The sequence below is a fragment of the Camellia sinensis genome, chromosome 11, assembly GCF_055761805.1.
Source record: "Camellia sinensis isolate YWXY chromosome 11, ASM5576180v1, whole genome shotgun sequence".
NCBI lineage: Eukaryota > Viridiplantae > Streptophyta > Magnoliopsida > Ericales > Theaceae > Camellia > Camellia sinensis.
In genome coordinates, this window is record NC_138971.1 from 177,600,768 (window position 1) to 177,672,856 (window position 72,089).

General features: G+C 37.6%; 1 protein-coding gene and 2 long non-coding RNA genes across 6 annotated transcripts; 2 read left to right on the top strand and 1 right to left on the bottom strand.

Moving 5' to 3' along the window:
- The first annotated feature begins 23,344 nt into the window (after positions 1 to 23,344).
- On the top strand, positions 23,345 to 26,658 carry LOC114314968 (uncharacterized). 2 transcript variants are annotated; one of them, XR_014345079.1, is made up of 7 exons: positions 23,345 to 23,546; positions 24,300 to 24,420; positions 24,506 to 24,555; positions 25,036 to 25,289; positions 25,397 to 25,490; positions 25,842 to 26,030; positions 26,383 to 26,658. It is a non-coding gene; the product is annotated as an uncharacterized LOC114314968 (long non-coding RNA). The 2 variants fall into 2 exon arrangements; XR_014345080.1 differs by lacking the exon at positions 24,300 to 24,420 and having other exon boundaries at positions 23,354 to 23,546; positions 24,421 to 24,555.
- A 1,362-nt stretch (positions 26,659 to 28,020) lies between these two features.
- Positions 28,021 to 53,682, bottom strand: LOC114314969 (uncharacterized). Of its 3 annotated transcripts, XR_014345083.1 has the most exons (5): positions 53,545 to 53,682; positions 51,809 to 51,892; positions 51,459 to 51,598; positions 44,902 to 44,940; positions 44,042 to 44,273 (listed from the first exon to the last, which is right to left on the bottom strand). It is a non-coding gene; the product is annotated as an uncharacterized LOC114314969 (long non-coding RNA). The 3 variants fall into 3 exon arrangements; XR_014345082.1 differs by lacking the exons at positions 44,042 to 44,273; positions 44,902 to 44,940 and adding an exon at positions 28,021 to 28,436; XR_003647622.2 differs by lacking the exon at positions 44,902 to 44,940.
- LOC145803025 (uncharacterized) lies at positions 28,822 to 32,689 on the top strand. The gene is made up of 2 exons (XM_082896221.1): positions 28,822 to 32,263; positions 32,357 to 32,689. The coding sequence occupies exons 1-2, from the start codon at positions 31,784 to 31,786 to the stop codon at positions 32,612 to 32,614; spliced, it is 738 nt and encodes a 245-aa protein (XP_082752347.1). The 5' UTR covers positions 28,822 to 31,783; the 3' UTR covers positions 32,615 to 32,689.
- Positions 53,683 to 72,089: the final 18,407 nt, after the last annotated feature.

A 72,089-nucleotide genomic window follows, 5' to 3' on the forward strand; every position in this document is an offset into this window, starting at 1 on the left:
CACCAAATTAGTTGAGAATAATGAATATCTCCCACATGCAAGTGAAGATCATGGAGGTGTAAGCTTTGCATGTTTGAATTTAATGTGTTGGTGATGAGTTTGGGTTAATTTGGGACATGCATGTGATTAAATTGTGAAATTGAGCTTCATAATGATGTAATTTGGTATTTATACCATGTTGGTATATGTATATGTGAAGATTGAGCTGAAAACATGCATTTTGAACCTCTGAATATCAAGTTGAAGCTCAAGAAAACAATCTGGAAAACCCAGAAAATTTGACGTCCGCTCGAGCGGGAGAACCGCCGCTCGAGCATGAATTTCGAGCTCCCAGTATTTTCTGCAGACATGGTGTCCGCTCAAGCGGGGAAGTTCACGCTCGAGCGGGGAGCCATGTAGAGAGGCCTTCCACTCGAGCGCCAGAGTGCACGCTCGAGCGTAAATTCGACATAACCAGTACTTTTGCAAGCCTCATGGGTCCGCTCGAGTGGGGACCCTGTTTTCTGAAATTTTGAAAATGCATTCTGTGCTCCTTTTTCCGTTCCCTTTCACTCCTAAGTACTCTTAGGCATACATTGAGCATTGTAAATGAGTTGGAAGAATAAGAATTAAGCCTAAAGAGGAATATGTGAATTAAGGACGGATTAAATCGGTTGTGACCCATATGTGTTATGTGATGTGTAGAGTCAAGCTCCAGGGCAAATCAATCAGCCGATCACTGTGAGTAATATCTTAACAAGATATTTGAAATATGTTGTTGTCCAATTGTTTACTTCTATGTAAGTTTTGTAAGTTCATTAATTTGAATGAGGGACAACGATTGACATATATGATTGGGCCGAAGGCCGATTGACATAAATGATTGAGCCGAAGGCCGATTGACATGAATGATTGGGCCAAAGGTCGATTGACATAAATGATTGGGCCGAAGGCCGATTGACATGAATGATTGGGCCGAAGGCCGATTGACATAAATGATTAGGCCGAAGGCCGATTGACATGAATGATTGGGCCAGAGGCCAGTTTGACATGAATGTAAGTTAAATGGGCCAAAGTCCAGTTTGACATGAAAATCTGAATGGGCCAAAGGCCAGTTTGACAAATAGAAGATAAATGGGCCAAAGGCCAGTATGTTTGGAACCACAGTCACTTGACTTAAATTGTGTATATATATGTTAAATAGAAATATGAATTGGGCCCAAGGCCGTTTGAAGCATGTTGTTTTACGTACCATTTGTATAACTCCTTTATTTGATATTATTCACTAGGCTATCGCTCACGCTCATTCATGTATTTGTAGGTGAGCCAAGAGAGGTCCAGACCCAGCCTCAGTGAAGTCTGTATGGAACAACCAAAGTTTTGAAGAGTCAGCCCTTGCGTCTCACGCACGAGACACGTCTTCGCCATTTTACCTTTCTGTGTATTTTATCATGTTGGCGAGGACTTCGGTATACGTCTGTGTATAGTTTTGTTTGGCTAACTTAGAGTTGAATGATCCTGTCTGTACAGAACCTTATGCTACTATATTTTCTGAGTTATTAACATATGTAAAATGTGGAATGTTATGATGTGCATATAAGCACGGCTCTATGGACAAAGTTTTAAATTTGCTTCCGTTTGGCCCCTTTACTCTGATGAGTTTTGTCTTATTTGGTTTGAGGCTGTAGGTAATCTCGTGATTACTGGCCGGTCATGGCCTTAACCCATAGGGGCGGGTTCGGGTCGTGACAGAGTAGTATCAGAGTACAAGTTAATAACTCACACACTTGTCCAAAAGAGCAATAAGCGCCTAGAAAAGATCTAGGATGCATTCATGTGATAAGTATGAATCTGAAAGCATCAAGAATACGCTTAAATGTTTAATATGAACGAATATATATTATAAGTTGGTGATTCGCTTGCATTGCAAATTGTTTGAATACGTATGCTTTTTAGTATATGCATACTTGTGAATCTTTTGTACAAAGTATAATGCAAGTTTAATCAGATATTGAGAACATGTGATAATATGAGATGTGAATTGTTGCACTAATGTGTACAACAAGTTTGTTTTGTTATAAGGCACATATATGAACATATGAATCATGAAAAGTTGTTTATGTGCATTCGATTATGCCAATGGGTGTCTATGTGAAATATGAACGTGATTTGAGTATATAATTACTTAGTAAATGTTCAGCATGCGATATCTGATAAGTATGCAATCATCTGTTATGTATGTGATTAATTGTGTCTTGTCGATACATAAAATGAGAAAATAACAATGTGTCTATGTGCGAATGTACGCATGTATATCTGTGTTTATCTTTGTATTGGGCATCTCGGTATTTGGCAAGGCTTAATAAGAATCTGTGTAGAACACGGATAAAGTAAGGGCATACGAGTTGGCAGACTCTTCCATAGCCCTACTTGATAGACTGGAAAGAATAGTATAAGAAATGGCAGAGATTTTGAGACAACAACGTCAGTTGCCACTACGGTGAGAACCTTTGCCACCATCAGTGTAAGAAACGCCGAGAGGTTTGTTATCGGACTTCTGGGCTCGTTATAAGTGTGGTAAAATGGACCATATGGTAAGGAATTGTCCCCGAACTGGACAAAATGTGAATAAATCTTCTGCCTCGGCTAGATTTGTACCAATGGTAGAAAATTGACTTGAATATGTGACTATATTAAGCTTGACTCGTCAACCTATGTTTTGTGACTGATTTCGAACCTCTGCGTGACAAATCCTATATTATGTGTAACTGTAACAACCCTCACCACACTGTCTACCGATAAACTACCGATTACTGCTAAACTGAGACTGATTATGAAAAGTAATTGAACTGATTGAAATACTGAACTGACTGACTGAAATCTGAAACTGATTGATTGACTGTATCTGTTTAAATGCATTATCTATCTGTTTGACTGTTTGATTATTTGTTTATGTTTTTATGTTTAAACTGCAAATTGAAGGCCTTATCAGCGGCCGAACCAGAAATTGATTAGTGTTTCATGATCAGTAGAATTTATGTGATTTAATGATGTATTTATCTGAAATGGGATTTAGTATGATTAAATTATATTAAAATTAGCTAAACTAAACAAGTTGTCTTATTTACGGAAATGCCATTGTGAGTGGGCCCTTTATTATAACATATTTGAGCCTTATTAATCATTCAACAAAACATTTTCTTCAGCCATTTTGAGAGTTCTACCCGACCAAGAGAGAGTGAGGAAGAGAATTGAATTATTCTAGAGAATTGGCTTGATAGACTTGAAGAGATTGTAGGAGATTTGCCTAATTGAACTTCTACACTTGTAATTGAAGACCTAAGGTAGTGTAACTACCCTCTTGTTTGTGAATTCAATCGATTCTTGCATGGTTTTAGAGCAAGTTAAAGTCTAGAGCCAAGTTATGGCTCTTAATTGTTGAATTATAGCTCATTTCATGCATGCATGTTTGTATTGTTGCATTTTAAGTTGTTTTCATGGCAAAGTGTTACATGCATGTTCATATTATGTTTAAGTCCATGATTTCATGTTGTTTTGAAAAGAATTGGCTCATTGGAGCTAGCATTGAAGCTTTGAAGTGGTTTTAACTCATGCATGTCATCCTTGGATTATGTTCTTGAAATTTGGTTTGGAAATGAGTTTAATTGATCTTCCTTTGGGCTTTGATTTTACAAATTGAGCCTTGAATCCTATTTAACTATGAGTTTTGAAGTGTTTTTCAGGAAATGGGCCCAAAGGAATCGAATTTGATACATTTGAATTTGATTTTGAGCTTGAGGTTCGAATCTGGGAATTCCAGATTTTGAAATCACGCTCGAGCGGGGTGACTGGCGCGTGGAAATCGTACTCCCAGCATTTTGTTTTGTTTTTGAGTCAGCTCGAGCGAGGTAATTTACGCTCGAGCGGGACCTTGTGTATTACGCTTGAGCAGGTGTTGAGCGCCCAATCGAGCGTGAATTTCACCTATCCAGCACTTGTGACTGTTTTGCATTACGCTCGAGTGGGTGAGTCTACGCTCGAGCGGAAATATTTGTCTGCATGTCCGCTCGAGCGGATTAACCTACGCTCGAGCGGGACCCCTGTTTTCTGAAAATGCTCTTAAAGTGCATCTTTGTATCCTCATTTCATCCTAGGCATTCTTAGGCCTAGTTTAAAGTATCTTAATGAGGATATAGACGTAGAACCACACCGAGTCAAGATAGGGATTAAGTTATTATCTTTCCCAACTGTGTAGCTTAGTGTGTGTTCAATCTGTAAACTGTGTAGGGTTGGCGACTGGGGACACGCTCTAGCCTAACTGTAGCCCAGAACTCTGTGAGTAACAACTGTGTAAAGATATGTTCAAAAATGATTATCTTCTGAACAATTGAACTGTGCTGTTTCTGAATTGATACTGTTAATAGAATGAATGTATGTCCTCTATTCTGAACTGTATTGTGGCATCCTTAGCAACTACTGTTACTGTTACAGAAATCTCTGTCGGTTCCTTTGTTGGAACCACTACTGTTTACTGATTGATGGCCATCATTGACTGTTCGGTCTTTCAAGACCTACTGTTTACTGTACTGTTATGCTAATGGATGTACCACATATGACTGTACCGACTGAACGACTGAAATACTGATTTAATGAACTGTTTTCATTACTGTAAGGACATTCATTCTAAACCTCTTTACACATTATGTTATTTACTGGGTTTTAGCTCACTGCTCATATATATATGTAGGTGTACAGGCACCAGACCGCGGCTAGAAGCGTCGGGGTAAGCTCCAGTTTTGTCAAGCCAACCACTGTGCCTCACTGCGAGGTTCCGAGCTTGTCAAGCTATGGCTTAGGGGTGTTTCAATTTCCCCCGTCTGTCTCTGTAACTGTTTTGTAGACTGTATAGACTGTTACTGTACTGTTTTATAGGGATTAGGTCCCTGATCTGAATGATTATAAATGTTGTACATACTGTTCTACACTGTGTATATATATATATATATATGAAAAGTCTTTTTGGCGTACAGACTGTCACAGCTCATTGGACATTGTTTATTTACTGTATTGGCTTCCGCCAGGCCCCTGTACTCTGTTTTACTGTATTACTGTTAAGCAGGCCTTCGGTAATCTCGGATTACTGGCCGGTTACGGTGCTAAACCCACAGGGACGGGTTTGGGTCGTGACAGAGTGGTATCAGAGCGATACTTACCACGAGTTATACCGCACACACGTGTCCAAACGAGCTATAGGATGTCCTAGGAAAGCGATTAGGGCATTACATGAGCATGATAAGCGTATGGCGATGACATGACTGAATATATGCTAATGTGTTAATCTGTTTAAACAAATGACTGCCTATGTTGATAACTGTTATAACTGCCTATAGTGAAATGGATAACGCAAGAACTGCAAATGAATCTGAATCCTCATCTTCTGAGGCAAGAATGACAAGACTAGAAAGAATGATGGAACTAATAACTGAAAGACTAGATCAACAACAGAATCAACAGCCTCCACCTCCTCCTCCGGTACAGCTGGAACAGAATGTGAATGTTAATGATGGGGACATAATTGCTCTCACCCAAAAGTTCAGTAAAATGAAACCGCCGTCCTTTCAGGGAGGCCTTGAACCGTTAAAAGCTGAAGCATGGGTTCTTGAGACTGAAAAGTTATTTGAGGTATTTCCGTGCTCTGAAGCACATAAAGTACTGTTAGCTACCTTCACCTTACAAGAAGAGGCTAGAAGGTGGTGGATGCTTATCCGTGGTGACAACACTGTTATGACTTGGGCTCAATTCAAAGGAGCCTTCTTTGAAAAGTACTTCCCTCAGTGTGTTAGGGACAGAAAGGTAACTGAATTTGAACAGCTGAGACAGGGCACAATGTCTGTTGCTGAATATGAAACAAAGTTCACCGAGCTTGCTAGATATGCACCACACATGGTGGACACTGATTATAAGAAGGCCAAAAAGTTTGAAGGCGGCCTTAATGTTGCAATATCGGACATAATTAATGTTTTGAAGTTACCGAATAATGTAAATGTTCTTGACCGAGCTTTGATGGTTGAATCGAACATCGAGGCACTGAAAACTGAGATACCAGCGTCTGAATGGCGTGGTAAAAGGCAGGGTTTCAAATTCAAGAAAGGCAAGCATAACCCATTGAACAAGAAACAGAATACAGAGTCAACAACTAGCCCCAGCCAAGGGAGTGGTTTCATACCACCCTGTTCTGAGTGTGGCAAGAAGCACAAAGGGGTCTGTTACAAAATATCTAGAGCCTGTTACAGGTGTGGCAAGGTGGGCCACATGGTTAAAGACTGCCCTTCTGCTCTACAAGCCAATAGTAAAGCTGCACCAAGAGTGGCAGCATCAACTGTTGCACCAAAACCGAACCCCAAAGCTACCGGGAAAGAGCCCATGAGGCAGGGCCGAGTGTTCGCCCTAGTACCGGGAGATGTGCAGAATACCGAGACCGTTATGTCAGGTATTCTCTCTATTTGTACTCAAAATGCTTATGTACTGATTGATTCGGGGTCTACGCATTCATATGTGTCGCATGCTTTTTTGCAAAAACTGAATAGACCATTAGAACCTATGAATTATCTGTTAGCTGTATCATCACCCGTTGGGGGATCCATGATTTGTGCATATATGTACCCTGCTTGTGAAATTATTGTTGGAGATGCACATCTGTATATTGATTTACTGCCACTGAACATTAATCATTTTGACATAATATTGGGAATGGACTGGTTAACGAAATACCATGCTACTATAGACTGTGTAATGAAACAAGTAGTTTTCCGTCCACCTGGTTTGCCTGAATTTGTGTTTAATGGAAGTGGAGTAGTACCTCCTCTGTATTTGATTTCATCTGTGAAAGCTGTTAAATTGATTGGAAAGGAGTGTAAAGGGTATCTGTGTTCTGTATTGACTGTATCTACTGATGATAATGCTAATGTGAACAGTATTCCCATAGTCGGAGAATTCCCAGATGTTTTTCCAGATAATCTGCCAGGGGATTTGATTGACGGGGAGATTGAATTCACCGTTGATGTGATTCCGGGTACCCAGCCAGTATCTAAAGCTCCTTACCGAATGGCTCCGACTGAATTGAAAGAATTGAAAGTGCAACTGCGGAACTGTTAGATAAGAAGTTTATCAGACCCAATACTTCACCGTGGGGCGCACCTGTTTTGTTTGTGAAAAAGAAAGACGGCTGACTGAGACTGTGTATTGACTACCGTGAACTGAACAAGGTAACTGTGAAAAATAAATACCCATTGCCACGTATTGATGACTTATTTGATCAGTTATAGGGTGCTCAAGTGTTCTTTAAGATCGACCTTAGATCAGGATACCATCAATTAAAAGTTAAACCAGAAGACATTGACAAAACTACTTTTCGAATGAGGTATGGACATTACGAATTTTTAGTTATGCCTTTCGGAGTTACCAATGCACCTACTGCATTTATGGACCTCATGAACAGAATCTTTAAACCATACCTTGATGACTTTATTGTTGTATTCATTGATGATATACTGATTTACTCCAAAAGTATAGAAGAACATGAACATCATCTGAGACTTGCCCTACAGACCCTAAGAGAACAGAAACTTTATGCTAAACTGTCTAAATGTGAATTTTTGCTTGATCATGTTATGTTTTTGGGGCATGTTGTTAGCAAAGATGGAATTTCAGTTGATTCACAGAAAGTTGAAGCGGTAGTAAACTGGCTTAGACCAACAAATGTGACAGAAGTCCGAAGCTTTTTGGGTTTGGCTGGTTATTACAGAAGATTTGTCAAAGATTTCTCCAAAATTGCCTTACCGTTGACTCAGTTAACTCAGAAGGGGATATCATTTGACTGGACTGACCAAAGGGAATCAGCATTCCAAGAGTTGAAAACTCGACTTGTAACTGCACCGATTCTTACCCTACCTTCAGGTACAGATGGTTTTACTGTATTTAGTGATGCTTCTCATAAGGGCTTGGGATGTGTTTTTAATGCAGAATGGGAGAGTCATTGCTTATGCTTCCCGACAACTGAGACCGCACGAAAAGAATTACCCAACCCATGACTTGGAACTTGCCGCAGTAGTATTTGCATTGAAAATTTGGCGTCACTACCTGTATAGGGCGACATATGAGGTGTATACAGATCACAAGAGTCTGAAATACTTCTTCACACAGAAAGAACTGAACATGAGACAGCAGAGATGGCTAGAACTAATTAAAGACTATGACCTACAGATTTTGTACCATCCGAGAAAAGCCAACATCATTGCTGATGCACTGAGCCGAAAATTGATTGGAAATTTAGCCTGTTTGCTTACCGGGCAGAAAGAATTGCTTTGTGACCTTGAAAAATCTGAAATTGAAATTGTTTTACGAGAACAAGGTGGAATAATAGCTGTTTTTTCTACTCAACCGGCACTGATTGAAGAAATTAAAGAGAAACAACAATCGGATGACTTCTTGAAGAAGATCATCGAAGAAAGGGAAACTAAACCAAGACCGGGTTTCAAATTTGAAAATAATGTACTGAAATTTCAAGAAAGACTGTGTGTACCGAATGATACTGAACTGAAAAGAAGAGTTCTGCAAAAAGGCCACAATTCAAAACTGCCTATCCATCCAAGGAATACAAAAATATACCAAGATTTGAAACTAAATTTCTGGTGGCCGGGAATGAAGAAAGAAATTGCCGATTTTGCATCAAAATTTCTTTATTGCCAACAAGTTAAAGCCGAACATCAACGACCCGCAGGCTTATTGCAACCCTTACCCATACCGGAGTGGAAATGAGAACATATCACCATGGATTTTATTGTGGGATTGCCTCGCTCCAATAAAAGTATGGACTCAATTTGGGTTATTGTTGATAGACTGACTAAATCTGCTCACTTCTTACCTGTTAAGACAATTTATAATGCGGACAAATTGACTATACTCTATATTGATGAAATTGCTAGACTGCATAGAGTGCCTGTGTCTATTGTTTCTGACAGGGATTCGAAGTTTACATCAAGATTTTAGCAAAGCTTACAGACTGCATTGGGTACTGAATTGAGACTGAGTAGTGCTTACCATCCTCAGACAGATAGCCAGTCAGAAAGGACCATCCAGACTCTGGAGGATTTACTGAGAATGTGTGTCCTTGATTTTCAAGGAAACTGGGAAAGCCATTTGCCCTTAGCCGAGTTCGCCTACAACAACAGTTACCATTCAAGTATTGGTATGGCGTCTTTCGAGGCATTGTATGGCAGAAAATGTAGGTCTCCAATTTGCTGGGCAGAAGTTGGAGATGGGCCTTTGCTTGGGCCCGAGATTGTATATGAAACGACTAAGAAAGTGAAACTGATACAACAGAGACTGAAAATCGCACAGAGCAGGCAGAAAAGTTATGCTGATGTTAGAAGACGAGACAGAGAATATGAAATAGGTGATCACGTGTTTGTGAAAGTGACACTGATGAACGGCCAGACTCGTTTTGGAGTCAAAGGCAAGTTAGCGCCAAGATATGTCGGACCGTATGAAATTATTAAGAAAATCAATCTGGTGGCGTATCAAGTTGCACTTCCTCCTGAAATGGAGCATATGTACAACGTCTTCCACATTTTTATGTTGAGGGATTACCTCCGGGATCCTTTCCATGTGATAGAGCCTACTCGTGTAGTGCTGAGTGATGACTACACTTACGAGGAACGGCCTATTCAGATTGTAAACAGATGGATAAAGAAGTTGAGAAACAAAGAGATCCCGTTAGTGAAAGTCGACTGGCAAAACCATGGTGGCATGTATGCCACTTGGGAAAGGAAAGATAACATGGCTAAAAGATATCCTGAACTGTTTCCACTGAATCCTGTTTTCTTCCAAAACAAAGGTAACTCGAGTTTAGAGGACTAAACTCTTTTTAAGGAGGGAAGGCTGTAACAACTCTCACCACTGTCTATCGATAAACTACCGATTACTGCTAAACTGAGACTGATTATGAAAAGTAATTGAACTGATTGAAATACTGAACTGACTGACTGAAATCTGAAACTGATTGATTGACTGTATCTGTTTAAATGCATTATCTATCTCTTTGACTGTTTGATTATCTATTTATGTTTTTATGTTTAAACTGCAAATTGAAGGCCTTATCGGCGGCCGAACCAGAAATTGATTAGTGTTTCATGATCAGTAGAATTTGTGTGATTTAATGATGTATTTATCTAAAATGGGATTTAGTATGATTAAATTAGATTAAAATAAGCTAAACTAAACAAGTTGCCTTATTTATGGAAATGCCATTGTGAGTGGGCCCTTTATTTTAACATATTTAAGCCTTATTAATCATTCAACAAAACATTTTCTTCAGCCATTTTGAGAGTTCTAGCCGACCAAGAGAGAGTGAGGAAGAGAATTGAATTATTCTAGAGAATTGGCTCGATAGACTTGAAGAGATTGTAGGAGATTTGCCTAATTGAACTTCTACACTTGTAATTGAAGACCTAAGGTAGTGTAACTACCCTCTTGTTTGTGAATTCAATTGATTCTTGCATGGTTTTAGAGCAAGTTAAAGTCTAGAGCCAAGTTATGGCTCTTAATTGTTGAATTATAGCTCATTTCATGCATGCATGTTTGTATTGTTGCATTTTAAGTTGTTTTCATAGCAAAGTGTTACATGCATGTTCATATTATGTTTAAGTCCATGATTTCATGTTGTTTTGAAAAGAATTGGCTCATTAGAGCTAGCATTGAAGCTTTGAAGTGGTTTTAACTCATGCATGTCATCCTTGGATTATGTTCTTGAAATTTGGTTTGGAAATAAGTTTAATTGATCTTCCTTTGGGCTTGGATTTTACAAATTGAGCCTTGAATCCTGTTTAACTATGAGTTTTGAAGTGTTTTCCAGGAAATGGGCCCAAAGGAATTGAATTTGATACATTTGAACTTGATTTTGAGCTTGAGGTTCAAATTTAGGAATTCTAGATTTTGAACTCACACTCGAGCGGGGTGACTGGCGCTCGAGCGTGGAAATCATGCTCCCAGCATTTTGTTCTATTTTTGAGTCAGCTCGAGTGGGGTAATTTACGCTCGAGCGAGACCTTGTGTATTACGCTTGAGCGGGTGTCGAGCGCCCAATTGAGTGTGAATTTCACCTATCCAGCACTTGTGACTATTTTGCATTACCCTCGAGCGGGTAAGTCTACGCTCGAGCGGAAATATTTGTCTGCATGTCCGCTCGAGCAGATTAACCTACGCTCGAGCGGGACCCCTGTTTTCTGAAAATGCTTTTAAAGTACATCTTTGCATCCTCATTTCATCCTAGGCATTCTTAGGCCTAGTTTAAGGTATCTTAATGAGGATATAGATATAGAACCACACCGAGTCAAGATAGGGATTAAGTTATTATCTTTCCCAACTGTGTAGCTTAGTGTGTGTTCAATCTGTAAACTGTGTAGGGTTGGCGACTGGGGACGCGCTCTAGCCTAACTGTAGCCCAGAACTCTATGAGTAACAACTGTGTAAAGATATGTTAAAAAATGATTACCTTCTGAACAATTGAACTGTACTATTTCTGAATTGATACTGTTAATAGAATGAATGTATGTCCTCTATTCTGAATTGTATTGTGGCATCCTTAGCAACTACTGTTACTGACTGTTACTGTTACAGAAATTTCTATCGGTTCCCTTGTTGGAACCACTACTGTTTATTGATTGATGGCCATCATTGACTGTTCGGTCTTTCAAGACCTACTGTTTACTGTACTGTTATGCTAATGGATGTACCACATATGACTGTACCGACTGAACGACTGAAATACTGATTTAATGAACTGTTTTCATTACTGTAAGGACATTCATTCTAAACCTCTATACGCATTATGTTATTCACTGGGTTTTAGCTCACTATTCATATATATATGTAGGTGTACAGGCACCAGACCGCGGCTAGAAGCGTCGGGGTAAGCTCCAGTTTTGTCAAGCCAACCACTGTGCCTCACTGCGAGGTTCCGAGCCTGTCAAGCTATGGCTTATGGGTGTTTTAATTTCCCCCGTCTGTCTCTGTAACTGTTTTGTAGACTGTATAGACTGTTACTGTACTGTTTTATAGGGATTAGGTCCCTGATCTGAATGATTATTAACGTTGTACATACTGTTCTGCACTGTGTATACATATATATGAAAAGTCTTTTTGGCATACAGACTGTCACAGCTCATTGGACATTATTTATTTACTGTATTGGCTTCCGCCAGGCCCCTGTACTCTGTTTTACTGTATTACAATTAAGCAGGCCTTCGGTAATCTCGGACTACTGGCCGGTTACGGTGCTAAACCCACAGGGGCGGGTTTGGGTCGTGACAGTAATCGAAGAACTTTGTTTAATGTGTTACTGTGTACCATGTGCTTGCATCTAAGACTTATTTGAGAACTGCTATATTGATTATGATACATACCTCCTGATATGAACAGCTGCATGCATATGCAACTACACCTGAACTTATGTGGACAATGTTATGTTGTACATGCCTTGAAATACTTTGATATGAACGGATGTGATAAATGACTCCAATATGACTTTGAGGACTGATAAACTTAGAACAGTTGTGAAACTATCAACCATGTGCCTAAGTAAACGAAGTATGCCTTACAGAACCAAATGTACTCTATTTGAGAAAATTTTTATCTGATTTGATCCGATAGAACCTTTGTCTGATTTGGCCTGGTAGAACCCTCATTGGATATAATTTGATGGGACCTTTGTTTGACTTAATTTGGCAAGACCTTTGCTTGGATTGATCGATAAGACCCTCTATCTAATCTGATTTTTGTAAAAAGGGATTAAGAATCGTGTATAAATAAATGGCCAGATTATTCTTGGCAAAAAAACCGATAGACCCAAAACTTGAATCCGTTTGGAGTACTTGACTTATTTGAAAGACCTTTTGTGGGCTATCAACAAACCGATCTAACCATGAACACTATGAAGAACCGACCTATAGTTGTTGGAGACATACGTGTTGCAAGTGAACGGGATTGAGCAAATCCAGTGATTGGGAGTTTTATGGAACAATGCTTGTGTATTGTCATATTCTTGTTTGTTTGACGCTATGGGAACCGATGGCGGCAGATTGATTTGACTATAAGCAGTACTGAACATTTATCTTTGACTGATCAGAATATGTTTTGTATAGGGGAGTAGTTGCTTCAGTGTTATCGGATTTTGGGAAATCAGGTTATGGTGAGTGGTATTATGTTTGTTTGATGACATTCTTGGGGCGTCCTTTCGTTCTAGGGGACGTTAAGCCTATGTAGCACCTTTATTGAGATATTTCTTTTGCCACCGACGATTTTGTTCTAGGGGACGGTTTTGTTTAATCGATCTCGAGTCGGCCACCGACGGGTGTGCTTTGATTCCGAGATGATTATTCCTTTGTTTTGTTCGGAATGACATCCTTTGGTACTATGTGGATGTTATTAGCATCAAAGGAGCTTTGAAAAACCCTGATTATCCGGAAGTGTGTGAATTCAGTATGCTCTGTGTAAATAATTGCTCAATGCCATTATATTCTGTAATTGGGGCTCTAGGGATGTATAAATTGTGCTTAATATGTGATTGACTCCTTTGATATTGTCCTTGACATCATGGGGACTTGCATATGCATTGCCTTATGCTTTTAACAATTATCAGATAATATGGAAAGACTCGATAGAATAGGGGATTGAATGTGGACTGAATTGTAAATCGTAAACTGTTGAATGAATTGAGGACACGTGTATTGTGTTAGAAATTGATTGCTTTGATGCTACCATTGTTGATTCGGGAATCAGTATCTAGATCCACTTCATATTCCTGAAGACTTTTGGTTAACCTTGGATAACTGTGATGAGTCATTAAACTAAGCACTGAATTGGGTTGTGAATTGCGGAATTATTCAGGAATGAATTGAACTTCTGTGACAAGGAAATGGATCAAACTTCTATGGTAAGGTTAGTTGGCATTTGAAACAAATATGTTGGCGACCTATTGTGAAGAAGGAAATTGTTGAATTTATGTCTGAATGTTTTCGGTGCCAACGAGTCAAAGTTGAATAACAGATATTGGCAGAACTACTGCAACCTCTCTCTATTTCGAAATGGAAATGGAAATATGTGACTACGAATTTCATTGTGGGACTACCTTGGACGCCCAAGGTATGAGTCCCGTTTGGGTTATTGTATATAGAATTACTAAGTTTGCTCGTTTCCTTCCTATAAAATTTTCGTATAATGCTTGTAGACTAGCCACTGCTTACATCGATAAGATTGCTTGTTTGCATGAGGTCCCAGTATCTATTGTTTTAGACAGGAATCCTAAAATATGTTTGAATTCTGACGAGCCTTCAAGAGGCGATGGGAACTAAATTGGGATTTAGCACTGCTTTCCACTCGCAGATTAATGTATGATTAGAAAGAACTTTTTAGACTCTGGGAGAAATGTTCCAAATGCGTGCTTTAGATTTTCGAGGAATTGGAAAAATCTATCCATCGTTGGCAGGCTTCGCTTACAACAACAGCTCACACTCTAGTTTCGGTATGGCACTATACAAGCCTTGTATGGCGGGAAAGGTAAGTCTCTGACTGATTGAGAACAGAGTGTTGCTTGATTTTGAAACTAAGCAGATAATTATCAGAGGGATTGGAACCGTTGAATAAGAAAGTATTCCGAATTATTTTCAGCTAAAGAAAAAATAAGTTTGGATGACCAAACTTCCTAAAGGGGGAAGACTGTGATAACCCTGTCCCTTATTATGCTAATTGGTCCTTAATACAAACGTGATTATGTGTTTTGATATGATTTGTGTGCCATTATGTGAAAATATGTGGTTTTGAACTTCTATCTATTCACTGTAGGAATATCTATTTGATTATCTGCTTTGGAAATTAAATCGAAGGTCTTATCGGCCACAGAACCTGAAATTGATTACGCCATTATGATTAGGGTAATTTTTAGAGCCTACGGTGAAATTTAATTAGAAATTGATTCGGATCAGATTAAATTGATTTAATTAGCGAATTAGTGCCCCATTATTTGATATTAAAATAATGTGACCAAATGGGCTTTTAATAAAGGCACTATACACTCAATTTCTCCCTTTCATCTTCATTTTGGCTGATTATAAACTCTAAGAAAGTGAGAGGGTCGGCTAGAGAAGGAACAAGGGGGAAAATTATGTGTTTGGCTCAAGTTTGAAAAATTGGAAGGATGAACTCAAGAATTATGCATACATTGGGGAGATTGAGCTTCTAGGTGAGTAATCAACCTTTTGACTCATGAGTTTGATTTGTAATTTTGGGGATCGAAGATTAATTAGTGAGTTAGACTATGGATTGAATTGTGTTTGTTGAATTTAAAATCCATAGATGCATGCATGTAGGAAATCACTATGAATTTCCATAATTGAGCACGAAGTGTGTAATCCACGATGAATTTTGTTTGAAATTCATGTATTTGATCATTTCTTCACCAAATTAGTTGAGAATAATGAATATCTCCCACATGCAAGTGAAGATCATGGAGGTGTAAGCTTTGCATGTTTGAATTTGATGTGTTGGTGATGAGTTTGGGTTAATTTGGGACATGCATGTGATTATATTGTGAAATTGAGCTTCATAATGATGTAATTTGATATTTATACCATGTTAGTATATGTATATGTGAAGATTGAGCCGAAAACATGCATTTTGAACCTTTGAATATCAAGTTGAAGCTCAATAAAACATTCTAGAAAACCTAGAAAATTTGACGTCCGCTTGAGCGGGAGAACCGCCGCTCGAGCGTGAATTTCGAGCTCCCAGTATTTTCTACATACATGGTGTCCGCTCGAGCGGGGAAGTTCACGCTCGAGCGGGGAGCCATGTAGAGAGGCCTTCCACTCGAGCGCCAGAGTGCACGCTCGAGCATAAATTCGACATAACCAGTACTTTTGCAGGCCTCATGGGTCTGCTCGAGCGGGGAAGTCCATGCTCGAGCGGGGACCCTGTTTTCTGAAATTTTGAAAATGCATTATGTGTTCTGTTTTCCGTTCCTTTTCACTCCTAAGTACTCTTAGGCATACATTGAACATTGTAAATGAGTTTGAAGAATAAGAATTAAGCCTAAAGAGGAATATGTGAATTAAGGACGGATTGAATTGGTTGTGACCCATATGTGTTATGTGATGTGTAGGGTCAAACTCCAGGGCAAATCAATCAGTTGATCACTGTGAGTAATATCTTAACAAGATATTTGAAATATGTTGTTATCCAATTGTTTACTTCTATGTAAGTTTTGTAAGTTCATTAATTTGAATGAGGGACAACGATTGACATATATGATTGGGCCAAAGGCCGATTGACATAAATGATTGGGCCGAAGGCCGATTGACATGAATGATTGGGCCAAAGGCCGATTGACACAAATGATTGGGCCGAAGGCCGATTGACATGAATGATTGGGCCGAAGGCTGATTGACATAAATGATTAGGCCGAAGGCCGATTGACATGAATGAATGGGCCAGAAACCAGTTTGACATGAATGTAAGTTAAATGGGCCAAAGGCCAATTTGACATGAAAATCTGAATGGGCCAAAGGCTAGTTTGACAAATGGAAGATAAATGGGCCAAAGGCCAGTATGTTTGGAACCACAGTCACTTGACTTAAATTGTGTATATATATGTTAAATAGAAATATGAATTGGACCCAAGGCCGTTTGAAGCATGTTGTTCTATGTATCGTTTGTATAACTCCTTTATTTGATATTATTCACTGGGCTATCGCTCATGTTCATTCATGTGTTTGTAGGTGAGCCAAGAGAGGTCCAGACCCAGCCTCAGTGAAGCCTGTATGGAACAACCAAAGTTTTGAAGAGTCAGCCCTCGTGTCTCATGCACGAGACACGTCTTCGCCATTTTACCTTTCTGTGTATTTTGTCATGTTGGCGAGGACTTCGGTATACGTCTGTGTATAGTTTTGTTTGGCTGACTTAGAGTTGAATGATCCTGTCTGTACAGAACCTTATGCTACTATATTTTCTTTTGTGAGTTATTAACATATGTAAAATGTGGAATGTTATGATGTGCATATAAGCACGGCTCTATGGACAAAGTTTTAAATTTGCTTCCATTTGGCCCATTTACTCTGATGAGTTTTGTCTTATTTGGTTTGAGGTCGTAGGTAATCTCGTGATTACTAGCCGGTTATGGCCTTAACCCATAGGGGCGGGTTTGGGTCGTGACACGTAGGCTTGGTTGAAGTCGAACCACTATAAATCTGTTTGTCTGCTCTTCCCTAATCTCTTTACTTTCCTACTACTGTTATAGCTATCTAATATTCATGTGTTAATAATTTGATTTACCTTGTATGTTAGTTATACTTCATTGTTATTCTGCTTGATCATTTACTGCTAAGTTCATCATTGTGTTTGTTAATAATTTGTTGTACTAGTAGTTAATTTTATTGGGCTATTATTAATTTTAATTTGTAGAAACCTAATTCACCCCCCTTTTAGGTTGCTTTTTGGGTAACAAAGACAACTGGTGGATGGGAAGCCTAGCGACGAGAATAGACTAACGATGGAGGTGGAAAAGAAACCGAAAGAGGAAAGAAAACCAGAGGTGAAGCAAGATGAGAAGTAGGAATAGCCTCGGGGGGGTTAGTGGAGAGGTACTCAACAAGAAGGGTAGAAAGTGAAGAAGAGGGAACAAGGTCATGGGGAATGGTAGAGATGTACTCATTAGGAGGAACCTTAGAAAGAAATGGATCAATGTGAACCAAATCCTCTTTGAAAACCGGAGCAGTGATAGAAGGAAGCTGAAAGTAAGGCAAACGTTCGAGAAAAGAAACACGATGAGAGACATAATGGCGACGAGAAATAGGGTCGTAACACCAATAGCCTTTCTGAGTAGGACTATAACCTAAAAAGACATAGAGGAAAGGCCAGGTACTAAGTTTGGTCCTATTTTTGTAAGGAAGAAGAACAAAACAGGCAGACCCAAACACACGAAAGAGGAAATAGTTAGGAATTTGGAAAAACAAAGTCTCATAAGGAGACCAACCAAAAAGAAGGGGAGTATGTATGTGGTTAAGAAGAAAAACACCAATAAGACCTGCCTCTCCTAAAAATGGAGCCGAAATTGAGGCAGAGAGAATAAGAGACCTAGTTGTCTCAAGGAGATCACGGTGTTTATGCTCGACTCGACCATTCTAGACAGGTGTATCTATACAGGAAGTTTGGTAAATGGTATCCAAATTGGCCAAATATTCACAGAACTCATTTTTAAAATATTCCCCACCCAAGTCAGACCATAATATTTTAATTGTAGACCTAAACTGAGTGGTAATCATAGACTGAAATGTACGATATATCTGATAGAAATCAGATTTATGAGTCATAAGATAAACCCAAGTATAACGAGTGCAGTCATCAACAAATGACACATAGTATGCAGAACCCCCTTTGGTGAGAACATGAGAAGGGCCCCAAACATCAGTATGAACTAAAGAAAACGGTGTATCAGATATGAAAGTACTTTTACGAAATGGTAAGGCTATCAGCTTGGCAAGTTTACACCCTTGACATTCAGTAAGGTCACTAGGAGAAACTTTACCCAATAAAACTGACTGAGCTAAAGACCGTAAGCGGTTAGCAGACAAGTGCCTTAATCTAGAATGCCACAAGTAGAAATGGCTGAACAAAGAATCTAACTGAAAAGAGGAAAAAACTGTTTAAGATGTTGTCATAGGCAGATGCAAGCTCTCTCCCACATAGAGGTCTCCAACTCTATGGCCAGTCTCAATCTGTTGTTTGGACATCTGATCCTGCACAGAACAAAAAAGAGAAAAAAAGATAACATCAAAACCAGAGGCATCAAGCTGATTGATAGATAATAAACTAACAGATAACTGAGGAACATAAAAGACAAATGGAATGGGGACATCAGACATAACAGTTGGTAAGACAGATTTAACAGATATAATAGACATACCAGATCCATTAGCAACATTAACAGTAATAGAAAATGGAGGGGGAATACAATTTTGAAGGAATAAGAGATGATGAGTCATATGATGAGAGACATTAGAGTAAAAAATCCAGATAGATGAAGATATATCTGAAGGAGACCCAAGCAAACCTAAATGAAGAGAGGAAATAACTAAGGTAGACGGAGAAGGTTCGAATGTAGACAATATATGCTGAAGTTGAGCAATTAGAGCACTCAAGGAAGCTAAATTAGGATCAGAAACAGAAGCAAATGCAGTTTAAGTGGCTGGAGTCTGAAAAGTACTCTGAAAATGAGCATGGAACTGAGTCTAAAACTACTGAAAAGATGAGGCAAACAGACGTCCCTTCTTGGGACAATGATACTTCCAATGGCCTCGCTGATGGCAAAAAGCACACTCATCTAATGTCAGTAGCCCCGTTTTGGGCTTTGTAGGAGACTCAAGTTGATAGGTATTCGACATCATAATGAACCAAAAATAGAGAACCAATTAGGTGAAGTATAATAAATAGAAAACTGATGAGTCAAAATGTAATAACCCAAAACTAGCACTATATGGATCAAAATGTAATAACAAAGATCTATCGCCAATCACAAGCAAAGAAAGAGAAGACCTGAACCCACACACTCATCTGATGCTAGTAGTCCCGTCTTGGGCTTTGTAGGAGACTGAAGCTGATAGGTATCCAACATCATAATGAACCAAAAATAGAGAACCAATTGGGTAAACTATAATAAATAGAAAACTGATGAGTCAACCTGTAATAACCCAAAACTACCATTATATGGATCAAAATGTAATAACAGAGATCTATCGCCAATCACAAGCAAAGAAAGAGAAGACCTGAACCCACTTCAAAGCAACCAACAACGAACCACAAAGAGAGACGAATTAACCCAGAATCAGATGAGAACTAGGGAACTGTCATTCGTAAGGAGAGAGAACAGACTAGACCTTCATGTGAAGCGCGAGAGAGGTAGAGATAGACAACCAGAGTCCTCTTTGACTTAGATGGGTTGCGATGATGGGTTTCGACCTGAACCCAAACGAGTCGCCATAAACAGATGAGGGGAGCAAGGGTAACACTGACAAACAGACAAATCACGATAGATAGATTGATCGAATCTTGACGAACCAGAGATAGATTACGGGATAGGTCAACTCCGACGATCTAGAGAACAACCTCAATTGAACCACCAAACACCTAGATTGTAATTCAGAACTAGAGGATGTCGTGATTGCTGTTTTAGGGTTTCAAAGACGGCTTTGATACCATGTAAGATTTCTGTCTATTCAATTGTAATCGTAATACAAGAACACATTGGTTTATATAACAATCTAACTCTAGAACAAAAAAGGAAATACGACTTATTTCAATATACAAAATATATATATTACCATATATATATATAATCCCTAATATATTCTCACACACATTACAACAAATTACACTTTTGGTGGCTAAATTTTTAGTCGCCAAAAGTTAGATTTTAGTCGCCAAAACATTTTCTCGACTAAACTTTTTGGTCGCCGGATTTGTCGCAGGATGATTGTCGGGGAAGGTATTAGCGACTAAAAAATATCAAAAGTCCTAAATTGGCGACTATTCTTTTAGTCGCCAAAAGGAAAGGTATTGACGACAACAAAATCTTTAGTCACTGAAAGGCTAAATTGGCGACTAATTTTTTAGTCGCCAAAAGCTTACAGTTAAATTTAACATCACATTTTTAACTACTAAAATTTTTGTTGCCAAAACATTTTTTTTTTTTGGCTACTAAATCATAAGTCGCCTAAAGTCTTTTTTTTTTTTTAAATGGCTACTAAATATTTAGTTGCTAAAAGGTTTGTTTCTATTTAATTCTTTTTTTAGCTACTAACTATTTAGTCGCTAAAAATATTTAACTTTATTTTTGGCTATCAATTGTTTGGTCGCCAAAAATATCATTTTATATATATTTTTTATTTTAATTAATTTGTCCACAACCTGTATGTATCCCACGCAGCCTGTAACAGGTATACAAATCCCACAACACGTATTTCACTTACAACCATCCAAAAAAGAGAATAACTTTTAATGTCAAATTTCATAGAAATCAAGTATATTCCAACTGAAAATAATAATTTCATACAGAATAAAAAGTAGTACAAAAACCATGCCCTCCGTAGACAAAAAAGGAATATCTACCATTCCACGCCAAAAAGCATCTGTAAGAAAAAAAATTAATCATTAGTATTGATCGAATAGCATTGGCATTTTTGAAATTATAAAAAAAAATTATATAATGCAAAATCTTTGCATTACCCTTATGGGTCTTCACAAGCAAATAGCACCCAAAAGATAGAGATAATTCTATAATGCAAAGAACCCAACACATAATGGGCGAGATACACTACAACAAAATGCACATTCGGCGACTAAAATTGGTGATTAAAAAAAATTTAGTCGCCAAAAGTAAAATATTTAGCTACTAATTTTTTTTAGTCGGGGTATATTGATTTTTGGCGACCAAAAAAAAATTTTAGTCGCTGTATATTGAGTTTTTGCTACTAAAATCATTTTGTCGCTGAATGGAAAATAACAAATTATTTTTTTACCTTTCGCAACCAAAATTTTGGTCTTTAAAAGTTTATTTTCAATGACAAAAAAGAATTTAAGTCACCGTATATTGAGTTTTGGCAACTAAATCATTTAGCCACCAAATGAAAAATAAAAAATTATAATTTTTACATTTGGCGACCAAAATTTTGGTCGCCAAAAGTTTATTTTTAGCAGGAAAAAAGAATTTTAGTCACCAAAGAACTAAAATTTTTGGAGAGAGACATTTCAAATATTTTGAAGGGATTTATAAAATACTTTCAACGACTACAAATATATTAGTCGCTATTATTCAATCTTTGGCTGCAAAATATTTAGTCGTTATTTATTGTTATTTGGCGACAAAAAATTTCTTTTGTCGCTAAAGGTTGTAGTATTTGTTTTAGAGGGAAACAAATTATTTTTGGCGCCCGATATATTTAGGCTCCGTTTGGTAAGACTTTCTAACTATGATTTGAGAATATAAGTTATATTTTGAGTTTGTGTGTTTTGAAATTATGATTTGAGTGTAGAAAATTTGTTTGATTATGATTTTTGAATAGAGTGTGGAATTGAGTTTTGAAAGTTTGATTTGACATGTGAAGTAAGAAAATTTGTTTGGTTATAAGTTTTGGAAAGAGTTTTCAAAACTTAATTCAAATTATTATAACTCATAACAGAACACACTACTTTCACACTATTAAAAATTCTGATCAACACTCGTAACCAAACTCTTTTTAAAATTTAATTAAAAAAAATTATTATTAACAGAAAATAACATTAATCAATTTTTTAATTGAAAATACTACAAAGGAAATATTTTTTTTTCAAAATAAATATTCAAAAAATTTAAATCATAAATATTTAAATAATTTAAATAATCTAAAAAATTTAATAAATAAAAAATTAAAATAAATATTCAAAAAATTTAAATTGTAAAAATTTAAATATTCAAAAAATTTAAATAATTTTAAATTTTAATATTTTAAATTTAAAAACAATTCTACACTCAAATCGTAACCAAACATATAAAAAAAACTCAATTAAGAAATTATTTTTAAAACTCATAACCAAATACATAACTCGAAACTCCATACTATTTTCAAAACTCTACACTCGAATCATAACTAAATACATAACAAAAAAATTAAAATATTTAAAAATATTTTTATAAAATAGAGTTTGAATTTATTTTTGTAAAATATTTTAAAATTTTAAATATTAAAATCGTAATATTTTAAAATTAAAATATTTAAAAAATTAAAAAAAAATCGTAACATATTTAAATATTAAAATATTTAAAATCTTAACAAAATTTAAATATTTTTAAAATATTTAAATATTTAAAAAATTAAAACACTAATTTAAATTGAGTTTTAACATGAGTTTTGAATTATATGTTTAATTATGAGTTTTGAAAAATAATGATTATATTTTAGATTGAATTTTAAAAAATAAATGTAAAATTATGATTTAAGATCATATTTGATTAGGTGGATTAAAGCATGGGATTGAGATTATTAATCTATGGGTCCAATTATCCAATGTTTGTTTTAACACTTTGGTTTAGGATTATTAATCCAATAGATAATTAATCTAACAAATTTATAAGATTATTAGTAATAGAGTAAGGATAAAATTATTAATCCAATAAATATTAATCTAATTAAATAATAAATACCGCACTAATTTAATAAAATTATTAATACTTCGCTCTTATGAATCAAATATGACCTAAAAGCATAAAACTAACCCTACACTCGAATCAACCGGGAAAACTACAATTTGAGAGGGAGCCTTACACTCTGTTCTGCCTCTCACACACACACACACACACACACACACACACGATATACACTTTTGTCTCAAACACCACCAAACCTCACCCCCACTCACCACCGGCGCTTGCCACCGTTGTACTTCGCCACCGCCACCTGCAAATCACCGCCACCACATAATCACAGGTATTTTTCTCTCTCTGTCGCTCTCGGGCTCTCTTCCCCTCTGTCGCTCTCAGTCTCTCTCTCTCTTTGTCGATCTCGCTCTCTCTCCCTCTCTGTACATCTCGGCCTCTCTCTTTCTCTCTCTATCTCTCTCTTCCTTCCTATATTTCCCCATTTCTCACAATTGCTCTAGAGTTTTATTTGATTTTTTTTTTTTGTTTAATTGTGTGTTGATTTGTTAACTCAAAATCCCAAATTTTGTGTTGATTTCTCACACTTGCTCTACTGTTTGATTTCTAGACATAAATCCCAAATTCAAGCTGATGAGCTTGACTTTGGGACATGACTGGGGGTATTCTAATACCAAACTATGTACTAAAAGAAATTAACTAGTACAAAATGTATTGTCCACTTTTAGTCAAGATCATGAGAAAACTGAAGCAAATGTGGGAAACCCAGATGGATTACGAACACGGATTTATTCCTAACTTTTCTTGACCTTTAATTTCAATTTATCCTTTTATGTGCACTAGGTTGTGCCCTCAGGAAGATTTCCAAATTTAACTTTTCATGTTCATTTTTCAAGCCCTTCTAGCTTTTGTTTTAGCTTTTCTTGTGGTTCATATCTGATTTCACCATGTTAATTACCTAGTTGGGGGAAATGGTGGGGGTATTCGTGTTGATTTGTCACATGGTGTTTTATTAGAAATATGTTTCTTTTAGGTCTATACTCTAGTAATTTGTTGCTAAACAAGTTTGTTGTTTTCTTTTTAGGTCTCATTTGAGGAGAGAAATGAAGAACTGTTTGCGATGAAATGGATTGCTAACTCACACTGCATTGTATCTTAGCCAAGAATCTGGTGGATTTTGCTTTTGACTGACTTCAATTCTTCAGGTAAACATTCCTGTATGGTTCGCTGTGGATACGAGACTTGGAAGCTTGTTTATCCATTTGGATACACCACAATTGTTTTCTGCAGAAATGTATTCGGCGGACCTTAACATCATTGGGAAACCTGAGGATGACAAGGTACACATCTGTTTTGTTTGTTTGTTTGTTTGTTTGTTTGTTGCCTTAACCCCATACCAGATGCTATTCTCTGCTGTTACCACTCTCTAAGACTCATTTTTCATATCAAAAAACTTAATTTTTAGATGTATGGCACCTCTGAAAAGGTGTCTTGACGAGGTGATTCTTCAATGAGGCAAGGTTTAAGCTTCAAAGATGTTAGAATTTTATAAATTATAGAGCTTATATAAACTAAATGCGCAAATTTAAGATGCAAAAGTTAATACAACAGATGTTTGAAGACCTTAATAGGTAGACAAAGTTCAATATTCTTTCTGTTCTCCCTTTTGTGTTTATTTTTGTGCTTTCTTGTTAAAAATAAATAAATGCAAGGAACCTTGACTTTCAATAGCATAAATGGTGTGTATGCAAAATCTTGACTTTTTATAGGTAAATTAGTATTAGACTTTTTTATTGGATTGACCTTATGTAATTTTGCAGATTAATTTGGCTCATGAAACTCTTAAAGGGCTGTTGGCTCACTGTTTAACCAAAAGAAGGCAGAGATTTGGATATCAAGCTTCAGCGATTGGAGAAAAATTGTTCCAAATGAACCTAAATTTTTTTAATTTTTTTTTTTATTTCTGTTCTTATGATTGCCTTCCATTACTTTGTTTTCCCCTCCCTCTCTTTGGTCTTGTACTGTTGTTTGCATGGTTCAGTGGGCAAAATTAGTTTTCCTTAAGTACAAAGAGGTAAAATTCAGCATACTGTTAAAACCATTTAGTTACTACCTACTTTTTGAACTGACCAATTTTAAGATGATCTTCGTTTTCGTCTGAATTTATTCTAATTTCTACAGATGTTGCTTTTATTTACATCCATGTGAGGGCTCAGCTGTCCAGATTTTTACGCAAGGGAAACTGAGTGCACCTCATATATTGAGAATGCATAAAGTATGATTTTATTTGGTTTTGTTAGTAGTTTCATAAATTTTAAAGTTATGTGCTTCATTTGCATGGAACAATGCACCTGTAGAAAGAGACACTACTGGTAGTTATTATTCGTTCAATATTGACCACCAGCTTGTATTGGTTTGTTTTCCTACTAGAGGTCCTGGTTTCAAATTATTGTGAGTTTGATCTCTATTTAGGCCTAATTTTGAAGTCCAGCTTTGTGCTGGTGTTGCGTTTCAGTTTGTTGTGTAACTTTTAAGCTTTAATTTTTATTTTCTCTTGTTAATAAGAAAGATGCAGAGCAAACAATTTGTCTAAACAAGTTCTTATTTATTTAATTTTTTTTTGTAGGTTATTAACTATGTTGTAGAAAATATGGTTCTTGACAAACCATTAGATAACATGGACATTGATGGAACTTTTGCTCCTGGATTGCCAATAGGGTAGTTACAACATCCAGCTGTTGGAGGAGATGGTTCATTTCAGTTGAAGCCTTGGCAAAAGCTTAAGCTTTCTATAGAGATCTTGTGTAACAATCAAGTAAGTCAATATATTATACTGGATGTGAAAATATGAATGATGGCCTTTTGCTAACTGTAAAGTTTAGGAGGTAGTGACATTATGTGGAAATTAGATCCAATACGGAGAAGTATTGGTTGCTAAGATTCTAAGATTGTTCTTAAACAGAAAGTTGCATCATCTTACACTAGTGTATTTCACCTATTCTGTCCCTCACCCTCCTTGCTGGATACCTATTTTGTCACTTGTGATCTCACTTAATTGGTATTGCTTTCATGAAACATTATTGGCCTTGTTTTTCTCTAAGTTCTATGGTATCATTTGACCTTTATTTTTTCACTTGAGTTTTTGACAAATCTTTGTTTTGTCATAGGGTTTGTTAAATGATGGTGGCACAATATTGCTAGACAAGCTGGCGGGGTATTTCTGTATCAGTAAAATCTGAATTTTGTTTATCTATGATTTTGTTAAACCTCAATTTGTATTTAGCTAACTACTTGCTCTCTTCTCCTTCTTATCCCTGTGATTTGGTAACTCAGAATACTGTTATTATATCAACTGGATCCTTCTCTAGATGCAGAATTTGCTGGATGAATTGCAATTTCAGTTAGTTTATTTTTTAATATAATTTTTTTTTATTATGTAAAAAGTGAAAATGTCTGTCTGGAGCATGGTAAAACAGTTTCACCCCAACCCCCCCTCACCCTTTGAACTATTTCTTATGTATTTTGGCTTCAAGTAGATGAAAGTAATCTTGATAGAAAAGGCATATACTTAACGAGGATAATAGCAATTGCTTATACAACATCAATGTTTTCTTTTTGTCTTTTTAGACCTAAATATTTGTAAAGTTTATATGTTCTTTCTTTTACCTCATTATTTTTCAGAACAATAAATAAATAAATAAAATAAAAATCTATGATTGTGCACAAGTTCCTCATGTTTCTCTCATTATTTCGAAAGTAATTTTAACATTTTATAGGCAAGCTGATATGTATTTCATAAACTTGATATGTGATTAACATGTATACAAACCACTTTCATTTATTGTAAGGCAAATATGATGACACATTAACCATGCCCTGTTGCTTCTGGGATTTTTTTCCTTTCAAGTGCGTTTAACAAATATATCTATTGCATGTTATTCACATTACATACATGTCCTCATAACCAGAGGTGGCCCAACTTTTGACGAGGCCTGTGGTGTTTATGCTTACTACTGTCAATGGTTGCTATTGAGGTGTTGTTGGGAAAGCACTGGTCAACTAGGTGCTATTTGGAGAATAATTGTTGAAAATATTACCGCCATTCAGGTATCACTACAAGAAATCACACTTTTGCCGACTAAAAACTTGGTCGGCAAAAGTTCATTTTTAGTCAGCAAAAATTATACGTGGCCAATTTTTTTGGTCGTCACTTTGGTTGCCAATTGAGAATCGGCAAAAGTAATTAGCGATCAAAGCTTTTGTTAGACAGGAAAAAATTAGATTTGCTGACTAAATTTTTACTCGCTAAACATATCATTACTGCGACTAATTCATTTAGTTGTTAAAACACTTTAGTCACGAAAAGTGACATATTCCAGACCAAACATGTTAGTCGCCAATTGTCTTATTCCACGACCAAACATGTTAGTCACCAATTGTCACATTCCACGATCAAACATGTTAATTGCCAAAAGTCACAATCCACAACCAATAGATTAGTCGCCAAAAGTCACATTCCACGACCAAACATGTTAATCGTCAAAAGTAATAATTGCGTGACTAAAAGTTTAATCAACAATAGACTATTTGCGACCAAACTCTTAGGTTGCCAAAATTAATAATTTTACTGACTAATTATTTAGTCGCCAAATGTACCCTTTTGCCTACCAACAATTTGGTCGGCAAAATCACAATTTGATCGCCAACATCCAACAAAATAAACCTGTATTTGAAGACAAATATTCCATCAAATCCATTCAATATAATTTGTAATTAAAAAGAATCATTCATACCAACAAGGTATCTGAATCATGAACATTCAACGAAATACATAAATTATCCAATTCTGAATCCGTTTAATAAAAGTCAGCAACTATTATAAGTTTACATCCACAAGTAATTCTAAAGTACATATTCCTCCAATTAAAATTCTGATTCACATCTTGACTAGCATAAAAATTTAAAACATAACAAGTATTTGTTATTATGTTTTAAATTTTTATCCATGCGCATCTATCAAAAAATATAACTAGTAGTTTACCCAAATTTTTTTCATATACACCCATCCAAAAATATAACTACTAGTCTATTCAAAAATATAACTACTAGTCTCTCAAAATATTTTCCATACACATCTATCTAAAAATATATAATCCTTCCAAAAATGCTTATAGTGTCAATTAGTCCTGTACAATTTAACTTCGTGCACGAGTTCATCCATCTGCACCAAAGAAAAAGAATATTAAGAATTGAGCAATCATTAAACTTTGTTTGTCTAAAATGTGGTAAAACACTTAAAATTTTACTTTCAAACTGGAGGGATGAAGCTCCTCCCCAAAAGACTACATAGATGGGATTTGAGAATTAGTCACTACAAAAATAAATCTTTGTTTAGATGCTTCTAGTAGATTGTCCAATATTGTATATGATTATTCAGAACATGCAAACATGTTCCCTGCCATACCACACTATTACTTGACATCAAACAAACCATCATGTTTACATTGTGTAAGAATCTCAAAAACATCAGATGCAACTATTTTTGCTAGAAGAAAATTCTATCATTACTAAATACAAAAAAGGCATTCCCCAACTATTTCATGCAAATTAATTTTGTGATAAAGAAAACAAACATCTTAGAATGAGACCTCTAAATTCTCGAGAAGTCTACCCACCACTACTAAGGCCATAAATCTTTCAGTTACACCATACGCATCACATTTACTAGACATATGTTCATAACTAATTGTGACATATTGCAGTAGGAGGGCAATATCAAATACCCACCATATATAGCACAATCTCAGCTAATCCTAACCAGGTCTCCTAGGTTACTAATCACAAACTAGGTAACAATTGATAAGCTCACGTATGATACATTCATATTCAGCACAGTTGCAGAACTACTCACCTGTGAGGAGGTAACAAATGTGATGCCCATGTCATTTGCAAGCTTATAAAAATGTTCTTCAACATCAAATACTTATGGCACTGTCAATAAAAAATTATTACATAAAAATTAGTATGAAATGTGAAATTATGGGTAAGCTTATCTGTGTGAGTGATTTTCCGATCACACTGCCAACTTAGTTATTCAACTGGAGAACACTGGCAGAATAGAAGACACCTGGCTGACCTACAACAGAAAGAGAAGATTCTGACGGTGGTTTGTTCACCCGGGGCACTCCGACGCTCAAGTCAGTATATCTCTCAAAGATAATCAATTGTGCTAAACTTACTGTTCAGAATATAAATTGCGTACCTTAGACCCATCGGGGGTGCCTCTCTTTTATAGTTAACTCAATCCTTGTCCCACTAGAAACCTAGCTTTAATGGACTCTTGCTAAGTGCTTATCCTGGACTCTCTAAGAGATAAAGATAAACTCCCTAAGAGTGTTATTTTTATCCATGCTAAAGTCTTTCATCATTCTAGGACTCTTGTCCCTTATCCGCTTATCTCGGATTTCGATATCTTCGAAGATAACCTCGGCCTAGCCGAGATTACCTCGGCGTCATGACCAGGACACGTGGCACCTCGGCTGACACGTCGGCGTCACCTTGGCCACGTGTTGGGACTCAGAAAACATATCCCCACAACTGCCTCCTAGGTTCTATTACCTCGATATTCTGAGGTGATGGAACCTATATCTGTACTTCATGCCAGTACATCGACTTAAGTTGAGCTCATCACTATTGGCCAACATGTCTTCTTAAAGATCAAGATTTCCAAGAACTTCACGCGCATAAGCTGTCATGCATAACAACTCAACCGTTTTTAGCCACGTGTTTTTTTCTTACTGGATCGTACTTGATACGCGTCTGTAAATCGAATCATTCTCACGTGCGCCGTCTAACGCATACGTTCTTCTAGGCATATTAATGACTTCTTTGCCGCCGTTTCCGTGTTTAACAAAAATCACTTCCCTCTCTTCCATCTTTTCACTTTTTCCTATCGTTTCTGAGGCTTTCTCTCTCTCTAGCTCTTTCAAACCTTCCATTGTTTCAAGCTTTCAAGCTCTGCCATCGCTGTTGTTCACCTCTTCTGGCGTGGTTTTCATCGATTTTTCACCTTCGCAACTATCGTCAGACTTCGACAATCCCCATTCCGGCTTCCCTTATTCTGGTAAGCCACTATTTCGCCTGGTTTCAATTTCTTGTTACCTTACTGAACTTTACCGTTTTACTTTTTGTCTTTGCAATCTTGTTCATACTTCTGGTATTTCATCTTGCATTTTGTATTCCACCATATATTTGAACTTGTTTGCTTCGTGATTCTGTTTTTACCCAAATCATCTTCTTGAATATACACTGTTTACACACCAGTTGATTTCTGCCACTGTTCTTGGCCTGATACCCTTTGTTCTTTCAATGTTCTTGACAATCTATCTTTGTTCTTGATTCTGAAGCGCATCCCTGTTTTTCTGTTTTCCAGTTCCGTGCATCCAATCTTCGTTTCCATAGATCTAAGTTTGGGATTTGCTTGTAGAACCCTTGATTATTAGGAAAAACTGAAACTACTTCCACAAATTCTTACCCAACACATAATTTTGGTTTTTGCCGAGGTCCCAATAACCCTTTTAAAACACCTTTTTGAAATCCAACCCCTTCAGTTAAGCCGATATCATGGGTATGTGGAAGCATAAGGTAGACACCGCGAAAAAATTAGACTACTTTAGGCGAGAGTTTTCCATCCCTGTCGACGTCCATCTGAGGTTGGCTGGGGATGACGACTCCATCATGCCCACCACTGATTCTATGCCCTTCCCTGTAGTGGCCTTTATCAAGTGCGGACTTCGGTTCCCACTAAACATCCTTTTTCGTGAAATACTTCATTACTATAAGCTAAACCCTATGCAACTTGCCATTAATTCCTATCGAGTTGTCAACGGTATAATTGCCTTAGCTAAACAAGAAAATGCTAAGATTACCCTAGCCAACATCCAATATTGCTACACCATGTGTGGCCTCAAAAAAGATACAGGCTATATTTACTACCTTAAGCCGAGGTCCACAGAATACAAAATCGTAGCCGACCTCCCAGACTCCAACAAGGGAGCTAGAGACAATTACTTCATTACCTCGGGGAATTAGGAATTCGCTCCAAACAAGGACCTCCATCTCTACCCTCTTCCTCAATCAGTTTTTGTAGAGGGCAATGGTAAGAGCCCTGTGTCCATATTTACTTGTTTGTTTCAAAGTCTTCAATACTCTTATTTGTTTCTAATGTCTATTTTTTCTTGCAGCTCTTCCTCAGCCTCCAAAGTGTTTTCGTCAGTCTTTCTTTCCCAGCAAAGACTTGAGAAAACTACTGAATTTGCCAGTTCACAAGCAGAAGGCCCCTCTGCTTCTTAATTTCATTCCGACATATAAGTCGGCTCTTCCCGACATCCCAAAAAAGAAGAAGAAAAGCCTTTCTCCACCTTCTGCCACAACTCCACAAGTCGCGTCCACATCTCGGACAGACCAAGGATCAACCTCTGATCCAGCCGAGCAGCCCTCAACCTCGGCTCCTTATCTGATCCCAATATCTCAGCGTCAACGTTGGCGACGAATTGTTTTGCTACTGAAATGGGCTGCCAGAAAGCTGTTGCCAAAGATCTCCTGGCCAGTATCCCATCAACTGTTGACGCTCCACCAGCGCAATCCCAGCAACCTGCGAAGCCGAAAAGAATAAAGAAAGCTCAACCAAAGGCGAAGGTGACTCAGGTTGATACTGAGGATACTTTGCCAATTTCTAAATTGACTGAAAGCGATAAGTCTCAATCCGCTGCTGGGAAGAGGCGTTATAAGGCCCAACCATCTGAATCCCCAAAATCAAAGAAGCCGAGGTCATCCTCTGCAACCACCTCGGGGTCCAAAAAACATGATGCCCCCTGGACCCCCAAAATCACTCTGGAAGATAAGCCAGTTATGGCCAATGATAGTGCCGATGACATTAATGTCGGCGTTGCCCTTAGTACTGCTCTACTTCTTCCCGGCGATCTTGACCGAAATGTCGAGTTGAGCGAGTATGAAAACTACGCTCTGATGCTTCAGCGCTCTGTCCAAGTGAGTGTCTTTTATCTGGCAATTTTTTCTTTCCTTCTGTTCATTCCATACTTGTAATTTTTTTCTAACAACTTCTGTTCTGTTTACTTTCAGGCCATCCAGCATGCCTATTCTTTCTCAGTTCAATCTTTCGAGAATCGAGAGAAGTTGGCCGAAATGAAGAGGGAGGTCTCCAGTCTTCAAAAGGCCAACAAAAGTTTGCAATCAAAAATGAAAAAGTTGGAAGACCAGGCCAAGGCTGCCATCAAGGCCCAAAATGATGCCAAAGAAAAGACAGAATCTGTTGAGGCCATCAAGAAGGTGCTTGAGGCCGAAAAGAAGGATGCCGAGGAAAAAACGACTCAGGCTTAAAAAGAACTGCAAAACGCTCAGGGCCACCAAAGAGGCCGAAGTCAAGGCAGCTGATAAAAAGGGTTACAACGAAGGGGTGGCCGACGTTACGGCCGACTACGAAAGGCAGGTAAAACAGGCATGCAACAGGGGTTTCACCCTTGGTTGGATGTCTCTTCGAAAAAAACTTGAAGTCCCCGAGGACTCGCCCCTTCGGAACGCCAACGTCATTCCTCTTCCATTCCCTCCAACTTCAACTCAATCCGATGACGACTTTGAATCTGAGGAGGAGGTTTTGGTGAAGAAGTCGAAATATGCTGCTGGGGCCAAGTCCCCTTCTCTGAATGATCAAGTCCTGGACTTGACTCAAGATGAGGAGGGTGAGGAGGTGCCCAAGGAAGCTACTCCTGAGCAGGCATCATTGGACGTGCCTCTCGCCGACAAAAGCCTTGATCAGACCCTTCAAGAGATTGATGTTGAGCTTGCGGTCGAGAAGGTAGCCGAGATGTCCTCCCAGCAGTCTTCTGAGATCCAGACCCAACCAGCTAATGATGCTGAGGAATCATAGTTTTGATGTCTTTTCCCTTTGTTTTTTGCCTTTTGTATTTCTCTGTTTTTGGGACAATGTAAACTCTTTGTATGGCCGAGGTGAATTTTTATGAATACAACTTCCTTCTTTCTTGAATGCTTGTATGTTTGTCTTCCCTTTATAGCTCTTGTATGACTTTCATACTTAGAATAATTTTGTGTCTTCAAAAATACTCTTTAGTCTTGTGCAACCTTCTTGGGGTGAAACACCTCGATAATACAAACTGATGATTTATCTCGGTAAGTACCCAAGTATCTTTTTAAACATAACCTTGGTTGCATAAAATTTCAACAAGTGTTTTACCTTAGTCTAACTTTAACTTGTAAACTTTTCATAAGTTTCAAGTGTTAAATATCATCTCGGTTTAACTTCAACTTGTAAACTTTTTAAGTTTCAACAAGTGTTAAACATCATTTCGGTTTAACTTCAACTTGTAAACTTTTCTCAAGTTTCAACAAGTGTTAAACATAATCTCGGTTTAACTTCAACTTGTAAACTTTTTAAGTTTCAACAAGTGTTAAACATAATCTCGGTTTAACTTCAACTTGTAAACTTTTCTCAAGTTTCAACAAGTGTTAAACATCATTTCGGTTTAACTTCAACTTGTAAACTTTTCTCAAGTTTCAACAAGTGTTGAACATAATCTCGATTTAACTTCAACTTATAAACTTTTTAAGTTTCAATAAGTGTTAAACATAATCTCGGTTTAACTTCAACTTGTAAACTTTTCTCAAGTTTTAACAAATGTTAAACATCATTTCTTCTCTTTGCCTCCTAATGTGAACCTAAGTTTCACTTGGGGTCTCATTATGCACGTATTCCGAAACAACGTTATCTATTTTCATCAGTCACAAATATAGAAGAATTCTGCTAAAATTTTATTCATTACGTCGACAAATAACAAAAGAGAATCTAATAATAGAAAAACTTCAGATTACAAGTATTCCAGGGTGTTGGCAACTCTTTGCCCTCACTATCTTCAAGCTGATATGCCCCATTACCCAATACCGATGTGATTCTGTAGGGTCCTTCCCAGTTTAGGCCAAGCTTGCCCTCCCTAGGATCCTTTTTGTTGCCGACGACTTTTCTCAAGACTAGGTTGCCGACTTAGAACTCTCTTGGGTTGACTCTTTTATTATAAGCTCTGGCAAGCTGCTGCTGGTAGGCTGCGAGCTGAATTGTAGCTTTCTCTCTTCTTTCTTCTAGTAGGTCCAGATCTCGGGCTAAGAGTACATCATTAGTCTCATTCTCTACTCCCTGGGTTCTGATCCCAGGGATGCCAACTTCAAACGGAATGACAGCTTCTGTGCCATAAGTCATGGCAAAGGGGGATTCCCAGTTGATCTTCTCGGCGTAGTCCGATATGCCCAGAGCACACTTGGTAGTTCATTCATCCACTTTCCTTTTGCTGCCTGCAGCCTACAGCCTCTTCTTTATCCCATCTAGGATAACTTTGTTGGATACTTCTGCTTGACCATTGCTTTGAGAAAAGCTTGGGGTTGAAAAGTAATTTTTGATCTTGAACTTTGCACAGAAGTTCTTGATTAGCTTGCTGTCAAATTGTGTTCCATTGTCAGCAACTACTGCTCTCGAAATCCCAAATCTGGTGATGATGTTCTTCCATAAGAAGTTTTTCACGTCTACATCTCGGATCTTGGCTAAGGGCTCAGCTTTTATCCACTTGGTGAAGTAATATGTTGCTACTTTCTTTGTCCAGTTGCTTGGGATAGTTGCCCAACGAGATCCATGCCCCATTGGGCAAACGGCCAAGGATTGGATACTAGGTTAAGGTCTGCTGCTGGCTGGTATATCAGTGGTGCAAACCTTTGGCATTTTTCACGCTTTTTGACATAGGCTTATGCGTCCTTTTGCATGTAGGGCCACCATTACCCCTGAGTAATGGCCCTATGGGCTAGTGATCTGCCTCCGATGTAGCTTCCACAGATTCCTTCATGTATTTCATATAAAAAAATTTCAACTTGTGATGGGTGTACACACCTTAAAAGGGATCCAGTGAAAGATCTTCTATAGAGATGTCCTTCTGCTGTTAGACTAAATCTTGCCGATTTCAATCTGATCTTGTGTGCCTCCTTGTAGTCATCTGGTAGCTTTCCTTCTTTCAGGAATGCAACAATTGCATCCATCTAGCTTGGTCCCATGTCCACACACATTGCTTCACGCTCTATGGTCAGTGATTCGATACTCGGGCCCAACAAGTATTCGATCATTATCGTCCTTCCTTTTCCAGGTTGTATTGCACTGGCCAGATTGGCTAGTGCATCGGCGTGACTATTATCATCTCGGCTGACCAGATGTAGTCGGCAATTCTGAAACAAAGCTACTAACCTGTTGACTTCCTTTGCGTAGGCTGACATCCTTTCATCTCGGGCTGCAAATTCGCCCGTTGTCTGGTTGACTATTAGCTGGGAGTCACAGAAGACTATCACTTCATCTGCTTCTACTGCTACCACCAGCTTTAGTCCTGCAATCAATGCTTCATATTCTGCTTCATTGTTTGAGGCCTTGAACCCTAATCGAATGGACTGTTCCAATACTTCTCCATCTGGAGATACCAATACTACTCCTGCCCCGCTCCTTGCTGGTTTGAGCTCCCATCGACAAACAGTCGAAAAGAGTCGCCAATGTAAATGCTACAGGGTCTGAGTTTTTTCTTTTTCCTTTGTTTTGTTGCATTTGGCTGGGCTTCTTCTTGCTTGCTTAGACATTGTTCACCTTGGCTCAACGGAGCCCGATGTACGATGGATTCTGGTGTGAACTCGATCACAAAGTCGGCCAAAACTTGGCCTTTGATTGCTGTTCTGGGTCTGTACTCTAAGTTATACTGTCCCAAGGCCACTGTCCATTTGGCTATTCTTCGCAAAGACTTCAAGGGGTGTTCAGTTACCACCATAATTTTATGGGCCTGGAAGTAATGGTTCGGTTTCTTTAAAGCCATTACTAAAGCCAGTGCCAATTTTTCTAAGGGTAGATACCTTGTTTCTACATCGGTTAGGGTTTTGCTTACATAGTAAACAGCCCTTTGCTCCCCTTTTTCTTCTCGGATTACCACTGCGCTTACTGCGTGTTCTGAGACTGCTAAGTACAAAAACAACAACTCCCCAGGTTCTGGATTTGAAAGAACTGGAGCTGTGGTCAAATACTTCTTCAGGTCGGCCAAGGCGACCTCGCATTCTTCTGTCCATAAAAAATCTGTGGCTTTCTTCACTAAGTTGAAGAAAAGTTTACACTTGTCTGAGCTTCTACTTATGAACCTATTCAGGGCTGCGGCCCTTCCAGCCAACAGTTGTACCTGTTTTGCCGATGTCAGGCTCTTCAATTCCAAAATGGCCTTAATCTGATCTGGGCTAGCCTCAATGCGCCTTCTAGTCACCAAGTATCCTAAAAACTTACCAGATCCCACTCCGAATGCACACTTTGCTGCATTGAGTCGGAGCCGATATGTTTTAAGGATGTTAAAGACTGCTTTCAGGTCGGCCAAATGACCTTTAGGTTCCTTGGTCTTCACGACCATGTCATCGATGTAAACTTCCATCGTTCTGCCAGTTAGGTGAACATCTTAGTTACCAGTCTTCGATAAGTTGCTCCTGCGTTTTTTAACCCAAAAGGCATCACTCTTGTCACGACCCCAAACCGCCCCTAGTAGTTTGGTGCCGTGATGGCCAGTAATCCGAGATTACCAAAGGTCAACTTTTAAAATCCACACACAACAGAGTATAAATATATAGGGGCTCACAAGTACGGAAGCAATACATACAAATCAGATTAGTCCATAAGAGTTGTGCGTAAGTCAAATGAAATGACAAACATCTTCACATGGATTACAATTTAGTACAAATGAAGTAGAGTACCTATTACATCTTGATCAAAAGGCTTCTCAAGCCGACGTGTGCAAAATTACAAATATTACAAGTCGAGAAGCATAAATTTCAAGACTGTTGACGAAAATACAAGTCAAGCCGACATAACAAAAATTCAAAACAAGCTCGCGAATCACATCTAGGCGTCACCACCTTCTTACTCATCACCTACATATATATAGAGAGGGTAAGCTTGGATACTCAGTGAATGATATAAATAATAAAGGGTTTGCATAAATAATAGCCGAAGTCCTTTCAAAACGATACATATCAAAACTTATATAACAAGGGATGGACCTTGTCCATCTAACAGATCTTTAAAGCTTCAAGGGATGCTTACTAGCATCAACATATCACAAATGATGACATTCCGGACAAACAAACCCACGCGGTAAACCGTCAGTGGCAAAACAAGACAAAGTAAGGGAGATATCTCAAACGAGGGTGCTACAAAAGTTTAGAGTCCTCTAGCACAAAGGACCTATGTTACAAAGGCCCGTAACCCCCTAACACGAGAGTATTGCGAAAGTTTAGAGTCCTCCAGCACAAAGGACTTTCAAAACAAGATGTGCAGTTGTATTATAATCCCCTGGCACTAAGGACTTTCAAAGCAAGATGTGCAGTTGCATTATAGTCCCCTAGCACTAAGGACTTTCCGAGAAGGTCATCAAAACAAGATAATGCTTGATATACAAAATAGGGACAATTATTCATGCTTAACAAATACTTTCAAAACAAAACAAAGCAAAGCAAAGTCTTTATCAAAACATATAACATAATTTTATTAAAAATACCACTCACATAGTTCTTCAAACGTCGGGGTCAAGGCAAGTCCCAGTCCTACAAACACATGTCAAAGTTTATTGAATGCACTCCTCAAAACAAGTTTAGCATGCATGCAAATGACCTCGGCATTCTTCACAAACTAAGTCAAATCAAATCAAAACACAGTTTCTTATTCCTGGAAAAACATGTTGGGCAACTACTAGGTCTAGGCCGAGGTCCCACACCTCCTTGCCGAGGTGTGGCCTCGATGGCCACATTCAAGAAAATGAAGTCGGGAAAATCTGGGTTTCCCTCTCTTGAAGAACATGACAAACATGAAGCACATTAACACGAGAAAGATGAATGCAAAGATTAAAGCTTGCTATCACAAAATCTGAGATTTCATGCTAAGAATCCGAAACCATGGACTTGGGTACCCATACTCGAAGATCTTATGAAAACAACCACAAAAGCATGAACCTTAATGCAAACTTTCGGATCAAACAAGGTTTTTCTTCAAGAACACATGAAAACCATTTTCTCTTTCTAAAACCAACTTTAAATCAATGCATGACATACAGAACAGGTTTAATCGTGCAATGCAGCTAGGTGATCAATAAGAAAAACAAGAGTAGGTTAAGATTCTAACCTCAAAACTCGAATCTAACGGTTCAAACTCCAACGATCAAGCTTGGAAGTTCACTCTCTTACTCAAAGGCTTCACCCTCTTCTTCCTAGAGTCTCTCTCTCTAAAAGGCAAGATTTGATACAAAATGATATGTTCCTCTCGACAGTCACTGACTTAATCCCTCTGCTGGGACACGTGTCATCGACTGGTTGGCTCTACTAAAAAAGGTGACTGACTAACAAGACAAAACCATGACAAAGTGTATTCAACAAGCTAGACGGCAAGAGCACTCCAGCAAGTGATGATCTCGACTAAGGGAAAGCTTCGGCAAGTAGGGTGACAACGACATCGGCTTGGAAGGACAACACTTGACTAAGCTGTGCCACATCTTGGCCTAGATGTGCCACACCTCGATCTAGGTCATACCATTCTAGGAACAAAATCACTAAGTACAAAGATAAACATCTCGGCCTAGATGATGCACATCTCGGCCTAGATAGCGACATCTTGGCAATTATGCCAGGGTGGAGATGGAGGTCAACAGAAGTGGTTCCAAGATAGTTCTAAGTGTAAAAGGGGTTCAAAGGTAGCTGGGCTAAGGATGACCTCGGCAACACCTCAAGCAAGAACAAAGTATGCAAGCAATACTCAAGCAAAGCAAGACAAGATTTGCAAATGCACATAACAAAGCAAGATCATACATAAATGTATGCAAGTATAACTAAGTTGAAGTAAAGGTTGTTACATCCTACCCCCCTTAAAGAAGTTTGGTCCCTAAACTTGAGTTACCTTGTTCCAAAAACAATTCTAGATGTCGGACTTTCATTTCCTCTTCCATTTCCCATGTAGCATCCTCACCGTAATGTTCCTTCCATTCAACTTTCACCATTGGTATCGACTTACTTCTCAACTGTTTCACCTGCCTATCGACAATCCGTATCAGCTTCTCGTCATAGCCTAAATCTTCATTAATTACAATTCCGAAATAGTCAATCACATGTAGTGGATCTCGAATATACTTCCTCAACATCGAAATATGAAACACATTATAGACTTGGCTCAATCATGGCGGCAAAGCAAGTTTGTAGACAGCGAGGTTAACCTTCTCAAGAATTTCAAAAGGCCCGATGTAACGGGGTGCTAACTTACCCTTCTTCTCAAATCTTGTGACTCCTTTCATCGGCGAAATCTTTAGGAACACATGGTCCCCGACTTCACATTCCAAGTCTCTTCGTCTCCGGTCGACATAACTCTTCTGTCGACTCTGTGCGGTTTTGATTCTTTGCTGAACGAGCTTAATCTTCTCGGTTGTTACTTGAATTAACTCGGGACCAAGCAGAGCTTTGTCTCCTACCTCGGTCCAACATATCGGCGACCTGCACTTTCTTCCATACAGTGCTTCATACGGCGCCATGACAATGCTAGCTTGATAACTGTTGTTGTAGGTAAATTCCACCAATGGCAAATGTACTCCCCAACTTTCTTGGAGGTCCAATACACATAGTCTAAGCATATCTTTAAGTGTCTGAATCGTCCCCTCTGTTTGCCCATCAGTCTGGGGATGAAAAGCTGTGCTAAACCTCAACTCGACTCCGAAAGCTCTTTGTAGGCTCTGCCAAAATCTGGAAACCAACTTCGAATCTCGGTCTGACACAATTGACATCGACACTCCATAAAGTCTAACAATCTCATTCACATACAACAAAGCGAGTTTATCGGCGTTGAAGGTGGTCTCAACAGGCAAGAAGTGTGCTGACATAATTAGTCTATCCACGATAACCCAAATTGAATCCATACCCTTTTTTGTCCTCGGCAACCCAACCACAGAGTCCATGGAGATGTGCTCCCATTTCCACTCACGGATCGGTAAAGGTTGAAGAAGTCCTGCTGGCTTTTGATGTTCTGTTTTCACTTGTTTGCAATACAGACACTGCGACACGAACTCGGCTATTTCTCCTTTCATATTCGGCCACCAAAACGTCTGCTTCACATCCTGATACATCTTGGTGTTCCCTGGGTAAATAGTAAATTTGGAACCATGAGCTTCCTGCAAAATTTTTCTTTTCAACTCTGGGATGTCGGCCACACACAATCTTCCTTCAAACTTGAGCACTTGATTTTCTATGGTGTACCCTGATCTCGACTTTGTGACAATCTCATCGGCTACCTTCTTGAAGAATTCGTCCTCCATCTGTCTTGTCTTTACTTCCTCAATAATAGTCGGCTCCACTAAGATCGTGGTTAGACATGCCAAATTTTCAACCATCTTTCTGCTCAAAGCGTCAGCTACGGTGTTAGCTTTATCTGGATGATATTGGATTTGCATGTCGTAATCCTTCAACAACTCCAGCTATCTTCTTTGTCTCATATTCAATTCTTTCTGAGTGAACAAGTACTTCAGACTCTTATGGTCTGTAAAAACCTGACAAGAAGCTCCATACAAGTAGTGACGCCAAATCTTTAAAGCAAATACCACGGTTGCTAGTTCTAAATCATGGGTGGGATAGTTCTTTTCATGTGGCTTCAATTGACGAGAGGCATATACTATGACCTTACCTCCTTGCATTAATACACAACCCAGACCCTTATGCGAAGCATCACTATAAACATGAAACTCTTCATTACCTGATGGTAGTACAAAAACTGGTGCTGCGACTAACCTCGTCTTCAACTCTTGGAAGGCTGCTTCCCTATCCTCAGTCCATTCGTAAGCCGCCCCCTTCTTAGTTGTGTCAACGGAATTGTAATCCTTGAGAAATCCTTTACGAACTTCCTATAATAACCTGCCAATCCCAGAAAACTACGAACTTCGGACACATTAGTCGTCCTCGGCCAATTCACAACGGCTTCAATTTTACTAGGATCGACCGAAATACCATCTTCATTAATTACATGACCCAAAAATGAAATAGTGGAAAGCCAAAACTCACACTTGTTAAACTTAGCATACAATTTCTGATCCCTCAAAGTCCGTAAGGTAAGTCTCAAATGATCCTCGTGTTCAGCTTTGCTCTTAGAGTCGATCAATATATCGTCGATGAAGACAACCACAAACTCATCTAGATATGGCTTAAAGACTCTGTTCATCAAATCCATAAATGTCGCAGGGGCATTGGTCACCCCAAAGGCATTACTAAAAACTCGTAGTGACCATACCTCGTCCGAAAAGCGGTCTTCTCAACATACTCGGCTTTAACCTTAAGCTTATGATAACCCGACTTAAGGTCAATTTTGGAAAAGACTCGTGCTCCTTGCAACTGATTAAACAAATCATCTATCCTCGACAACGGGTACTTATTCTTAATGGTTACCTTATTCAGTTCCCGGTAATCAATACAAAGACGAAATGTACCATCTTTCTTCTTAACAAACAAGACGGGAGCTCCCCAAGGTGAAGTACTTGGCCTAATAAAACCCTATCTAGCAACTTTTGTAGTCGAAGTTTCAATTCTTTAAGTTTGGCGGGGGCCATCCTATAGGGTGCTTTAGAGATGGGCTGGGTTCCCGACATGATGTCAACAGTAAACTCTACCTCTCTATCAACTAAGTGACCAGGCAAATCATTCGGAAAGACGTCGGGAAATTCATTAACAACTGGGACGTCGGCTAACTCAACACTTCCATTCAAATTACTTAGTACACTACACAAATAACCTTGACACCCTTTTTGGATCAACCCATAGGCTTTCATGGATGAAATTAAGTAAGGTGGGGATACTACTCCTTTTCCTTGAAACGTGACCTCAGCTAGGTTTGGAAGTTTTAACGTGACACTCTTAGAAACACAATTTATAGATGCGTGATTTGACACTAACCAATTCATCCCCAATATAACATCAAAATGAGTTATGTCCAATGGCATTAAATCAGCTAACAGTTCAACATTCCCAATCACAACAACACATGCTCGATAGATGGATGCAACATTCATAGATCTCCCAGATGGAGTAGATACAGATAACACATAATCAAGGGGTTCTAGTTTCCTATTAATCTTCTCGGCAAACTTAGCAGAAATGAATGAATGCGTAGAACCCAAATTAATCAATATATATATATTTTGAGAGCAAATTGGGAGTATACCTGACACTACTGTCTCAGCATTCTGAGTGTCTCCTGGTACCAGTGCAAAAACTCTGCCTTGCCTCATCTGTCCTTTCCCAGCGTTACCTTTCTGTACGGAACCCGAAGTATTCTCATCTTTCTTACCTTCATCAACCCTTGTTTTTGGACAGTCCCTCACAAAATGACCTATTTCCCCACATTCATAACAAGCTCCAGACACCCGACGACAGACCCCGAAATGTGGCTTCCCACAACTTGATCATGTCGGCTTAGTACCACTTTCCTGTCTTGGGTTGCTTGAACTGCCAACATTCGCTTTCTTCTTGGTACCAAATTGTGCTCGACGATTGTCATAATTCTGCCTCTTCCTTTGGCTCTCTCCTGAACTCTGATATCTATTCAAGTTAGCTTCGGCCAGAATGGCTTTGTCCAGTACTCTGGCATAAGTCGGCATATTGAGCATATTAACTCAGTCTTGTATCGGTCCACGAAGCCCACTTTCGAATTTCCTAGCCTTCATGTATTCGTCATTGATCATGTGGGGCGTATACCTCGCCAACTCGGTAAAGGCACGGTCATATTCAGCTACTGTTCTATTGCCTAGTGTCAAAGTCTGAAATTCGGTAGCCTTGCGATCTCGAACACTTAGGAAAGTGCTTGGTGTAAAACAACTCCAAAAATCGGGTCCAGGTCAAGTCTGGATTGCCTTCGCGAACTATCATCCACCATCTGCGAGCGTCATCATCTAGTGTAAAGGCTGCTAATGTCACTTTCTGGGTGTCGGTGCTGGGAAAGATCTCGAATAGCTTCTCCATTTCCAAAACCCATGCTTTGGCTTTCATCGGCTCTATACCCCCTTGGAATCTCGGTAGTTTTATTTTCTTAAACTCTATGATCAAAGCTATCATGCCGTCCCCATATAAAGCTGGTTGTAGGGGCACTTGTGGTACTGGAGGAGGTGGAGGTGGAACTGCATTTCGGTCGTTTGTCTGCTCGACCTGAGTCGATGTAGCACTAGCGTACTGCTGTCTTGTCTGCCTTAACTCGCGGGCCAACCTTCAACTAACCTTTCCAGTCTGTTTAATCTGTCCTCGGACTGATCTCGGCCAACTAGAGGTCTACCTCTCCTCATGATGCTATGAGTGTGCAAAATGTGACTTTAAAACAAAATGAACAAATAAACACGCTGGCAAGTAACAATTAAACATGCCGAGATGATGCACACCTTGTTCACATAGCAAGCAATATGATGCAGTCCTAACATCCTTCTAAAGGGAAATCATATGCTCTTTAGGACTTAAAGTGTGTGAATAACGTATACTAAGGAACGCGTGCTCTGATACCATTATCACGACCCCAAACCGCCCCTAATAGTTTGGTGCCGCGATGGCCAGTAATCCGGGATTACCGAAAGCCAACTTTCAAAATCCACACATAACAGAGTATAAATATATGAGGGCTCACAAGTACGGAAGCAATACATACAAATCATATTAGTCCATAAAAGCTGTGCGTAAGTCAAATGAAATGGCAAACATCTTCACATGGATTACAATTTAGCACAAATGAAGTAGAGTACTTATTACATCTTGATCAAAAGGCTTCTCAAGCCAACGTGTGCAAAATTGTAAATATTACAAGTCGAGAAGCATAATTTCAAGACTGCCGATGTAAATACAAGTCAAGCCGACATAACAAAAATCCAAAACAAGCTTGCGAATCACATCTAGGCGTCACCGCCTTCTTGCTCATCACCTACATATATATAGAGAGGGTGAACTTGGATACTCAGTGAATGATATAAATAATAAAGGATTTGCATGAATAATAGCCGAAGTCCTTTCAAAACAATACATATCAAAACTTATATAACAAGGGATGGACTTTGTCCATCTAACAGATCTTTAAAGCTTCAAGGAATGCTTACTAGCATCAACATATCACAAATGATAACATTCCGGACAAAAAAACCCACGCGGTAAACCGTCAGTGGCAAAACAAGACAAAGCAAGGGAGATATCTCAAATGAGGGTGCTACAAAAGTTTAGAATCCTCTAGCACAAAGGACCTATGTTACAAAGGCCCGTAGCCCCTTAACACGAGAGTACTGCGAAAGTTTAGAGTCCTCCAGCACAAAGGACTTTCAAAACAAGATGTGCAGTTGCATTATAGTCCCCTGGCACTAAGGACTTTCAAAGCAAGATGTGCAGTTGCATTATAGTTCCCTGGCACTAAGGACTTTCCGAGAAGGTCATCAAAACAAGATAATGCTTGATATACAAAATAGGGACAATTATTCATGCTTAACAAATACTTTCAAAACAAAGCAAAGCAAAGTCTTTATCAAAACATATAACATAACTTTATTAAAAATACCACTCACATAGTTCTTCAAACGTCGAGGTCAAGGCAAGTCCCAGTCCTACAAACACATGGCAAAGTCTATTGAATGCACTTCTCAAAACAAGTCTAGCATACATGCAAATGACCTCGGCATTCTTCACAAACTAAGTCAAATCAAATCAAAACACAGTTTCTTATCTCTGGAAAAACATGCTGGGCAACTACTAGGTCTAGGCCGAGGTCCCACACCTCCTTGCCGAGGTGTGGCCTCAATGGCCACATTCAAGGAAATGAAGTCGGGAAAATCTGGATTTCCCTCTCTTTAAGAACATGACGAACATGAAGCACATTAACATGAGAAAGATGAATGCAAAGATTAAAGCTTGCTATCACAAAATTTGAGATTTCATGCTAAGAATCCGAAACCATGGACCTGGGTACTCATACTCGAAGATCTTATGAAAACAACCACAAAAACATGAACCTTAATGCAAACTTTCGGATCAAACAAAGTTTTTCTTCAAGAATTCATGAAAACCATTTTCTCTTTCTAAAACCAACTTTAAATCAATGCATGACATGTAGAACAGGTTTGATCGTGCAATGCAGCTAGGTGATCAATAAGAACAACAAGAGTAGGTTAAGATTCTAACCTCAAAACTCGAATCTAACGGTTCAAACTCCAACAATCAAACTTGGAAGTTCACTCTCTTACTCAAAGGCTCCACCCTCTTCTTCCTAGAGTCTCTCTCTCTAAAAGGCAAGATTTGATACAAAATGATATGTTTCTCTCGACAGTCACCGACTTAATCCCTCTGTTGGGACACGTGGCATCGGCTGGTTGGCTCTACTAAAAAAGGTGACTGACTGACAAGACAAGACCATGACAAAGTGTATTCAACAAGCTAGACGGCAAGAGCACTCCGGCAAGTGATGATCTCGGCTAAGGGAAAGCTTGGGCAAGTAGGGTGACAACGATATCGACTTGGAAGGACAACACTTGACTAAGCTGTGCCACACCTTGGCCTAGATGTGCCACACCTCGGTCTAGGTCATACCATTCCAGGAACAAAATCACTAAGTGCAAGGATAAACATCTCGGCCTAGATGATGCACATCTCGGCCTAGATAGCGACATCTCGGCAATTATGCTAGGGTGGAGATGGAGGTCAACAGAAGTGGTTCCAAGATAGTTCTAAGTGTAAAAGGGGTTCAAATGTGGCTGGGCTAAGAATGACCTCGGCAACACCCCAGGCAAGAACAAAGTATGCAAGCAATACTCAAGCAAAGCAAGACAAGATTTGCAAATGCACATAACAAAGCAAGATCATACATAAATGTATGCAAGTATGACTAAGTTGAAGTGAGGATTGTTATAACTCTGTAGTAGTACAGACCTTTTGGGATAATAAATGCAGTCTTCTCCTCATCTGGAGGATACATGGCTATCTGATGGTATCCCCTGTAGGCATCCAGGAAGCTTATCCTTCCATGTTCCGAAGTGGCGTCTACTAGCTGGTCAATCTTGGGTAGAGGAAAACTGTCCTTGTGACAGGCTTTATTCAGGCTGGTAAAGTCCACGTAAACCCTCCATTTACCGTTCTTTTTCTTCACCACCACTGTGTTTGATAGCCATGTCGGGTAATTTACCTCTCGAATGGCTCTGACCTCCAAAAGTCTGTCTACTTCCTCTTCCACTGCTTTGACGTGTATCAACGTCGGTCTTCTTGCTCGTTGGATCACTGGTTTTGCCGACCTATCAACATTCAGTTTATGGCAAGTGACCTCGGGGTCAATGCCAGGCATCTCATAAGGTGTCCAAGCAAACACCTCAATATTTGCTCTTAAAAAAGCTTCCAACTCTTTTTCTTCTTTTTCGTCTAAGCCCGAGCCGAGAAGAAAGAAGCGTTCTTCATCCCCCTCCTAGACGAGGATTTTCTTCAGTGCTTCTTCACTCTTCTCGGTTGGCTTCTTGCCTACATCCTCTAAGACCTCCACGTCTTCATCTTCGATCTCTGCCTTCTCTGGTTCTCTTATGCTGCAGGTGGATTTCATTGCTATTATGGAGCAGTTTTTTGCCTACAGCTAATCTCCTCAATCCCATGTTCTGTTGGGAACCGCAATAGTTGATGCAAAGTTGAGGGAACAGCCCTCATTGCATGCAACCATAGTCTTCCCAAAATGATGTTGTAAGGGGAGGGTATGTCAATTATGATGAACTCTGTTGTTATCTTCCTGGTGCCTGCCTGCACCTCCAAACTGGTTGTTCCTAGTGGCCATGTTGGCGTTCCATTGAACCCGACCATTAGGCTATTGGATTGCTCCATATCGTATGGGTGAAGGCCAAGCTCCTTGTAACATCGGACGTACATGATGTCACAAGAGCTGCCTTGGTCAATCAGGATGCACCTTACTTGGCATTCCCCGACCTGGAGGAATACTACCAAGGCATCATTATGTGGGTGCTGCACCATCTCAAGGTCGGCTTCAGAAAAGGGCACTACTGGTCCTTGGCACTCCTCTGCCCGATGTCTCTTCTCTCCGACTTGGTAGACATGCTGTAAGTGCTTCACTTTCTGGGTCTCCTCCCTGATCTCGTTTTCGCTGACCTTCGAGTGAATGACATTAATTACCCAAGGTCCTCCTGCTTGAGGTTGCTGTGCTGAGAGAGGTGGAGCTGCTGTCGCTTGAGGCAATCTTGCCTGTTCTTCCCTTGTTTTGGCCTCATCGACAAAGTCTCTCAAATAGCCTTGTCTCACCAGGTCTTCCAAGTGTGTTTTCAAGGCTCTACAGCCTTGAGTCATATGCCTGTTTTCATTGTGGTAAGCACAATGCCTGCTAAGGTTTCTTCCCATGAATTCTCCTGGTGCCTTTGCTAGTGTTCTGAAATAGGGTTGATTTCGAATTTGATCCAGGTCTTTGTGAATTGGGATTCGGAACACAGTTGTCACTGCCTGTGTAGCCCTCAGTTCTATCTCTTGCTTGCTCAATCCATTGTTAACTCGGCCTCGCTTCGGCGAGCCGTTTTCCTTTTCTTGCTTTGTCTCCCTAGTCCCCGATGTATCTTCCTCGGCTCTGGCATACATCTCGATCCTCGACATGAGCTCTTCCATGCTTTTTGGCAATATCTTTGCCAAAGGTTTTCGTAGTGGGCAGTCGTCTTTTAGGTCGTTCTTGAAAAATACAACCGCCACTTCTTAATTATACTCTGGTATTCGGTTGAACACCTCATAGTACCTTTTTGCATAAGCCCTGAGACCTTCATCCTTGCCGATCTTCAGAGCCATCAATGTATCCACTCTTAATGGCTGCAGCTTGTTTGTCACGAACCTGGCCACAAACATCTCAGCCAGGCTTTCCCAGGTCTTCACGCTTCCCTTCGGTAGTTTGTGAAACCAATTTAATGCAATCTCCCCGAACGATGAGGGGAACACTTTGCAGAGCAACGGCTCGTTCCCACTATATAATGCCATTGAGTTCAAGTATAATCCAACGTGGAAGTTGAGGTCTGACTTACCATCGTATATTTGGAACCTTGACATACTGAATCTCTTCGGCGCCTCAAATTTGTCTAACTCCACTGAGAATGGTGTTCTCGGTTTATCAGGGAAAGTTACCTCGGCATCGGCATTCTGCTGCTTCCTCTTGAGGTAATCTCTCAAGTCTTCTTTGCTCCGCCTAGGAGCTCGACTATCTCCTGACTTCAGTCTTTTCGGCATACTACTCTCAGCTTCATGGTGGGTCCTTTTCGATCTTTCTCCGTGAGTTGTGTCGAAATAGAGTGCTTGCCCTTGAACATGCCGATGTTCTTTGGGATCTGCTTCCTTGGCACAATGTGTCCTCCGCGACTCTTCTCTCCTCGACTCTCCTCGCCCGACCTCCCTGGAAGGCTGGTAAGAGTGTTTTTCGCTTCTGGTGTGCTGAGGGGCTATTGGGATTGTCTTCTGCCCTCCTTTCTGGGCATTGGCCGCTGGAATCGGCGTGTCCTGCAGCGGGTATGGTGGCTGCATGACATTGTTTTGCATCATGAAATTGACGACCGATTGCAGGTCTGCCAATTTGTTTGCCATTTCTTTCACTTCTTCGTCCTTCCGCAAGCATCTATCCTTCCATACCTGGAAGTCATCCTCATTGTAATACCCACTTCGATCTGGCTTCTTTGGTACGCCGCCATCCTGGCCGACGTCTTTCTTACTGTGATTCTGGTCACGAGTTTCTGTGTTGCGGTTGTCTCCTTCGACGTCAAGGTCGATAGGTCTGCCACTTCCAGCAAGAGTATCGTCCCCAATCTTTTCCTTCTGTCCGTCACTGGCCATCTATTCTTCTTTCTTTCCCACAGACAGCGCCAAATTATGTGAGTGTTTTTTCGATCACACTGCCAACTTAGTTATTCAACTGGAGAATACTCGCAAAATAGATGACACCTGGCTGACCTGCAACAGAAAGAGAAGATTCCGACGGTGGTTTGTCCACCCGGAGGCACTCCGACGATCAAGTTAGTATATCTCTCAAAGATAATCAATTGTGCTAAACTTCCGTACCTTAAACCCATCGGGGGTGCCTCTCTTTTATAGTTAACTCAATCCTTGTCCCACTAGAAGCCTAGCTTCAATGGACTCTTGCTAAGTGCTTATCCTGGACTCTCTAAGAGATAAAGATAAACTCCCTAAGAGTATTATCCTTATCCATGCTAAAGTCTTTTATCATTCTAGGACTTTGGTCCCTTATCCGCTTATCTCGGATTCCGATATCTTCGGAGATAACCTCGGCTTAGCCGAAATTACCTCGACGTCATGACCAGGACACGTGACACCTCGGCTGACACGTCAGCGTCACCTTGGCCACGTGTTGGGACTCAGAAAATATATCCCCACATTATCATTTTAGGAAAGAACAAAACAATGAAAGCTTTAGTTGCATACTTGGTGCACTCATCAAGGACACCGAATTTAGGCTTGTGAAAGAAAAACAGATTAGCATTCACTTAATAGATTTTTTAAACTTGTTCAAAACAAGTAGGAAATGCTAGTGGTGGAGTGAGCTCACCATGCCTAATCTCTACTGCTCCCCAAGAGATAGGATGTCTTCCCAGTTCTTATTAGCATCCCAACCACCTTCTCTTTCCAAAAGATAGAGTAATTTGACATTTTATAGAATAGTTTCTAAATGTGAATCCAGAAGTTTTGGGACATCGCTAAATGTTTCTCTTGAAATTTTGCTTGAGCTACTTAGGAAACAAGATAAATGGATAAGATCAATTTTACAAGTAGAGCGTAAAGACGAATAAGAGAAATATAGGTCACACTATTTTATTGAACAATCAAGAAAAAAAATTGGTAAAAATATTGTCCATGAAACAGCGAGAACAATTATAGAATAGGAAACATAATACATGCAAACTAACATATGTGCTAAAAATTTAAACCCGACAATAATCATCCAGATTCTCACTTCAAATCAGGGAAAAGTGAAACCATTTTTTCTTTTGTAATTTCCTTCTCTTTTTTACTTAGTACAAAATACTAGGGCATCTGACTTCCACTCTGCCCATCCTAAACAATCACAGAATTGTATTTTTCACTTTGGAAGATATGTGAGCCACACCGCCTGGGTACAAAGGGGATGTACAGTGTATAATTCTAAGAGTACTTTCACTTACCCAAGACAGTGTCCCATGGTATCAAAGAGGGATGGGAAGGGTGCGTGTCTTGGGCCCTGCACACTAGGCGTGAGGGAGGGTGGGAAGCAAAGTCCCACATTGAAATAACTCACTTCATGAGTAATCCCAAAGATGTTAATACTCCTTCTGTCCCAATATATTAGTCCCTTATCCCAGTTTTCATTGTTCCAAAATATTAGTCACTTTTCAAAAATCAAGGAATAAAATAAGAGGTTTGAGAAATTCTATGACTATGTTATTCTACTTTCATGAGTAATCAATTTCTAACACTATGTTATTCTACTTTCATGCATGGCTATGATTGATTGTTGTAGCTCCAATGCATTGCATGGAAATATATGACACTAAATTAGTTCATCAATGAGTTGCAAGTGGACGATAGCAGTATGAATCACCAGCCATAACTCTAATATACTCTTAAGTTATTTCCAATTTCAAAGGGTTAGAATATTGAACATGCATGATGAAAGGGGAATCCTAACCTAACAACACAAAAGACCAGGTAAAACTTACCAGGAGATGGAGCAAAAACACCAAATTATAGCTGGTGTGGTCTTGGTCAAAAGAGAGCAACTATTGCATTCCTTATGATCAAGAAACCACAATGAACGTGGTTTGTGTTTGAAGTCCCTGAACTACTTATGCATGTTCTGTTTTGATAGATAATATAGGAATTTTGGCATTTAATTTGCTTTGCCATTGTGTGCATGCATGTTTGTGTGTAGTGTGTGTTTTAAAGCTAGGAAGAGTAACATACTGAATATATAAAAAAATTTGTACAAGCCAAAAAGAGAATATAAAAAATCCAAGAATACATTTGAAAAACAATGAACAATGAGCGTCAAGCAATTTATTTAGCAATTCATGCTTCCAAACAATAAGATAACGAGAAAAAGGGGCATCTCTTTGACTAGTACCTGGATAATGCACTGTCACAGCTCAATGCATGAGATAATAGCAATATAAACATACCCAGGGCTGGATGAACAAAGCATACCAAGGTAAATTCAACCAGTGTAGTAACAAGTAATGGGTTCACCCTTAAAACCCTTAACACCTGTTCCATGAACAAGTTAAGTCACAAGGAAAAGAAAGAAAATAGAAAAAAAAAAGAAAAAAAGGGAGACGTAGAGACCGAGGCTGTAATAGAGTTAATACAACCAATAAATATAAATGTTAAAGGAAACTTGAAAACAAACATCCATACTAGCCTAATTATACAACACTAAGCTAGAAGTAGATAAGTGTGTTATAAATAGGAACTTACCATGAATGATAAAAAAAACTGGAAGAAAGATTAAGGAACCAATGAAAGAACCCAAAAGAAAAGTTTCCTTCCCACAATTGCCACCTGTAAAATATTGTCTCATCTTACTTGACAAGAAGATGTACTTCAACATTCGTACAATCCAAACTAGCAAAGCATCAGCCATACAGATGAAAAAAGATGGCAAAAGACATTTTTGTCATTCTACTATCAAAATTGTATCAAAATAACAGTAAACCCACAAGAGAGCAGTAACCATGTCTTGATGAAAACATGTACAACTGCAGCCACATAGAAAACCAATTGGGTGATCAATATCAAAAGGATTACGAACCCATTTGCAAATAAATAGCAAAGTATTGAGACAAGGATGAAGCTTACAAATAGAGAAAATGGTTGGGATGCTAGAAAGGAAAGGAATGAGGCAATGAAAAGGAGTACAATGGCTACGGAAAAAAATGGCAATGGCATTCTCAAATTGGATTCTACATTGAAGGTGTAGGTAGCGCTGCTTTCAAGAAAAAAGATTCCCAAATTTTTTTTTGTTGGTATTACTTTGGTATTACTTTGAACAAGAGTAATCGTTTTTTTCACCTTTTTTCTTGGTACTTTTTTTATTCAATATGTTGGATATTTCATATACTTCATTAGATAAACAAATAAAATTTTAACTGTCTATGATTCAAAAAAGTAATATGTTGACATTAATACAATGGTCATCTGATTAGGGAGACAACATCAGAGTTAACAGTTTCACTTTCTTTACTACCACTAAAAGAATTGTTGAACCAAATCAATTCATGAGAGCAGGCTTATATCACAGGTGGCTTCCTTATCTATAACACCTTTCCCTTCACTTATTGATTGTCTATATTTCATAATTAACAATCATTTTGTATGCTCCTCACCAGAAAAATTTCATGAATTGACTTCAATTCTTTAATAGATGTGTGCAAAACTTACTTAAAGGAAAGACTGTTGCTGCATTGTAGTAGGTCAAATTGCAACTGCTTATGCTACAATTACATTAGTTTCTTGCTACCAAGTACCTCTTCTATTTTTGGGTATTCTTAAACATATCACGCACAATTATCAAGAATATAACAAAACTATCAAATGCAGATGTACAACTCAATGTAGCTACATACATGTCCCCCTACCATGATACAAAGGCTTCAAAATGTAGGTGGCAAGGTAGTACCAAAGTAAAAATCTCAAATTTTCTGCACCTTTTGTCATTATATTGTATTGCTAGACAATGATATGATCCTAAAAAGACTTTCATTTTTCTTGAAAGCAGCGCTATCTACTTTTGTGGTGCTACATCAAAAAATCCAACCATCATTGAGGTTCTCCAAGAGGCAGGCATAATCCAACCATCATTAGTCTTACCCCAAAGAACACAAAAACATAATCCCCAAAAACCTAAGTCCAACCCTTAAATGAACAATTTTTCTTCTTCAACATAATCAAATTCTAAGAAAAATAGCTCCCCTGTATCACACCTCAAGAACACACAAAAATTTGTTCCCAGACAATTAAACCAAGCTCTGCATCATCAAATTACTGCACTTAACAGCATCAAATTGAAGCCCCCCAAAAAAAAAACCATCAATCATAACTCACAACAAACACAAATTTCCCTAAAAACTACTCTAATTTCTATACACAAAATGACCAAGTTCGCCTTTTCCTATGACTCAAATGTCAAAAACAACAAAACCCATAATTCTGACCTCCTATAGACAGAGGTGTTGATTGGAGCAGAAAATCACAGAGATCTGAGTGCTCAAGAGATTTTAGCTTGCGAAATCGAATCTGATTTAGATCTCAACGGTTAGGCATAGTCTCTCCGTCTTCACTGCCGGCGACGGATATGTGTGGATCGCTTACGACGGTCAGATCTCGGCCTAGGACTCAAATCTTATTCAGATCTCGATGGCGATGTGCGACGTCGCACGGCGGTGAGCGATGGTAAGATGAGCGGATCGCGGCGAGGCGAGGCGAGGTGAGGTGAGGTTTGGTGGTGCTTGATTTTGTGAGAGGGAGAGAGAGTGAGAACCTGTTTGTATTCCAAACAGATTTCATACCAAAAAAAACATATAATAAATAAAAATAATGGCGCCAATCTGAAAATTTTCCTCATATCTTTGGTGATTATAATATTTTATAGTCGCTGAGAATATATTTTTGGCAATTAAACTTTTGGTCGTTAAAGATAAAAAGTAAATTTTAATTTTTTATTTGGCGACTAAATAATTTTAGTAGCTAAAATTAATTACACAATGACTAAAATATTTTTTAGTCACTGAAAATAAATTTTTTAAAAATAAATTTTTGTATTTCATTCGGCAACTAAATAATTTTAGTAACCAAAACTAACTATATAGCAACTAAAATATTTTTTAGTCGCTGAAAATAAATTTTTTGGCGACTAAACTTTTGGTCGCCAAAGATAAAAAGTAAATTTTTGTGTTTCATTCGACAACTAAATAATTTTTGTTGTCAAAACTAACTAAAATATTTTTTAGTCGTTGAAAATATATTTTTGGCGACTAAACTTTTAGTCGCCAAAGATAAAATTACTTTTGGTCGCAAAAAGTTACTTTTTTGCAACAAAATTACTTTAATCGGTAATAGTATCAACTTTTAGCTACGAATTTTTTTTTGGTAGGCAAATGTCATTTTTTTGTGACTAAAATTGTTTTAGTCGGCGAAAGTGATAGATAAATGTAATTTCTTGTAGGAGTAGAAATCTACCCCTTTCCTTGTGGTCTATATTCCTTTATATAGAAGTCGTTAGAGTCCTGAGAGTTATAAAAAACTCTCCATTAATTTTTTTTATAACAAATGATTGTATGGTATGATTATTGGCATCACTGTTACAAAAACAGTTAAAGATTACACTGTGATAAATGAAAATATCTCACTTTTATTAGAAGTGTGATAAAAAAAATTAGATTGATATTTTAATCACACTTAACTTAATTAAGTGTGATAATATTTATTTTTTATGTCACTTTTTAATTAAATGTGATTATATATATTTTTTAATCACACTTTTTAATTAAGTGTGATTGTATATATATTTTAATTAAGTGTGATTATATTTATTTATATATATATAGAGTATCAGAGTGGAAACACAAACAAATCAAACCCTCTCTCTCCCCGTCTTTGCTTATCCCCCTCTCACCACTCACTTAGCAATAGCTAGGGTTTTATTATAGAAACCCTAGTGTTGAAACTCTCATCCCCAACAACAACAATCACCATTAGTGTTGGATTTGCCATCACCGATCCGTCGGCAATGGCAGATCTTGAAGGACGACCAAACCCTAGAGAGTTACGGGTAATTCAATCGATTCTCATCGTACTCGTTTTTTATATATGTGAATGTAGATATAGGTATTACCATTGGAATTTGAGTTAAATGCTTTGGTAACCAACTCAATTTCATCTATAATCCATTATCCATCAATCTCTCTATTTTTCTAGAATTCCCAATTTAACACTAACAAACACTCATCAATGTCATATGTGAACTCTTTCTATGATTTCTGTTCACTAGATTTTCGTTTCACTCTCTTTTTCACCTACATGCATTTTTCATTATTCTCTCTCACTAGCTTTCATATGATACTTTCCAACCATCAATGCCGGCTCTAAAAATCAACATCTTTGGCCGGTTTTATTGAGTTTTGTCTCATAAGAACTTGACAAGTAAAGTTTGGTACTTTGAATTTTCTTTGTATGTTTCTTCGAACTTCTTGTTGTGTAGATGAAGAAACTCAGGCGGAGATTACAAAGTTAAAGACTACTTTTTGAATTTTTTATTGTATTATTTGTGTTCAATGTGCCCAAAGACTATCTATTCATCCTTTCCTAAATTTGAGTTTACAACAAGAAAACTGAAAATCTAATATTGGTGGGTCAGCAAATCTGAGTGAAAAATTCAAAAAACAGATTTGGTGTTGGTGAAATTCTACCAATAAAGATTTTGAGTATTTTGTCATTAGAAGATTCGAGAAGTGAAAATTTGTGGTTTAGGGTAAGAAATTAACAAGTGTGAGATTGAGGGAACAAAACCACATCAAAATTAAAGATGGGTTGTCATTAAAATCTTAGGTTGCGTTTGGTAGAGCTTTAGAATTATGATTTGAAAATAGAGTTATATTTTGAGTTTATGAGTTTTGAAATTATGATTTGAGTGTAAAAAATTTGTTTGATTATGAGTTTTAAAAAGAGTTTGAATTGAGTGATGTGACATATAATATTGAAAAGTGAGTGTTTTGAAAAGTGGGTGGAATTAATTTTCTAAAACTATAACCAAACAACACACTCAAGCTAAGGGGTAGAATTAAACTTTAAAAACTCTACCAAACAGAGCCTTATATAGTCAAGAAGATTTCAAGATTTGTGAGGTAGGGAGATGCAAAACCCATATAAAAAAACAGAGGTGGATTGTTTTCAATCAAGCCAGTATTGTGAATTTGTGAGTTTGAGAGTTGCAGAATCTATACAAAATCCAAGGTGGGTTGATTTCAGAAAGTATAGCGGTTAAGTGAATTCTTACATCTAGTAGAAATCACAGCTTTAAAATTAAAAAATACCATTGACAGGTTAGACTACAGCGGGCAAGGTTTTGTCTGAAGCACTAGCTTATTCTTTTGTTGACAGGTTAGTGCATTAACTTTAATGTGCTTGTTCTGTTTTTTTGATGAGTACAATATTTTATAGACCAAACAACACCATAAGGGGGTGAACCCTGAACAATACCAAGCAAAAACTATACATCACAGTTGGGATTACTTAATAAATTTGCTGACCATTATTATTTTTTATTAGATTTACTGATCATTATTAAAATGCTTCAGAATGTTATAAATTTTGATTTTGTGATGATGAAATTCTATGATATTTGGGGTATTTCATATCTATCTGATATATTAGAAGCAAGAAATACATACAAATAGAGTTTCTATAGCATTAGAATTTTTTAACTCAGCCAATTCTTTTCAATCCATTGAAATTGTACTTCAACCATCTCATAATTCCTTTCAATACTCATCAAAAGAATTATTGATATTATGTGATAACAATCTTTGAGTATAAGGACAAGAATCAAAGGAACGACGCAAGCAATAGCTGTAGAGGAACAAGTTGTAGCTTGCTGATAACAACAACTTAGTAGTGCTTGCAAAAGTCTTGGTGGTTTTTGTGTATAAGTGTTTGCATTAGGTGGTAATTCTTGACATTTTTTATTGTCTATTTTTTTTTTAGAATGTCCAGTCCACATTGAAAAAGGAGACCACATATTTTGAAAAGCATCCAATCAATATTTTAAGAAAAGCCACTTTGCAAAAAAAGGTCTCTACCTAATTGAAATAGGTTCTATAGGTTTATGTTCATTTTTCTTTTTTAAAATTTATGCTGAAGTTCAACATTTATCAGTTGTTGACTTGTGCTTGTTTTAAATTAATTTATACATTTAAAAAAAAATCCATTAAAAAAATAGTCAAGTTTGTGTTGCAAACATTCATGTGCTTGTCCACTTATATTTTAGTCATCACATCTATTATTTTTTGGTCCACATAATTGTTTCCCAATGAAATTGATGTTTTTATCAATGCTATGGTTGTCTCCTTCGATAAATTTGAATCATGTTGGACATTTAAATTACACTTTGGATACTTTATATTGTTAAAGTACTCGTTTGGGCATTGTATAAGCATTTTGAAGTCTATAATTGGAATCCAATTCTTTCTAATTTTCCAAGTGACTTCATTGAACTCTTGAGAATGTCTCAGTATTGACCTGGTAATATTTTTCTCGCGTTTTGGGTGCTTTTCAAAATACTTAGTTGACTGCTTAGAAGAAGTCGTTAAGTCAATGAATTTGTTTTAATACTTTTGATTTTTTTATCTGACTACATAATATTTCTTTAACCATTAGTTATTGTGTATGCAGTTATGAGCCAAAACATGAATACATTTTTTCTGACCTTGCCCTTGTGCTTTTCATTATCATTACCATTTGTTCATCTGCATACAAGATGAACTCGTGAAGATTCTCATCCATTGTGACAAAATATATTGAGAAACACATGTACCTAATTATTGTTTGTTTGCAGCAGAGCTTGAAGCAAGAATCGATGGAATGGGTCATATGGCCACCCAAGGTTGCTTGATCTGAGAAGGTTAGGCCTTTGTGCTTTGATCTTATTATCCTTATAGACAGCCATAATTGTTTAATGAATTATGTTTCGATTGTGCATCAAATAATTTTTGTAGTTATGTCTAGATGGACGACTTGTTTAATTGAAAAGATGGTTTTAAGAGTGGTTTTCTTTCTCTGTTGGAAGTCATTGATCCTACAGTTCAATTTTGGAGATAACGTACTTAATCATAGAACCGGACCTTAATTTCTCACATAGGGTGAGAGTGGAATCCACTTAAAATATAGATTGAATCTATGAAATTCTTTCTTCTTGTGATTCGAATAATCTATTCACGGGGTTGAATCTGCAAAGCATGTAGGTGATTTGATTGGAACCGAATTGGTCCTCAAAATTGTTCCGAACTAGAGTAAGGTCCTGTTTGGTAGAGATGTGAAAAAGTGATTATAAATTATAACTTAACAGATTATAACTTATAACTGTGAATACAAGCTATTAACCTGTTTGGTGTTGCTGTGGGATTATGGATTTAAGCAGCAGAGTAGTGTTTGGTTGATAAGCTGTAAAATAACTTTTTATTGTATAATTGTCCTTTTTGCCCTTATAGGATATAAAAATGATTATTTTGACATTTTTTTCAGTTCTAATTTTAAAAAAGTTAATATAATTAGTATTACAAAAATTATTATTTTCATTGATAGTATCAATTAGTATAAAATTATTCAATTAGTATAAAATTATTTTATTTTTTCATTATAAATTAATTAGTGTCAATTAATGGCTTAATTAGCATCATTACTTTTTTTATTTAATTTATTAATTCATTGCAATTAATATCCATGATTTATATTAATGTTGTGATGTTATTACATATTATTTTTCTTTATATTAATTTCAATTAGTTATTTAATAGAAGTTATAATATTTTTCTTTGTATTTCATTTTTTTTTCTTCAATTTTAATTTTTAAAAAAAATTGTGATTCTGTTTTTATTAATTTTTTTCATTACAATTAATAATATAACAATTGTTATTTTTTAATTTATTATTTTTTTCATAACAATTAATAATATAACACTTGTGAAATTTATTTCTTTATTTAAATTGTGCAATTGTGCAATTTATAACAATAATTGTGAAATAAATTGAGTAATTTATTTAATGGATATAAATTGCACAATTTATTTCAATATTAATTGAAATATTTTTTAAAAAAAATTAAATGGAACCCTAGATCTGATTTTGCAATTTATACCAATTTTTACAATTTTGCAAAACCCTATATCTGATTTGTCGGAGTCGGAGTCGCTGCCGATGGTCTGCACAATTCAAATGAAACCCACTACTTGTTTGCAAGATTAATGGATGACGGCAACAAGCATCTCAACATCCACTCATACAAGTTGGGAATTGGAAAAAGAGAGTAACACTTTGAAATCACATCCAGAAAAATAATAATTGTAACTTGTTCGTCTGAAGCAATAATCTGGAAAAACCCACAAAAATGGCATCCTCTGAAGTCACTTGTTCGTCTGAAGCAATAATCTTCCATTAAAACCCACAAAAATTTACACTTTGAAATCACACCTAGAAAAACAATAATCTGGAAATACAAACATATAGATATAGATATACATTATTGGAGGTAGAGGAAAGTACGAACTCCATTAATGGCATCCTCTGAAGAAATTTTCTTCGGAGATATAGATACACATACAATTCTCGAATCAGAAATCCACCGGTTATGTTCTTGTTCTTGTTCGTGGAAGCAAGAGAGAGAGAGAGAGCTCTGGAAATCGCATCCTCACCGGAAATCTCCCGCCGGAAATCGCCTCTCCTCTCTCTCTCAAGTGAACAGTGTTTGAATATGGGGTTTATATAGTTAGGTTTTTGGTAATAGTTGAGATTGACTAAGGGCATATATGTAATTTTGCCTCTCAATTTTTAGCTTCCCGCTTAAGCTCAATCCAGAAGCACCCCCAAGCCTACTTAGCCAAAAATCACCTTTTTAGCTTAATTTAATCTACAAAAAGTGATTTTAAGCTCTACCAAACACACCAAAACAACTTAAAATAATCTAAAAATTGAAATAAACAGCTTTTAAGTTCTACCAAACAGCCCCTACGTTAATGGCGTCAGCTTTGTACTCTAATCCAGTACGAATTCTTATCTTTGTCTCATAAATTTCATTCAATTATTTTACTTCTCGCATTTGATTTGTTATTGTTTTAATTGATATTTGGTGATTTAACATATATAGATTTGTATATTTTGATCAAAGCCTTTTGTTCTATTTGACTATGATTCTGTTTTGAGATACAAAAGTTTCTTTTGGTTCTAACTGAATTAGACTTTGTAAGTTTCCTAATTTGGCAATTATCAATTAGACACTCCTTTTCTTCGTTTCTCTTAGTGCTGCTTGTAGGCACTTTCTATGGAGATTTAAGCCTTTATGCTATGTTTCGTGAACTAGAATGGAATACTTATTCAATCATAATGCTGATTTAAGCATTAGACACTCTCCTTCCATTTGTGTAAAATCTAGAGATTGCAATCTGGTCTCTTTAATTAGATGACTAAATTTGATGCTGTTAAGACCAACAAGTTTGTACTCTTAACATAGTTGACATTTCAATAACTCTTCTTCAGTTCCAGTTCTATTTTAGAGTTGAAGAAGTTGAAAAGATAATTAAGATATCAAATGATGGTAACAGAGGGGTAGTTATATGTGTGCTATTATTGCAATTTTTAATTAAATATTTGTTGTTTTGCAGATCAAAACAAAAATGATTCAAGGTTAATAATTATTCGTAAATTACTAAGTGCTCTTAGATAGAGCTGAGCATAATGATTCAAGGTCCCACTTTGTCTTTTGTAAGACTAGAACAATCTCTACAAATAATTAGTTTATTTATATGCTTCTAACGGTTTTTGAATTAATTTGTGTTTTCATTTTTCATGTTAGAAATTTCTTGGAGAGATGCAAAATATGATCAAAGAATTCAAGAACTTAGTTTTTCAAATTTTTTTATTTTTTAATATATGTAAGCACAGTTTAAAATTTTTTGTTTAATTCCTTTGTCTATACTTTTGAACATATTTAATTTTTATTTATGAAATATATAACGTTATTCCATTCAATGTGTGGTTGTGATTCAAAGTATTGTATACAGTGTATATTATGTTCTTCAAATATGTTGAACCTTTTTTTTTATCACACATATTAACTGTGATAAGAAATGCATATAACGTATGATCTTATCTCATTATTAATCACATGTTTTATTAGATATTAATCACACTTAAAATCTATGATCTAAATGTTTATTATCACAGGTTTTATTAGTTAGTAATCACACTTAAAAGATGTGATCTAAATGTTATTAATCACAGTTAAAAAATGTGATTCAAATATTTATTATCACAGGTTTTATTAGTTATTAATCACACTTAAAAGATGTGATCTAAATGTTATTAATCACACTTAAAATGTGTGATTAAAAACTCCTAAAGATCACACTTTGACAAAACTGAAAAAGTGTGATTAAATAACATAGATCACACAAAAAAAGTATAATATTTATCTGTTTTTGTAGTAGTGCGTTATTATAAACACGTTTTTAGGAGTTGTTTTATCAGTTCACTCTCGAAGTCAACTTTTTTTGCTCTATGCACACTTTGGTCGCTCGACATACTCTGATATGGTTGGTCTGACCACTTAGGTCTACTCAACCAATATGACTTGGTTAGTTTGGTGCCACACTCTAATTGGTTTGGCCACTCTTTTCCTTGTCGATCATGCTCATCATTTGCTCATGTTCAGCTCAAAAGACTACACCAAAGGGTAGTCTATCGGGTTGAGCTTTGGTTGGGTAAATATATTCCTATCAAGAACTATAAGTGCATGCGCTTACTACGTGAATATTTATTATTAGTTTCATTTTATTTTGTTTCTACAAGAAGAAAATGAAAGATGAAAATATACCATTGGATTTGGGAAGCTTACAAAATTCATTGCAAAATTACCGAATTCAATTATATTTGTGTGAGGCCCCTGACTTTTTTTGTAAACCTTATTAGGTCCCTAAATTTTGAATTATTATAATAAAGCCCTTAGTTCGTCGATTAATCGCAAATTAAGCCCTAGGACTGAAAACGCATCACGGGCGAATCCATACAAACCCTAATCGATCCTGGAAGCTTAGAAATCACTTCTAATACTCTAATATTAACTACTTAACTCTCAAATTTTAGATTAATCGCTCTAAACCTTTACTTTCAATTTTTACAGTCATCGTTCGGTTATTTACCTTTAAATTCAAAGCAAGATAATACAAACTGAATTATTTTACACTTGAAATAGATACTTTAATTGAACCCAAGCCCGCACATTTTTATTAAATCACAAATTGACCCCAAACAAGTACTATTATATATTTATATATATACACTTTTACCCAAAAATCTTTTTTAATAATATATTTTACAATTTCCAAGATTTGTACAAAATATATATATATATATATATATATATATATATATATATATATATATATAACATGTCCATCAATTCACCATCACATGACTAGCCATCATACCCCCCCTAGACTATAATCATTATACTTTAAAATCTCTTGAAATCTTGGAGCAATAATGACTTTGGTACCTATAAAGATTTGCTATATATATGTGTGTACTTCTAACTAGAAGATATTTACATTAGTCCTAGACCTAACTAGATCATAATTAAATTCATCATTAAGGTTCTAATCCTTCTCATTTCATTGCATTTAATGTGAGGCCCCGGAAAAATGTATTTTCTTTTAAAAAAAAAAACCCTTTCATTTGAATTATTTCCTTAAAGCCCCTCAGTTTCTTAAACTATTTTGAATCTTGCCAGATAGTATTTTTAATTTTTATCGGAACAGGAATTACACTAGCCGGATTAAGTTCCCTAACCTAATTTAATTTAATTCTACATAAGTAAGGTTCCAATACATGAGTTTAATTCCAAGCCCTCACTTCTTTATTTAAATTCTAAATTTACCCCAAACTAGTACTTGTACCTTGTACCTTGGTATACCATCAATCTTGCAATATATATATAGGTATATATACACCTTGAGGGATGTGCCTAGGACCAAAATTAATTAAAATAACAACCCATCACACTTCCCCAAGACTATGATTAAGATATTCTAGGAAATCCAAACCTAGTGACCTAGACCTAGGCTGCAAATCTCAAAACTAGTTACCTTTCAACTAAAGATCAACTAATTGATGCCAAAACCTATGATTTAGCACCTTGGTTACTCCTATCCCATTTGACACCAACCAAAATTCTAGCTTTCCAATCCATTTTCAACTAAAGGGCTTTTATGTCCTTTTACACCAAAATTGCCTATATATATATATATACCACACCCCCTAGATTACAAACTCACACAACACACTCACTCACACACACATTTTGGTTAGAAAGAGGGGGGAGAGCAAGGAAGAGAAGTCTAGAGAAGAAGAGGGAGGAAGGAAAGAGTTTCTTGTGCAAAGTTGGAAGGTAAGCCACCAACACAACCTTCTCTTCATTTCCTTTTCTAATGCATGTTCTAAAGTTTCTGAATAATGTTTCGGATCTGTTATTATCAAGTTCTTATGTCAAAAAAAATGGTAAGGGTTGTGTATTGATTTCATCCCTCTTGTACTTTCCCCATTTTGGCACAAACCATCTTATTTTTGTACAAATCTCTCAACTTTTCAAGGGCACTCTTTCAAACAAATTTTCTGAGTTAAACATGTGATAGTTAGCATATTTTCTTCACAAAAGAAATGAAACTTTCCCATGGTGGAACCCCCTTTTTATAAATTTTCTTGATTCGGGCATTCTACCTTAAAACCTGTTTTTGCAGTCAACTTTCAAAAATTTCAGAAAAATGTACAAAAATATTCTGAACCTCTATTTTATTTCAAAACCTTCCTTTAGAAGTTATCTTTCAACTAAAATTGGTTTCATCGAAAAACATTGAGCAGTTTGCAAGAAAATCAAGTTTTCGTAACAGTCGACGGATCTGGGCAGATTCTGGACAAATTCTGGACAGTGCTGAAATACTTTCTAAATAATTTAGAATCTAGAAGAGAAACCCCAATTTCGAAAAATGTTCTATAAACCAGATCGAATCCTTTATAAACCATAAGAAGGCCAAGCCGGTAAAGGGTCTAGAATAGCTCTTTCATTTTAATCTTTATGCGATATTAAATCTGGAAATTTTTGTTAGGTGTGGATATCCTGTACCTTTGAGTTCGTGAGAATGTTTGCAGCTTATAATCATATCTTGACCTGATAATATATGTGTTGTGGTTATGTTAATTACCTTTCCCATCTTAAGAATGCATGCTTATATGGATATTATTATTTTATAAGTTAAGCTAACCTTGTCTTAAAACACTTAATTCAACGGGAAACCTAATTGGGAGGGTATTGGATTTTCGAGCACTTGAGAAATGAAAAGATGAGAATATGTGTCATATGGATTGTTGGGATGTGTTCCCTATTTGAAGTTAAAGTCTTGCGCAAGTGGTTTTCGGAACCTTTGAACGGAGCAGTTGTATTCGGACCCTGTTTGGTTTGGTGTGAGGAGGGATTCGGGCAAGGCCCTATTTCACCGTCTCTTTTGAGGCCCTGCAGTTGGCGCTACGCGGTATATAACCGTTAGTAGGCATCCGAGGTTAGTTCTGCAACAAAACAGCAAAAGAGGGGGCATACCGAATAATCCGCGTCCGATTCTTGTGGTTGGGAGGACAGAATCTCTTTAGGGGATTTCTAGTTTACTGACATCTAACTTAACCATTTAATTATTTAATTATTTATTTATTGGAGTATCATGCCTTACTACTTGATGTTATATTTTGTGATTGTGTATTGGACTGGGAAAAATGGGTGGGGTGTGTGTGTGTGTTTACTGGGTATTCAAAGCTCACGGCGTATCATGCCAGGTGACGAAGAGGAACTCATAGCTGGAGGCGTCAAACCTGAAACCTTTGAAGACTTTTGGCTATCCTAGAATATTATAAGTTTCCTTTTGGATATTTTGTAAGACTCATTTGAAGTTTAAAACTTTCTTTTCGGGATGTAATGTAATGGAACAATTTTTTTGAATCAAGTATAATTGTGGTTGTTATGTATTTATATTCTATGTATGAACTTTATCGTTGCTCATGGGACCTTGTGTCAATGCCTTGTAAGATCTATCAAAAAGATAGTGCGCTGCCTAAGAAAGCTAGACTTAGAAGGGAGGTTATTTTGACTCCTCCGACGATCTGGGATCTTACTTGGATATTGGCCATAGGACTCACTAGTGACTCTCCCTTGATTGCAACCTATAGTGTAGAATCGGGGCGTCACAACCTGGTATCAGAGCATAGGTTCAACCCTTACCCACGCGTTTCGACCTGCGGTTAGAGACTACCTTTCCCCGACTATGTTATAATCTTTCTTAACCTATCTTAGGGAATTTCTTCGAATTTCTGGCACGCCAACATCAACTCATGAGGACCTACTTCAGGATCGTGAAATGGTTTTAACTTTGAGTGCGGCCTCATCGCGCAGTAGGGGGGTACTATTAGTTCTACGTGTCTTCTATCGATTGCCGTACCCTCATCTTGTATTCGTAGCCTTTATTCAATGTCACCTTTTCCCAAAACTTAGTCTTGTCCATCTAGTCTTGTTTTATATACCACTATTTGTAAATTTGACCTCCTTGACCCTTGAATATTTTGTTTCGCTCAAGGCTTCTTGTAAATAATTTCATTTTCTTTGCTCAGTGATGAATCTTGGATATTCAGTTTGAAACACGGATGGCCAACACAGTTTCAAGTTAAATATCTAGTTTAGTCACTACATCTATAACCTTGATCACATTGAAGTTTGAAACCATAACATCATACCATTCATCCATATTTCAGACAATCCTGATGTTATCACCATAACTGCTTCGTATTCTTCATCTTCACTTCAATCCAATTTTAAGGATCTTATTATGTACATGAAGTTGTGCTGTGTGAACACCCTAGGATAATCAAACTCTAACTTAAGATTAGTTGCTTACCTATAAGGAATTGCCTCTGTAGTTAGAATTTGACTTACACCTCACCCCATTCATAGACAAACAAATGGTGGACCATACTTCGAGACAAGTAATAGCATAAGCTTGCAAGCAACAATAGAAATGCGGTACCAAGAAATTGAAACCTTAAGAATGGACTAGCAAGCGTGGCTAAAACCCCGAACCCTATCAAGAATCAAATTTTGGAAGAGTCTTACCATCTTTGTGGAAATAATCGACACAACATTGACCTCAGAATGAGGGGAGGTAGAATCCAAGAAGACTTGGAGCTTGTGGAAAGGAGACCCAACTTCATAAGGGACCAGAAAGGAGCAACTGGCAGAATCTTCGCCTTGCAAGAGGAAGAAGTGGACCCGTCTGTAATTTAGTACTATACAATTCTTGGGTGCATGTTTTATTTGATACTAGTGCATCACATTCTTTCATATCCTCTGCTTGTGCTAAGTCATTAGAACTTGAATGTGAACCTTTAGAAACTGCCTTAAGTGTAATGTCACCTATGGGAGGATGCACTCGGGTAGGATTGATTTGTAAAGATTGTAAAATAGGAATGTCAAACCTACGCTTAACTTGCGACCTTCGTGTCATGAAAATGTCGGACTTCGATATCATCTTGGGCATGGACTGGTTGTCTGCCCACCGAGCGGTGATCGACTGTCGCCAAAAGAAAGTAGTAGCTCACACGTAAGATGGAACACGTTTCCAGTTTAAGGGCGATAGACAAGACCCCATGGTTTCAACAAAACATCGGACGCAGTGGCGCGATCAACTTGCGGGTAGAATAGCAAGTCTGATTCTAAATGAGGAAGGCCAAGGGAAAATAGAACTCCCGTGCATAGTATGTGATTATGCAGATGTATTTCCTATGGAGTTACTAGGATTGCCACCAACCCAGGAAGTAGACTTTGGCATCGAGCTACAACCTGGAACTACCCCAATATCCATGGCTCCGTATCGCATGGCACCAGCAGAACTACGAGAATTGAAGACACAACTGCAGGAATTGCTCAAGAAAGGATTCGTTAGGCTAAGTACTTTGCCATGAGGAGCACCCGTGTTGTTTGCTAAAAAGAAAGATGGGTTGTTGAAGCTATGCATCGATTATCGTCAACTCAATCGAGTCACAATTAAAAACCGATACCCATTCCCGAGGATTGATGATCTTTTGACCAACTTAGAGGCTCAAGGTGCTATTCAAAGATCGATCTCAGGTCAGGTTACCATCAGCTACGAGTCAAGGAGGAGGATATACCAAAAACTGCCTTTCGTACTAGATGTGGCCACTATGAGTTTGTAGTAATGCCCTTCGGACTAACTAATGCACCGGCAGTATTCATGTGTTTGATGAATAAGATCTTTAGACCATACCTTGACCAGTTTGTAGTAGTATTTATTGATGACATCTTGGTATATTCAAGGTCTAAAGAAGAGCATAAGCAACATTTAAGGACCATCCTCCAAGTTCTTAGGGATAATCGACTATATGCCAAGGCGAGTAAATGTGAATCCTGGTTAAATGAAGTAAAATTCTTAGGACACGTGGTATCAAGGAATGGGATTGCGGTAGATCCAACCAAGGTGGAGGCAGTATTAGATTGGAGACAACTAAAAACCGTGTCAGAAATCTGCAGCTTCTTAGGATTGGTCGGTTATTACCGGAGGTTCATCCAAGATTTCTCCAAACTAGCTAAACCAATGACTCGTTTGACGCAAAAAGGAGTAAAGTATGAGTGGGATGAAAAATCCTTCCAAGAACTAAAGAAGAGGTTAACTAGTGCACCAATTTTTGACCATCCCAGAACGAGAAGAGGGGTACACTGTGTATTGCGATGCGTCTAAAGAAGGATTAGGTTGCATGCTCATGCAAAATAAAAAGGTGGTCGCGTATGGATCCAGGCAGTTAAAAACCTCACGAGCGCAACTACCCCACACACAACTTGGAGCTAGCAGCCGTAGTTTTTGCCCTAAAGCAATGGCGACGTTACCCGTATAGGGAACAATTTGAGATTTTCACCGATCACAAGAGTCTGAAGTATCTATTCACACAGAAGGACCTTAACTTGAGACAGAGACGATGAATGGAGTATCTTGAGGATTTCCAGTTTACTCTCTCATATCACCCCGGTAAGGCCAATGTAGTAGCAGATGCTCTAAGTCGTAAGAGCAGAGGGATGTTGGCTAAGATCTTCATCAAGGAATGGGATATGGTTAAGACACTCAATGAGTTTAGGATCCAAGTGGAATCCCAAATTACAAAAGCATGTCTTGATACGCAGAAGGTGATGCCTAAGTTGATGAATGAGGTCGTGGAGGCCCAGAAACATGATCAAGAGGTAGCCTACATCAAGGGACGTCTGGAGTCAGGAGAACCCATGCCCGGTTGGGTAATTCACCCCGATGGGAGTTTAAGATACCAAGGCAGATTGTTGTACCAAGCGATGAGTTACTTAGAGAAACGGTACTGAAGGAATGCCATCATTCTGTATTTGCGGTACATCCAAGAGGGACTAAAATGCACCAAGATTTGAAGAGGCAATATTGGTGGAATGGATGAAGATGGAAGTGGCTAAATTTGTAGCATTATGTCTGACATGCCAACAAATAAAGGTGGAACATCAGAAACTAGGAGGAATGTTGCAACCTCTACCAATAGCCGAATGGAAGTGGGAATACATGACGATGGATTTTGTGACAGGGTTGCCTAAGTCACGTAGAGGGCGCGATGCTATATGGGTAATAGTGGACCGCCTCACCAAGTCAACACATTTCTTACCCATCCAATAGAATGCTTTTATTATTTAAGGGGGATAGACTAATGATGCAACAAATCAACCAACACAATGGGAAGTGTAGATCGCCACATCAGGAAATTGGCAAAACAAGCCCTCATGCGGAAGCAGCAGCTTCATTACCCTTGTAGTCAACAATTCAAGAAGCTCGGAGATTAGCTTATCTCCTTAGTCATTAATCAGGGAGGAATTCGATTCAAGACGCTATTATTAGAAAGACCAATGGTGACTCTAGACAGAACGAAGAATAGCATAAAAAGAGAAGATGATCTGAATGATTTAAAAACACGTTGCCAGCACTATGACGTAGTTTCCCACAACAATTTCGAGGACGAAATTTATTTAAGGGGGATAGGTTGTGAGGCCCCTGACTTTTTTTGTAAACCTTATTAGGTCCCTAAATTTTGAATTATTATAATAAAGCCCTTAGTTCGTCGATTAATCGCAAATTAAGCCCTAGGACTGAAAACGCATCACGGGCGAATCCATACAAACCCTAATCGATCCTGGAAGCTTAGAAATCACTTCTAATACTCTAATATTAACTACTTAACTCTCAAATTTTAGATTAATCGCTCTAAACCTTTACTTTCAATTTTTACAGTCATCGTTCGGTTATTTACCTTTAAATTCAAAGCAAGATAATACAAACTGAATTATTTTACACTTGAAATAGATACTTTAATTGAACCCAAGCCCGCACATTTTTATTAAATCACAAATTGACCCCAAACAAGTACTATTATATATTTATATATATACACTTTTACCCAAAAATCTTTTTTAATAATATATTTTACAATTTCCAAGATTTGTACAAAATATATATATATATATATATATAACATGTCCATCAATTCACCATCACATGACTAGCCATCATACCCCCCCTAGACTATAATCATTATACTTTAAAATCTCTTGAAATCTTGGAGCAATAATGACTTTGGTACCTATAAAGATTTGCTATATATATGTGTGTACTTCTAACTAGAAGATATTTACATTAGTCCTAGACCTAACTAGATCATAATTAAATACATCATTAAGGTTCTAATCCTCCTCATTTCATTGCATTTAATGTGAGGCCCCGGAAAAATATATTTTCTTTAAAAAAAAAAAACCCTTTCATTTGAATTATTTCCTTAAAGCCCCTCAGTTTCTTAAACTATTTTGAATCTTGCCAGATAGCATTTTTAATTTTTATCGGAACAGGAATTACACTAGCCGGATTAGGTTCCCTAACCTAATTTAATTTAATTCTACATAAGTAAGGTTCCAATACATGAGTTTAATTCCAAGCCCTCACTTCTTTATTTAAATTCTAAATTTACCCCAAACTAGTACTTGTACCTTGTACCTTGGTATACCATCAATCTTGTAATATATATATATAGGTATATATACACCTTGAGGGATGTGCCTAGGACCAAAATTAATTAAAATAACAACCCATCACACATCCCCAAGACTATGATTAAGATATTCTAGGAAATCCAAACCTAGTGACCTAGACCTAGGTTGCAAATCTCAAAACTAGTTACCTTTCAACTAAAGATCAACTAATTGATGCCAAAACCTATGATTTAGCACCTTAGTTACTCCTATCCCATTTGACACCAACCAAAATCCTAGCTTTCCCATCCATTTTCAACTAAAGGGCTTTTATGTCATTTTACACCAAAATTGCCTATATATATATATACCACACCCCCTAGCTTACAAACTCACATAACATACTCACTCACACACACATTTTGGTTAGAAAGAGGGGGGAGAGCAAGGAAGAGAAGTCTAGAGAAGAAGAGGGAGGAAAGAAAGAGTTTCTTGTGCAAAGTTGGAAGGTAAGCCACCAACACAACCTTCTCTTCATTTCCTTTTCTAATGCATGTTCTAAAGTTTCTGAATAATGTTTCGGATCTGTTATTATCAAGTTCTTATGTCAAAAAAAATGGTAAGGGTTGTGTATTGATTTCATCCCTCTTGTATTTTCCCCATTTTGGCACAAACCATATTCTTTTTGTACAAATCTCTCAACTTTTCAAGGGCACTCTTTCAAACAAATTTTCTGAGTTAAACATGTGATAGTTAGCATATTTTCCTCACAAAAGAAATGAAACTTTCCCATGGTGGAACCCCCTTTTTATAAATTTTCTTGATTCGGGCATTCTACCTTAAAACCTGTTTTTGCAGTCAACTTTCAAAAATTTCAGAAAAATGTACAAAAATATTCTGAACCTCTATTTTATGTCAAAACCTTCCTTTAGAAGTTATCTTTCAACTAAAATTTGTTTCATCGAAAAACATTGAGCGGTTTGCAAGAAAATCAAGTTTTCGTAACAGTCGACGGATCTGGGCAGATTCTGGACAGATTCTGGACAGTGCTGAAATACTTTCTAAATAATTTAGAATCTAGAAGAGCAACCCCAATTCCGAAAAATGTTCTATAAACCAGATCGAATCCTTTATAAACCATAGGAAGGCCAAGCCGGTAAAGGGTCTAGAATAGCTCTTTCATTTTAATCTTTATGCGATATTAAATCTGGAAATTTTTGTTAGGTGTGGATATCCTGTACCTTTGAGTTCGTGAGAATGTTTGCAGATTATAATCATATCTTGACCTGATAATATATGTGTTGTGGTTATGCTAATTACCTTTCCCATCTTAAGAATGCATGCTTATATGGATATTATTATTTTATTAGTTAAGCTAACCTTGTCTTAAAACACTTAATTCAATGGGAAACCTAATTGGGAGGGTATTGGGTTTTCGAGCACTTGAGAAATGAAAAGATGAGAATATGTGTCATATGGATTGTTGGGATGCGTTCCCTATTTGAAGTTAAAGTCTTGCACAAGTGGTTTTCGGAACCTTTGAACGGAGCGATTGTATTCGGACCCTGGGTGGTTTGGTGTGAGGAGGGATTCGGGCAAGGCCCTATTTCACCGTCTCTTTTGAGGCCCTGCGGTTGGCGCTACGCGGTATATAACCGTTGGTAGGCATCCGAGGTTAGTTCTGCAACAAAGCAGCAAAAGAGGGGGCATACCGAATAATCCGTGTCCGATTCTTGTGGTTGGGAGGACAGAATCTCTTTGGGGGATTTCTAGTTTACTGACATCTAACTTAACCATTTAATTATTTAATTATTTATTTATTGAAGTATCATGCCTTACTACTTGATGCTATATTTTGTG

Bases quoted from the DNA above. Each gene is read 5' to 3' on its own strand.
- LOC145803025 (XM_082896221.1), top strand. From the start codon at position 31,784: ATGGGCTGCCAGAAAGCTGTTGCCAAAGATCTCCTGGCCAGTATCCCA. The intron at 32,264-32,356 runs GTGAGTGTCTTT...GTTTACTTTCAG, and splicing joins TGCTTCAGCGCTCTGTCCAA to GCCATCCAGCATGCCTATTC.